A 59,409-nucleotide genomic window follows, 5' to 3' on the forward strand; every position below is an offset into this window, starting at 1 on the left:
TATGCAGTGGTATTCAGTGGTATTCATTCTTGTGGGAAGATAATTGCAAATGGAAAGGGGAAAATGCATAATTGCATGTAGAACATTTATGCCAATAAAATATAACCCACAGCTCGGAAAACACTCTGTTTTGATGTTCCTAAAATGTGAAAAATCTGGACATTTCCCTCTTACACCCCAGGCCAATATTGGCCATATGTGTGAACATTGATGTTTAACTGCTATAATTCACGATAATCCAATTAAGAGAGAATTTGGTCTTTGAACTTTGGTCCTTTGAAAAAGACAATATAGTAATACAACATAGACAGCTAAAATGGTATTTGTGATGTGATCCCAGTCTGTTCCCCGATGTCTTTCACCATTTAGGAGATGAGGTCACCTAGCCTGAGCTGTGTATTGCAAATGCCGGACATGTTATGGTACATTTGGGTGCGTGTTGGGGAGACATGGTGGCCTGATTTGGATGTCAAGACACAGAACGGTCACCTCAGGCTGTGCCCCCAGACGCTGTCTTTCTGGCTGCCATCTCTGTGCCATCTTGGGCCACTGCTGTCAGTGGGCACGGAGCCCCCCTCTGGCTGTGGCTCTGTCTACAAGAGAGGCTCAATGTGTCAAGCAGTCAGTCAGGCGCCATCCATCCATCCATCCATCCATCCATCCATCCATCTCTCCCTCCCTCCATCCATCCATCCCTCTATCCCTCCTCCATCCATCCATCCATCCCTCCCTCCATCCATCCATCCCTCCATCTATCCCTCCCTCTATCCCTCCTCCATCCCTCCTGCATCCATCCATCCATCCATCCATATCTAATTTTAACAGTTGTTGTTGTTACAGTGAGGACCCCCATGCCCCACTCGCATCCTTCCCCCTTCCAGACACAATAGACCTATCGCTAAGCCACGCCCCAAAATAGAAATTGTCCAATCATATCACAGCAAGTCACTACAGGCAGAAAACTCGGACAAACAACTCGCTAATATCTGATGGTGAAAAGCGTCTAGACTAAATATTCTTGTCATCTTTAAAAAACATGTCTATTACTTGCTGTGGTAAATCAGAAATTTGAACTCCCGCCATTGTAAGTCATTGAATGTCGTTCAGTCCCGGTCGGTCAGTCAGTCACTGTCAGTGAAGAATTTGAGCGAGCGTTGTTTGTTTGTCCGAGTTTTCAAAGGGGCCGTGGCTTAGCGATAGGTCTTATCTCCAGTGTTAATTTTTTGGATTCCATCTTCTGCAGTAATCATCCATCCATCCACCCATCTATCCTTTCATGCATCCATTCATGTACAACGTTTGGCTGTTCTTCTGTTCTTGAAGGTCCTCTAGTCTAGACCAGCCATCCTCCACTCCCATTTTGGGAATTCTTCCCTGTTTCAGACACAATCTGGCCTCTCTGGCAAATTATGGAGAATGATTGATGTGTCACAAACAAAAGGCCAAACAATATTAATAAAGTCCCCAACTCTGCCTGGCTGTGGGACAAGCCAGTCCCCAGGCTGGTGGAGATGGAGGGTGGGGGGCAGCCAGGAGGGTGGGGGGGCAGCCAGCCCCGTGGTTAAATGGATTACCCACTGATTTGCCCCTGGCATAGAGAAGAGGGCTGATTAACACTGGCACAAGGTTAAAAGCACCCTCTAATCTGGGGGATTTGAGAGGATCAGACGGGCCCTTCTCACTTACAGGGCCTGTTACTGTCTGGCCCGGGAGAAAGTGATAAGGAAGATCCAGCTCTGAGTCACCCACCCCGGGAGCTGGTTGATGGGCGAGATCAAAGTGTTATAGTCATGATGAGAGTGAAGAGTGAAGTGAAACCCTGGTTGGCATTGAGGTGTGCCTGCCCTGTGAAAGTTGGCAAAGCTGTGAAACACAGATGCCAGCTAGTCCGAACATTTCACTCTCCTCCTAATAGTGTAGTAGCAGACCAATGCAGGGGCGGAGAGCCGTTTGTTTGTTAGTTTAAGATTGTAGGTTTCTGTTCGACAAATCCAACACGTTACAAAACATACTGCCACTCTGGTCAACAGACATACTGAGGATGATATTTGGCATTTGGTGGGTCTGATGCTGTGGTCATATGCTGAGTTCGGGGCGAAGCTGTTGCCATTATTAGTCTAACCGAATAGAGAGGAGAACAGTGTTCTTCAGGGCAAAAAGACTTTGACAAATTGAGCCCTTTTTGCCCGGCTGGTTGCTATAGAGACAGACTTTTAGAATTACTCGCCTCACACAGGATACGTGAAAGCTGCAATGGCCCATGCATGAGCCTATCTTTGCAGGGGATAAGAGTTTTTTTGGGGGAGGATTTGGGGGATGCTGCAATCCCAAAATAAATCCCATTTCATCCAAAACATGGACGATTATTCAAAGCAGGAAATGAGATGTTCCCCCACTTAAGTTGAGACTCCGGGTAGTTGCTGAGAGTTAAATGATGGCAACAGAACTCAAAGCCAGCAGATGTTCCATGGGGTAAACAAACGCCTAGCGGGGTAGAGAGAGAGAGAGAGAGAGTGAGAGAGAAAGTAAGAAGGATAGAGAGTGGGGTGGGGGGTGGGGGGGGGGGCAGAGAAAGAAAGAGCAAATCCATGAGAGTCAGGGCCAGAGACAGATGATAGTGGAGAATGGGGCCGAGGCTAATTGACTCTGGGCGTTGTAGGTTTGTTAGAGAGGACAGAGCTTCTTGATAAAAGCCGTTCAGCTCCGACTGCGGGCCCAGCGGGGGACCCTGATCGTTTCCCCTACCTTTGATATGGTGATTACTATTGTATATTACTATTTGTGTCTCACAGACGAGAAACCTCAGGACAGTCTAGGGTACAACATCAAACAGGATATGGAAAAAGGCTGCACTCACTATCAAGCTTTGTTCAAGAGACACATGTCTTTTTTTGTTGCACTGAAAAAGAAGCAAAGATAATCACCACCAAATAGATTGAATAGGTTTCTTTGTTATTGATTGAATACAATTAGTTTGTGTACGGGGCAGTTGGGAAAACAACCGAGTGGTTGTTATACTTAATGTGCTAAAAGCAAATCTTCTGTGCATATGAGATAAAGTTAGCTGAACAGTAATATAAAGTTAGCTATACATTAAGCTATTTTTCTAATATTGTGCAAAAAGAACGTTATGCCAGAGACATTTTGTTGATAATGTTTAACATATGGCTTAAAATCATCAAAGCGGTCATTACTCTATGACAACAAGGCATCTGAGAGGGCAAGCCAAGAACCACAAATCTGTTAGCATGTGAGCCAGTGAGCCAAACCCCATAGGCTGGGTTCACAGAGTCTCTGATCTCTGGCTTTCATGAATTCATAACTTTCAAATATTTCCGTCAATTACTCTGGGAGAAACTCATCCATTCATCTTGGCCAAGTCTAAATTGCACTAATCCTGTTGAATTTATCTGAACCATTATTAAATCAAATGAACTAGGGGAGATCTTGGCCTCTTCAATGCTTCAAGGGTTTTTTGAAATCTGCCGATAAGAAAATACCCTCATAGATCACAGTTAATGAAGTCTTCAAGGTTCGGAGAGAGGTTCCAATGTCATTGTTTCATTACAATGGGATTTATAGAAAGGCAATTTATTTATTTTGCTTATGCACCATGTGGAGGGAGGGGGGGGGGGTTGAAGGCTGAGAGCATCATGGGTAATGTTGAACCAGAAAGATTAGGGGTTCCGATCAGAATAGCACTGCTAGCACAGCCAATGTCAACAGGACAGATTAGATGAGCATAAGTAGTAGATAGAAGAGAAACACTTACATTAACAGAACCCCCCCGGTAAATAAAGAGTCCAAAAGACGTCCTCAGGGAAGCCGGAATGTGGGTTCAGATGACGTCTTTTGTTAGGGATTTGTATTAAATACTGTGTGTTCATTTAAATAAAATGTGACTGAGATCAGTTGAAGGCTCCCAGAACCATAAAAGAGAGGTTCTGCTTTTGAGCGACGTGGTGGGAAGGGGCTCCTGACTGGGAGAAAGTATTGTGGTTCAAACCGCCTGTAGATTGCTTATGGGTTAACACGCTTGGTTGAGTGGTTAGCGCGGCCGGTTGGTATGCGGGAGATCGGGGTTCGACTCCCGCATGGAAGGAAGGAATTCTCTGCTACAAGAGCCTGAAGACTTCCCCCGTTAGCAGCTCCAAGGGAGTTAACTCTTTTATAAGTAATCTACAGGCGGTTTGAACCACAATACTTTCTCCCAGTCAGGAGCCCCTTCCCCCCACGTCGCTCAAAAGCAGAACCTCTCTTTTATGGTTCTGGGAGCCTTCAACTGATCTCAGTCACATGTTATTTAAATGAACACACAGTATTTAATACAAATCCCTAACACTTTCTAGGACAATCGTCTTCTGTAGTCCATAAGATGTCACCTGGACGTCCTAGAAAGATGTCGTCTGAACCCACATTACGGCTTCCCTGAGGACGTCTTTCGGACTCTTTACTGGGACCTCACTGATCTAGGAATGAAAAGCAGTCAAGCAAATACATTAAACAATTGATCGATTGGTTAATTTCAACTGTTGTAAATATGCTCACCCTCTTACTGTATCTTCTAACGACCCCAACAGAGCCTTGCCATCTGGGAGACAGAGAACAGGATGACCTGCAAGCAGACACTTGTGGATGGAGCGGGGCCCAAGACATTCTGGACAAGAGAACTGAACGGAGAAGAGCTGATACTGGTGAGGGTTAATACTAGGTGTAGAGGCTTCTTAATAATCCAAATAGTCTCTGCATTGGATGAGTCGTAGGTTCCAACAAACAGTATCCAAAAAAGTAGAGTGACGCGTGTATAAAAATAAACACGTTCCTTTATTTACTCAAAATAAATATATCTCCATCAGCATAGTCCTGGCTGTCTAAACTGTCAATTACTGTTCACAACCGTGTTGTCCTGAACTGTTTGAACTGTCGTTGAAACTTTGTTTGCTCCCAATTAACCATCCCCTTCAAATTTATATATATATAATATATATATATTATTATATATAAGTAATAGACATGTTTTTGAAAGATTACAAGAATATTTAGTCTAGAAGCTTTTCACCATCAGATATTAGCGAGTTGTTTGTCCGAGTTTTCTGCCTGTAGTGACTTTTGCTGTGATATGATTGGACAATTTCTGTTTTGGGGCGTGGCTTAGCGATAGGTCTATTCCTTCATTCTCCCCCAACAAAAACTCTGAGCACCAACTCCATGTATTGGACATAATCTGTAACGTAAAGTTGTGTGGATCCAGTGCTCTACTCGCTTTAATGTAGAATATCCTTAATTAAGATGAAAAGTATCAGCCTGATCACATTCATTATCTTTGGTTGACAGGATTGGAACCTTCAATTGGTGTCAATGTCACGTTTTTGTGAGTAGAAAGAGGAAAAATATGGATTCTGTATTCCTATAGGCCTAGCCATGTAATGGCAGTTTCGGTTTATTAATTGAAATATCAAGTTAATTTTGGATAGAATTGCCCCCTAGGCACCTAACCATCTTGTTAACACATCTTACGTTTTTCATGCAAATACATTTGGAGTTGAGTGAATTTCAATATACTAAACCCATACTTTTGCACTTAACCATACTTTTGCACTTAACTTAACCAAGCATATTCAAATGCTTGTAATAACATGAAACACCCATTCCATAAAAACTGCAACAGCAAATTCCCATCTATAATCCCTTGATAAATCTGCCTTAGTGATTAGAAGCAATTCATAGGAAGAACATAACATAAAATGTCTCCCATATTGGTCTACTCAGAAAGGGCATTAATATAACACAACAACCACATTCAATTTCATTTCCTAATGCTACATAAGAAACGAGAGAACACATGAGACACTACTCTCCTTGTTCATTTTTTTTCAACCATACTGACAGTTGGGATTTGCTCATAAAACTTAAAATCAGGAAGCAGCATATGGATTTTCTCCCAGTGGCTTAGTGATAAAAAGCAGAATATGGTCAAGTGTCTGGGCACAGAGCTCAGCCCCAGTGACGTAGCGCGTCTCATCTCCAGCTGTGGTGGCTGCCTTTCACTGCTAATGGACCCCATTGATCGAGGTGAACTATGACAGGATGGCTGGTGAGACAGCCTCTTCTCACCTTGGTCCCCGTGGCCCCATAGCGCATGACACAGCACATTACTATAGAGGGCAAGGCATCACTTCCTGAAGTGAAGCTTTATAGACAGGCAACCTCCAAGCCACCACCACCTAACAGTACACAACAAAATAAAACAACAATGATCGCAGCATAAATTCATACTTGAGTTCACACAAGGGAACAGGAAAATATGGGGTATGGACAAACTGTTTAAAAAAATCAATCCGTGATTCATTTGTCAAACTGACATTCAGACAGCATCTTTGGAACAAAGGACAGACAGTAAGATCACTAAATATTCTGGGATTCCACAAAGAGAACCAAGACAAACACAGCCCTGGCCTGGATCAGAGACATAACTGTTCATTTCAAGAAAAGAGAGCCAGACACAGAGGCTACATAACAAAGCAACGCAAGACTAACAATCACGTCGCGTCGGTTTGATTATCCTTGGCAGTTCTCACTGTAACTAGGGTACATTTCCATAAGATATGCATGCTCCATTTAATTGATTTAGATAAAAATCCCTTAAGGCAATGTCTTTCAATTACTATCCCATTTAGCATCATAAAATGAAAATGACAAACGCAGGCTGGTCTCAAGAAGCCGTTTAAGCCTTCCGAAGAGACGTGATGTGCAAAAGCTAATGATTAGGAGTGTTCTCTTAGTTCTACTAATGTGATGTAAACTCATCGAAAGCTAACAGTTCCTGTTGTATGCCATCAACATGTATGCCATCCAAAGATGACTGTAATATAGTGCAAAGTAAACACACTATAGCTTAACCTTTAATAATAATAATAATAATAATAATAATACATTAGACTTATATAGCGCTTTTCTAGACACTCAAAGACGCTTTACAAACTGAAAAGATTGAGTAGTAATAATAAAAAGAAACAAAAGGTAAATAGAAGAAAGTATAGGGGCCTAATTAAGGTAGTGCTGGGGACACATGGGAAGGGGAGGGGAGAGGGTTAACTGGTGAAGGCGAGCGTGAAGAGGTGGGTTTTGAGGGCCTGTTTAAATGTTGGGAGGGTGCTGGCCTGTCTGATGTGGTTGGGGAGGGCGTTCCAGAGGGACGGGGCTGCGGCTGAAAAGGCCCTATCACCCCAGGTCCAGAGCTTGGTCCTGGTGGTCTTGAGGGTGATTTGGACTTCAGACCTGAGGCAACGGGAGGGGGTGTGGAGGGGGACAAGGTAGGAGGGGACCAGATTGTTGATGGCTTTGTAAGTGGTGAGTAGGATTTTGAATTAGCTGGCAATCCCCTCGAAGATATAATGTGAGCTGGGTTTGAGAGGGCCCTGTTTATCAGGTGATTGAGAATAGAATCTGAATCTGAAAATATCCGTTCTTTTGTTTTGCTTCCCTAGACATTCGGGGCAGATGATGTGGTGTGCACACGGGTTTACCTACGGGAATGAAGCTTCTTCAACGTCGACCTGGACCAGGCGTACAATACAGAAAACAGACACGCCTCAATATCCCTCAAACCTCCAGACCCCTTCTATGCCGATAAAAATCAATACATATCGTGTGTAATCTAGCAGCATAAAGTGCATAGTCTATATATAACATTTGACAACATTTCTGTAATATGGTAATTTGTGTTTTGGTGGTGTGTATTACAGTTCTGCAATTACTGTGATTCTTTCTCAGTGTCTAGTCCATATCTGCAATCCTTATTCAGAAAGTAGCGACAGAGGGGGGGAACACTTTTGAAACGAGTGATGCCTCGTTATACTGTACGTCCCACCAATCAACCCAGTAAACAAAGAGTCCAAAAGACGTCCTCAGGGAAGCCGGAGTGTGGGTTCAGATGACGTCTTTCTAGGACGTCCAGATGACGTCTTTAGGACGTCTTATGGACTACAGAAGACGTTATGGACTACAGAATGTAGAATGTAGTCCATAAGACATCCTAAAGACGTCATCTGGACGTCCTAGAAAGACGTAATCTGGACGTCCTAGAAAGATGTCATCTGAACCCACATTCCGGCTTCCCTGAGGACGTCTTTTGGACTCTTTGTTTACTGGGAAACATTTCCATCAGGTTTTCATCCGTTTTCTTCAATGTTTCAAGGCAAAATAGTCTTAGCCGATGCACATAATAACAAACAACCTTTCTACTGACATGTGGGGGATGGTTCTTGGAATGTGACATCCAATGAAATTGCACGCACATTCTCCCATGGGTTAATCTAAAACTCTCCATACCTCCAAAGGAGGTATGAGACCAACGTGATTTGGAGGTAAGGCTTCATGAAACTAGGTATGAAACTAGGTATGCCTTAACCTTCAAACTACAAACTGGCCAGACCCCAGATGGTACTTTTAGGGTGTAAATTACAAATGTAATGTTTCAGGCAAAAAAAAAGCCCAATTTGCCCAATTCAGCCTATGGCAGAAACAAGTAATGATTAACATTACATTTTGGTATGTTCAACATTTTGGCATGTTCAAAGGTTTTCAACTTTTGTTTGGCATAACAAATCATTTTCTGTTGTAATGTTATACATTATTATGAAAAGTATTACTTTCTGAAATATTGTGGCTTTTTAAAAATGTTTTCAGTATTAGGGTCTGGCCAGACCCCTTTTGGCAAACAATGTAGGCAAAACATGTTGGTATTTTGTTTCATGTCAATATTGCAAACAGGAATAAAAATGGGACAAAATGTTCCTGTGTGTTTCTGTGTCCTTGGTGTGACAGTAAACATTGAAGCCTTTTACCACGTTAGCCGCTAGCATGTTAGCTAAATGAAGATAAGTTACAGTAGCATGGCTACTTCAATACGCTGCTGCAGCATTGGTTTGGTAACAACACTGCCCATTATTAATAAAATAAAAAAATACATTATGTCATAAAAACAAAACATACAGACATTTCGTGACGTTAGAATTATAAGGTTCTATCTCCATTTTTGTCAAAATTGAGTTTTTTACATAATCTGATCCATTAGGTGTTTATTAATGCCTGTGTGGTGTTATTTTTTAAATGTTGACATTTTTGAGTTAGTAATTCATAAAATACAAAGGTTCCATCTCACAAAACATAATGGAATGTAAAAACGTTGACGCTCAATATCTCTGAACTGCCCTAAACAGAGATAGAACCTTATCATTCTAAACGGAGATAGAACCTTATCATTCTAAGCTCACGATCTATCTATCTATCTATCTATCTATCTATGTGTGCATGGCAATATTACCTTAGTGTACTTGTTTACAACTATAACATAAACATTTATCACAACAAATCAACATCAACTTGATGAGCGCTGTGCGTGCCAAGGCCAATTGCTTGTCCACAGTCAATCCCAGGCTTCAACAGGCCTCTTTACTCTGGGCCCACTGGTGCTTAAAACTCTGGCTTTTAGCCTCCTCTACCCCCCCGGTCCTTATGAGGGTAGGATATTCTTAACATCCAAGAGCTTTATTTGGCTAGCGAACTTGGTGGGTGGCAAGCAGTAGGTGGGTGGCAAGCATCATCCAAGTTGCTGTAACTACACAATTGAATGGATTTGAATAGTGCTTTTTACAAATACTTGCATAAGGTGTTTAAGCTACCAGAACCTAATAGTTTACCACCTTACGAACTGCAGAATATTAAACAAACTTAAGATCATACAGGGCGGTAAAGAAAGCCCAACTAGATCAAGCCCAACTGGTAAGACTAAGGTTTTTTAGCTCTGAAAGTCTGATATAAAGCAATGTGAGGGTGCATGGATATCACAAATTAGGATCTATTTTTATGGCTGATGCTTTCTAATCTTTTTGGTTCCACGTCCTACAAGACTGGTTAGTGAGTCTCGAGTGTCGACTAGGAGTGACGATAACCCCTTGACAATAGGTGGTTACGCCAGACGCTTTCAAATCCCAGACATCTTGAGGAAAAGTTGTTACAGAAGAGATACAGAGCAAACGTTTGCTTTGGTGCCATTTAGACCTCAGTTCACCTCAACGACCATACTGCCACGGCTTTCTCTGGTTATAGAAATGTGCAGCCGAGGGGCGCTTAGGTGGCGTAGCGGATTAAGCGCTGACCATGTAACCGCAGGGTTCCCGGTTCGATTCCGGCCGCGGACATATCCTGCATGTCATCCCTCCTCTCTCTCTCACCCATCCTTCCTGTCTAAATCTCTAATGTATCTGTCAAATAAAATGAAAAATATGAGTGGGACTGCCCCACTCAGAAAAAATAACTTTAAAAAAAAGAAATGTGCTGCCGCCATGCTTCATACTCTCTCCCGTGCTACATCAGCCTTTCTTCAACCCGCGCCACATCATCTTCCAGACACTCCAGCGAGACAAGCGGCTTCTCCGTGTCGAATACACGCCAATGAGATTAAACACAGAATGGAGAGACGAGATAAGAGGAGAGACAGACTGAGGCAAATATAATACATCTGTCTAAGTAGGGATTTGTTATTTAGTATGGCACAGTGTGGTACATTTACATAAGTGCTTCTCTGTTAACGGTAAGGAAATCCTTTGGCTTTTTCTGCAGACAGTATGGAAAAATGTATTAATTGCCCATGTTGAGTAGGCATGTTCCGCTTAAGAATGGAAAAACTCATTCAAGTGAAGAAAACATGAGCTCTGGCGTTCTCTTTTGAGATGACTGGATGTTTTGACATGGAAATCAGAGAACTCTAACCTGATACTGTAAATGACTGACTGGTGCAAGGCTAGTTGAGATGGTAATGAAAGCTCTTCTAAGATAAGATCACTATATATTCAGTTTGGGTCTGACTGAGAAGTGCGATGAGACAAAACTAAGAGAGGGGCTGCCAATGGGATCAACCTAAGAAGTATCAGATGTGGGAATGCCATGCAGGTAAATGGTAAATGGACTGCACTTATATAGCGCCTTCTTTGCTGCTCCAAAGCGCTTTACAATGGCGTCTCATTCACCTATTCACACACACATTCACACACCAATGGCGGCAAGCTGCCATGTAAGGCGCTGGCCCGCTCACTAGGAGCAATTTTGGGGTTCAGTGTCTTGCCCAACTACACTTCGACATGTGGCCAGCCGGGGCTCGAACCGCTGATCTGCCAACCTTGTGATCATTAGACGGCGACTCTACCTCCTGCGTCACAGGCGCCCCAATGTAGGGGGTAATGTAGGTATACATTAGCACTCTGCTTTCATAGGCATCACTGTATTAGACAGAATGTGTGAGGATGTGAAAAGATTTTTAAACAGCAAAGCTGGCTGATAATTGGAACTAGGAATGATTCGCAAATGATGTGTTGCCTTTCCAGACATTGTTTAACTTCTCAACTCTTAACCCAACTCTTTACGCCAAGATCATGTGCAATGTGGGAGGGAGAATCTGTGGCATGCCCGAACTGGTGATGTGTAAATGATGTGTGAAATCCAGAGCTGTGTATGCAATACCCTACAAAAAGAACACTACACACTATACCCAGTAAACAAAGAGTCCAAAAGACGTCCTCAGGGAAGCCGGAATGTGGGGTCAGATGACGTCTTTAGGACGTCTTATGGACTACAGAATCGTCCTAGAAAGACGTCACCTGGACGTCCTAGAAAGACGTCATCTGAACCCACATCCCGGTTTCCCTGAGGACGTCTTTTGGACTCTTTGTTTACTGGGTACACACTATAGAAGGTCTACAGGACAACTTATGTCCATTTGGTTAGGATACTGAGAAATACAGTTAAAAGGCATAATCATGCTGCTGTTGCTGCTGCTACTTCCCAAGAATGTTATGAGAACGCTCGGGCAGTTTGGTCCCCTAAGTGTTCTGTTTGTTACGCTGATCTCTACAGTTCACATAGGCGCATAGCAGCGATTCACTAACATTTGGAGTGCGCTTTCCCCTCTACTGTGTCCCTAAGAACTTCTATCGCCCCCTTTGTACTGCTTCTCTGTTCCTCCAGTATAAAAAAAGATAAAATAAAAAAAAAGTTTTAGAAAAAGGTGGTAGAAGAAGGTTTCTCCTTCTATCAGTGGCCCCGGGCCTGAGCTGGATTACTCTTCCTGCTACGAATGGTGGACTGATGATTCACATGCTTAGTATTCAAATGTATTGATTGTAAGTCGCTTTGGAATAAGGCGTCTGCTAAATGCCAAAAATGTAAATGTAAATGTAAATGTAACTCCAGTCCCAAGACTTATGTATTAGGCAGGCAACTTTGTCCCCAAGCTTGAGCCTTGTATTGGGACACCTTGGCCATTTGGAATAGGAAACCCCATTCCACCCCCCCCATGAGCGGAAGCGTTCGTTGGCGCTAATGAAAGGCAATGTCTACACTGTGACTGTGGCAAGAAAGTGGCACGACATTAAACAAACCCCCACCCCCCTCCCCTCCCCCCCCCCCAAAAGCAAATCTGTCTGTCTTTCACGGCTGCCAGGGATTAAAGGGCCCTCTTCTCGACACTCAGCCCTGTGAGTGGTGACACAGTGGCACGGCAGCAGTCCCCATTATTCATTAAGCGGAGGGCCTGCCAGAAGTAGACTGTAACAGCCCCTGCTTTTTGACCTGGTATTCTCTGAAAGAATGAGTTTCCCCCTGAGCGCATCACAATACTACTCCGGGAAGCCCTGGCCCAGGGAGCATAGAGCTGCCGCTGCGATGTTAATTTAATGACGATGCTACGGCCTCATATGAGTCGTTAAAACAGCTGAATAAAGTCATTGTTGTTTTGCCCCAGTTCGTTGTTAAGGGCTGAGCGCCCGTGGAGGGGCCCCAGTCTTCCTGCTCTGGGCCGCGACCCAAACAGTGGATCCTCTGTCAGGCGCTATAGAGTAGAGGAGGACGGATCTTCAGAAGAAAAAAAAAGCTCTCTTCCTTTCCTTACCTCCCACCCCTAGTTTAGGTCTCCATAGACCCCAACGTTTTTTTTTTTTTTAAGTGGTTAAGGGGCCCCTGTTGATGAAATGGCCCACTGGTTTTCTGTGAATTGAGACAATTAGAGGCTAATTGGTGCATGCAGTATTGGGACGACGTCATACACTGATAAAGAAAGACAAAAGGCCAGATTTACTAAGTGTTTGTGCTCCTGTGTCAACAAGTTTGCACCTGTTGTTTTTCTGGAGGGAAAAGGACAAAAACAAAGCTGCCGGTATGTATACTGTATTTATTACACTGTACTGTAAAACGGTTTATTTCACAGCCTGATATTAATAAGGTAGTTATTGAAGTAATCTTCTTTAAGATGAAGTGAAGATGAAAGTTTGCATTGGTACAACAATGGTTTTTTGTAATGGTGAGTGAGTAACAGGTCAAATTGGGCTGAAATATATATTTGTTCTACCGTAAGTTCCTTCCATACCTTTCCAACCTACTTCTGCTGATTACTGATTGCTAAAAAAAAGGTAACATTTACCCTTGGAATCTGCTATGTAGATTCACACTTTGTTTGCCTTAATGGTTGTGAAGACAGTGTACTTTAGGAAGAGTCCACAAGCTCATACTGGTATGGTAGTCAGATCAACTGGTGGGATCCTAATGGTCCCCAATTGAATCAGTGATGTGAGTAACTGTCAGGCTAAATTTAGCCTAATGTCCACTACTGCACCGTGGGCCCCAATTGGCTTCCACTAAAGAGTGCTGCACATCGCTAAATTAGTCATTTTGTTCAGCAAAGTTTCAGTTAGCATAGAGGCAGAGGGCAGGTCTCTGGAAGTTTGTGGGTGGGGATAACTGAATATGAAGATGTCCATTATCCTCACCAGTCAGGTTTTCACTGCAAATGTTGTAATGGATAAAATATAAATGCCCATACTATCAAATGTAGGCAAAGAATGTGACCACACGATGAAGTGTCTATGACATAATAATCTAAGCACTCATACAGTGTCTATGATATCATAATCTAAGCACTCATACAGTGAGTACAAATGTCAAACCTGCTGTGCGTCTTCTAATGATTTAATTAACCTGTTGTGACTTTTGTCATGTTTTGTATTATGCCAAATTAAATTAATAGACAATTCTGGATTATTCTGGATGACTCTTCCTGCTACGACTGGTGGATTGATGATTCACTTGCTTAGTCAAATGTATTGATTGTAAGTCGCTTTGGAATAAGGCGTCTGCTAAATGTAAATGTAAATGAAATTACAACACTCTTTATACATAGTTCCCTATTTCAGGGTACCTGAAAGTGAAGGGACAATTGGCTTGACAGGTGTTTCTAGTAAGTCAGGTGTGTTACGTCACATCATTTGTCAACCAAAACTGTGGGCCCTCAACTGTTTGGAATATCATTACACATACATAAAAAAAAGCAATCACAGCAATCACAAATCGCTGGCACAGTAGATAACCGAAAAATGCACACTATAATTAAGAAAAAAAACCTGTCCCACAAATCAGGAACTCTCTCCAGGAGGTAGATGTTTCAGAGGCCATTCAGACAAACAATGACACAGTCGCTAGTCAACCAACACAGCTTGTTCTGTGAGCCTGCTAACAATGTAAAGTAGTGTTATAGTTAACTAGGTAGCGGTGGGGATTACTCACCAAATCCATTGTGTGTGTGAATGGGTGAATGAGAGGCAGTGGCGGGCGGTGCATTTCACACCTAGGCCTTCAGTGATGTCCGACACATTCCTACCTGAATTATTCTACCTCTTAATACCATCGTTATGACGCCATGGCTCTAGAAACTAGACAGAAACACAGTATAACCGGGCGTTGCATCACCTTAACATAGTCAGACAAGTACAACAGAGTTATATTAATATTTCCGAAGCATTTTTAATCAATAAATCCGCATTTACAATGAAGAGTGTTAAACTAACATCTTTAAGATCGCTACATTACCCACGTCTGTCGTCTCGTCCACCATAATAGCGACAAAGGGTGCCTTTTTAATCTCCATTTTGATCTCTTCTCCCATCACTTCAGCAATAGCAAAAATCAGGTCGTTTTGTATTTTGCCTGACGTCCCAGTAAACACTTTGTTTGTGGACAGGTGGTAATGTAAATCTGGGTTGTTTTCAGCCAGAAAAGAAAGAAGCTCAACGTAGTTTCCTCTGTTTGTGGACTCGGCGCTTTTATCGTGTCCCCTAAATGAAAGTTATTGTTTACCCAAAAACAGGACACAATCGATCAGTATTATCGATCAGTCAACGAAAGCTTTCGTTGTGGAGCTCCGTTTCCCTGCGCACTTTCAAAAGTTTCACATCTACCGGCATAGTTACGCATCTCAATAGTGAATATCAATAGTGCGTATCAATAGTGCGTATCAATAGTGCGTATCCAATCAAAAGACGTGCTGGGTGCTGACATCATTGAGCCTTACAGCAGGCTCCGTTGTTGCTTTTGCTCGCATCTACGTAGGTTTACTAGGTACGCCACAGGTTTTCTCGTTCCAACGTTAAGTTACAGGTCGTATCCGCGGCACCGTTTATCGTGCAGGCAGGCAGATTTTGGAGCCCCCTAGCAACACATTTTGATTGGATAAAAGCTCTAACATAAAGGCCAGCCCTCCAAATCTCAATCGGAGACTGGAAGCAGCGCAACCAAGAGGAAAGCTATGAAATGAAGAGAATAGACTATGGGGAATCATTAATACATATTTGTGGGAAAAATATATTAAAATAAAATGTATATTCTGATGATGTTTAGGCCAGCAGAGAAGGCCTTGCTGGCCCTGACGGCACACCACTGATGAGAGGCCATTGTAAAGCGCTTTGGAATATGGCACTAAATAAGTCAGTTCATTTACCAGTCCATTTACCATTGGATTGGAATATTTTGGCTTGACTAGTGAGTGTGTGTGTTGTGATTTCCAACAATGTTGAAATGTATTTCTGTGTTTCAAAAATGAAAGTCTGGACATTTTGATTGGTTGCCGACTTCCCTTTCACCAGACCGTGTCACATTATGACAGTGGTCATACAGTCATTTAATAGAGGTCATACAGAGGTCATGCAGTCATATGACAGAGGTCATACAGAGGTCATGCAGTCAGAGGTCATACAGTCATTTAACAGAGGTCATACAGTCATTTAATAGAGGTCATACAGTCATTTAACAGAGGTCATACAGAGTCATATGACAGCGATCATGCAGTGTTCTGTCAGCAGTGCATATGGCAAAGTTCTAGCCTCACATCCCATGATAACCCACTATGAGAAGTTTCATGACCTCGTCTGTTAATCACCATGACTACCTGCCTATGACGCGTCTCATCATGGATTAGCCAGCTCTTATTCCTGCTTCATGCATGCATACATAACACTTTACTTTTATGAGAAAAAGGGTACTGTGTGAGCGCAGTGCTCGAGAGTGCTGCAGTGGTTATGCAAGAACGCCAGACAGACTTGATAATCCCGTTACTGTGTATAGGAGAGGAGCGGGGCGGTGGGGGTATCATCATCATCATCATCATCATCATCATCATCATCATCAAGACAAATCAGTCCAACCAATCTCAGCCAGGCAGCAGTGACAGAGCACAACAACCCAGCATGCAAAGCTGCTCATTACAGTTCAGACGTACCCCTGGGGTTGAGTGGGCAGAGAACAGCCATCATAAGGACCCTGTCATAAGAGAGAGGGGAAAACAAACAGTGTATGAGGATGGGCATGCTAGCTCAAATATTATTCCAAGGAAGGTCAGAGTTTCCATCCCATTCCTGCCCTGGGTTGGACACTGCACCTAACGACAGATCTTATGTTATGTTGCGTATTAAGACACTGTCATACTACTATCTAAACGACTACTACATGTAGTGACCCCCCTACATATTCATATGGTTATGGCTATTGTTTACCTGAAGGGTTATGTAGCGGAGAAGAGAGGTGACCTCGTGGGAGATCGTTGGGAGATCGAACGCCAGACGGGCGTTACGTCGTTCTGGATGAGCTGATCTGATGAGATCTGATGGCGGAGGCGGGGAGACGGGCAGTAGTCAAGGTGTGTCGATGACAAGCTCCCGGACCAGGAGCTGAGCTGCATCTCTTGTGAGGAATGGGAGTATCTTCTGGATGTGGTAGTGGAAGAATCTACAGCAATGTTGTCCAAGGTCACCCCCCAAGTTCTGCTGGGGAGAGGGACACTGGAGTGGTTAACAGTCTTGTAGCAGGGAGGTTAACCGTCTTGGAGCAGGGAGGTTAACAGTCCTGGAGCAGGGAGGTTAACAGTCTTGGAGGAGGGAGGTTAACAGTATTGGAGGAGGGAGGTTAACAGTCTTGGAGCAGGGAGGTTAACAGTCTTGGAGGAGGGAGGTTAACAGTCTTGGAGGAGGGAGGTTAACAGTCTTGGAGGAGGGAGGTTAACAGTCTTGGAGCTGGGAGGTTAACAGTCTTGGAGGAGGGAGGTTAACAGTCTTGGAGCTGGGAGGTTAACAGTCTTGGAGCAGGGAGGTTAACCGTCTGGGAGCTGGGAGGTTAACAGTCTTGGAGCTGGGAGGTTAACAGTCTTGGAGCTGGGAGGCAGACTTTCCCAGGGAGTAACAGTACTGTAGCTTCGTCTGGTCAAGGATGAGGTGGTAAGCGACAGACATGCAAACAGAGATGTCTGCAAGACAGGCAGAGACACATGTTTCCACTTGTGTGTGTGTGTGTGTGTGTGTGTGTGTGTGAGAAAAGGCGATGCAGAGGGCTGCTGGAGATGCAGAGATCTCTGGCGTGATCCATGCGGTGAGAGCCCCAGTAGGAACAAGTGAGAAACGGTTTAGATATCCCAATGTACATATAAGGCATGTCATATCATGACAGTACCATACAGCATTCTACTTGTTTAACATCTGAGTTCATTACTTGTTACGGCGGTGTGGATCATGTCTTGTGTTTAGGAGACGATACCTAATCTGTAGTTCCAACAACAGCCCCGCTGCTGGAGAGTCAAACGGTGCATTAGGACCGTGGTTAGGGGTGGATGAAACACTGTTGGAAGTTGGGAAGCGTGAGCCCTGATGCGTAATGATGCAGGGGGACTTTGGGGGGAGAAAGCCCCCCCCCATACATACATACCTTCCTTTCCTTTTGAACAGCGCTCATTACCTCTGCCGGTGGGAGACCCAGGGTTCTGTGGGTATGTGTCAGCCCGGCTCCTCGTCAGGGCTCCGAAGCTTAGCGCTGACGGCTAACTGGGTCAGAAGGAAGAGAGAGAGAGAAGCTCGTCTCTCACCTGTCGGGACTCATTGGGTTCGTAGCGGTCGTGGACCACCCGGGGGGTGGGGGGGGGGGAGGGCTCCGGTAGAGAGTACAGTTCCCCTGTGGGAGGTCGTCTAACCCCTCAGTCACCCCATCAGATCCTGATCAAGTACAAAACTGAACTGCAAACAAGTGACCTGTGACTGTGTCCCAGGAGTCAATTAGCTTCCTTCTGTGCGTCTCATCTGATATCTCAACTGATCTGGGAAAGCGATCAGTAAGAAAGAACCCATCCAGTACTTTCATCCACCAGTGGTCATGAACATGAGGGGAAGAGGGAGTTAAGTAGGCTATGTAGGTCTTTGGACTTTCAGATCCTCAGAAAAAAAAAAGAGGTAAATAGGCCAGTAATTATATGCAATACATTATCAATACGCCAAATGTACAAAGTTGACTGATGGGAGATACTTACATAGGCTTTATGAAACATATGTATTTGCTAACATTTAGTTTGATACAATTCACCCCATCTAGTACTATGGTCCACTTAACACTGCTGATACATGTGATTATTAATATGGGTAATCTGTAAAGTGTGGTTTGTCTAAGGACATGTATGTCACAGTTTATGTCAGAGTACTAAATAGATATACTATGTATTATATATCATGTTTGAAGACTCAAATATCAGCATCTCATTAATCTAAGATGATTCGAATATGTTGTGGAACTTGCTGTGTGGGAGGATGGAACACTGCTTGATATGCTGGATGGTGAAAGAGCGCCCTCGTGTGGCAAATAAGAAGATTGCAAGCTTGTACATTTTGTGCAACAATCATGTTTTTGTTACAGTGGGTTTGGGTCAGGGGAGGCTAGTGGAGGTAGAAATCGGAGGACAGGCTCATTGTAAGGCATGGAATGGAATGACGGACGTTATCAAAGTTTGATCCCTCATCCCATTCATTACTATGAGAAGTTAAGAACCATTATACAACAGTTAGTTCCGACCAAGTCATTTGATTGGACAAGAGGCATTCCATGAGTGCCGATATACAGTATAACAGCACTGGGACTTTTAACTATATGCATCACTCCGCCGCACAGGTGTTCTATTAAATTAACCTTAATACAAAGTAGCTAGCCTGCGGATGTTTGTGTTCAGGTTACTGGGCAACAGTCCAGTTGAAGTTCAGTTGCAGAACAATTTTTTGTTGGCGGAGCCAAAATAAATGATTCAATAAACAAACAAATCATAATCTGTTGTCGCTTATTACTGTTAACTAATAAATGGCGCTGTAGAACCGTTGTATAAAAGCAATATCACACTCAAGGTCGTGCTGTTATACTGAATATCAGCACGGCTGTGATTTGGTCGTAGGGGATATTCAGTATAACAGCACTCCCTCTCGTGTGATATTGCTTAAATGTCAGTCCGTCCACATCTCCAACACAGTGTTATTGATTCCCTGTCATTCAAAAAAATTGCACTGTGGCACCAAAATAAAAATAGAACTAGGCCAGTGAGGATGAGTGACAGACGCTTCCTCTGTACACTGAGTCGAGATGACTGGCTAGCAAAGACAAAGAATTGAAACAATCCCTCAAAAGGGCACATCAGCTACAAATATCATTTTTATTACTATCTTAAATAATGTCAAAATAAATGGGCTATTATGATCCACAGAAAAGACATGCTCAAGTGACTTTTGTTATTAAAAATGTGTATATAATATATCGTCTCAGCAGAAATCTATCCAGGGTGAGCCATAAACCTCACTAACAAATGTGATTTGTTGAAGTCTTGTGTTTGGGAAGACTGAGCTAGCAGCCCAGTTCCAGTCCATTGCAGAGTGTCTTCAGCGCATCCATATGGGCAGTGATAATATTGACTGAAATGAAAGCCAAATTCAAACTTCCAAACATTAAAAGATTTTTTATAAAAAACGTCCATTTCAAAAACAAAGACCTGGATACATTTCTACTTTTCAAACAAACATTTTTCTTACTATCTGGTATTTTTTTAAAAAGACAACAAAAAAGGACACACACAAAGGAAAAAAAAAGTATAATTATAATCAACTCCCTTTGGTAAAAACTGTATAAACTGTCTTGCATTTTTCTTTTTCCATATACGACTATCTTTAGCCATCTCTATCTAAAGTCCACGGTAAGCATAGAAAGTATTACTAGCACGACAAAGCAGATCTCTGCCATAAAAAAGGTCTGACAATATGTACATTAATTTACAGTGTGGATCCTCCATCCATAACCATCTTTCTGTGTGAACAAGCTGGTGTATTGGCGCAGGGCATTGCCAGCAGCTTTGAAAGGTTGAATACCAGGGTGGCCAGAATAAGTTATCTTTATATTCCTAGATATAATATATACTAACATACTTCCATATATATATACACAGTCACTTCCCTATTTGTTTGGACAGTTAGCCTAAAACTTTAATAAATGACACTATTCTCCAGTAAATTGGGTTCAACATCAAATGATTAACTAGGCAAAAATACTAAATGTCAGCTTTCATTGGAGGGTACCAAATACTAACATTTAGACTACTTTAATATACTTAATTTGTCAAAGTACTTATGACTTCCTCAAAATGGGGGAACTACATACATAAAGTGCTTTTATTTTTAAATGGTAAAATGGATATGTATGAAAATACCCTCAAATGTAAGCTGACATTCTGTACGTTTGCCTCAGTCATTATTAGACACAGCTACTTCCTGGAGTATAGAGCCAAATTCAATATTCCTTTCAAACTGTCCAAACACATATAAAGGTAAAGGCAACAGTGCTTTCACTCAAAACACTACAATGCTGCTTGTGACTCCGGTGTAGTTGCATTAATGCTGCCTTGTTTACAGAGGAAATATGACTTCCCAAAAAAAAAAAAAAAAAAAAAAAAAAAAAAGCAATAGTAATTATTGTAAGTGATGGGTCAATCACGATTTTGGCCATAAAACAGGGAGGTCAGTCACTGTGGCAGGTGTTTTAAGCTACAGTATGTTTGAGCTTGAGAGAACCTTTAACTCTGGCCACTATGAAGCACTGAAGCACAACCTCCTCCACTTCCTAATTAAGTGCACTTATCCTCCTAACTAGTTTTCACAAATACAGTTGCAGCATAATGTAACAAGAGCTCCATGTTACTGACGCAAAGAAATGCAGAACTGGACTGAGTCTGTACTGAGTCTGGACTGAGTCTGTACTGAGTCTGAACTGAGCAATGTCTGGTTGACAGTTGCACTACTTTCGTATTTTCTTTCCTTTCCCAGCAAAGATCCCGGAAGCGAAGAGGGAGAGGGCAGGTCTCCATTAATGAATGAAGGATTATTGAATATTAGATGATCGTTCAATGGGCCGAGCCAATGAACGTTAAAACTGCCAGGCACACAGAGCTCTTAAACACCCGCTTCACATTTTGGGAGACTCCTAATGCTGATGTTAGAGCCTGACCACCAGGGGGCAGTGGGTTTTCACTACGTTTCTGACAAAACATAATGATCATATTTATAAATATGTACATGAAATGTCACGCTGCAAGAAGGCTACACTTTTATCCATGTATGTGTAGAGGATGTGTTTTACGAGGGACTATTCCTGACCACTGTTGTGTCGGTTATGATCAAAGTGTGCACCTAGAAAAAAACTCAATTAGTCTTCGAACTTTTTTTCTCTTCTCTTTTTTTTAAGAAGAAGAAGAAGAAGCCAGATGGAGCCCTATATGCCGTACAACCAAACCGTTAAACCACACAGTGCAAGTTTCAAATCGTGCATTCTTAAAGGCCAGAAGACCGTGGTCAGATATGCCGTCCAGTCTGCTAGTAAGAGCTCAGGTTAGTGACAATCGATGGATTTGAACCAAACACGACAATTTGAAAGGTTTTGGCACCTAAGGCCCCTGCAAAAGTGGGCACAGCTAAAAACGCTGGTAAAAACAGTGATCCAAACGCCCTCAGTACGACATGGAAGCTAGTTTGTGGTTGCTCCCATATCAGCCTCAGAATATTGTTGATGAATCATTGCCCCCTTTTGACCCATTCCTGACCTGACCCCTGCTATACAAACCCCCCAACACACACACACACACACACACACACACACACACTTCTTTCCCGGTCCAGATGGTGTTACGGTGCTTTGAAGGGCGGGCCGTATTTGACGCGGAACTTGTTGATGTTAGCGAAGTGGAGGATCTCCCGCTGGCAGGTGGTGGAGCAGGGCACCAGGCCGCCGCGGCCCTCCCCCATCAGCCACCTGCTGGTCTCTGCTGCCTGGTCCCGGCTGACGTGCTGCTCCGCCCAGGAGTCCACCCAGGCCTGGAAGCGGTTGTGCAGCCGCGTGCTTACTCTCTCGTGGGACTGGGAGGGGACAAAATGGTAAATGGTAAATGGACTGCACTTATATAGCGCCTTTTTTGCTGCTCCAAAGCGCTTTTCAACGGCCTCTCATTCACCCATTCACACACACATTCACACACCAATGGCGGCAAGCAAGGCCATGCAAGGCGCTGACCGCTCACTGGGAGCAATTTTGGGGTTCAGTGTCTTGCCCAAGGACACTTCGACATGTGGCCAGCCGGGGCTCGAACCGCCGATCTGCCAACCTTGTGATCATTAGACGGCGACTCTACCTCCTGCGGCACAACCGCCCCTGGCCACCATGATCATCACAACGCTGTACCCTAGAACGGGCTGGGCCCCCCAAAACATTTTAAAGGCAAAAAAAAAATTCCTAGCATTTCATAAAATGTACTTGATTCTCTGTCTTTGCCTAAGGGTGTACCACTACCCGTGTCCAGTGCAGCAACTCATTGCCAGGCTTTGCAGAAATGGCAGTTAAATACTTTCATTCATAACGAAACTAACTGAACAGAAATAAATGGTAGAATTAAGCACACTGGCTTTGCACACTGATGCGGTTTTTTTCGTATGCGTATTTTAAAATCCGTTATCCGGAAAAAAACGTTACTCACAGAGACCTTGCACACTGACCTCCGATGCGTTTTTTTAAATTATATTGACGTTTGCGAAATTTCGCAATATGCACTCTATATTCTAAATGCTTGATTTAGCAAAAGGTACACCACGCCAGTGCAATGAAGCAATTGCAGTTAGAAATGACAGAAAATACGACCGTCAGAGTTTTGTCGAGAGCTGGAGGAGGCAAGAAATATGACGGAGACGGCCGCCTCATAATTCTCTATGCAGGAAAAACCCTGCTACTATTCAGCTGTAAAACCCTGCTATTCGGCGGTAAACATTCGGTCTTTTCACATAATCGGCCGAATACCGAATGTGCTTTTTTTGCTATTATTCGGCCGAATACATTCGGTGGCCGAACCTTCGGTGCATCCCTAATGTAGACAAATTGACTATCATCCCCAAGCACACCCATGTATACGGACTACCTAAACCTTAAGCTCACAACCACTTTACTACTTGAACTATGTATTTTATTTACTATTTCTACTGCCAATTGTATCCTGTCTTATTTGTCACTTATGTCCTGTAGTGTAGTGTCACTTTTTTATCTTGAATTATGCCTATTGCCATATTATAGAATATTCGATTCTCCATTCACACCAATTGAAATAATTCAAAGAATTGAGAATCGAATGTTGTCGTGCGACAAAATCGCACGCTGTGTGCATTGGCCTTAAGAATTTTACATGACACTGGTGTCATGTGATGTAACAATACAACTTAAAACTTGAGACGGGAGAGGAGGGGAGGTGAATACCTGTTGGGCTCTCAGCAGGGCGGTGCGTCGGTACATGTAGTCCTCAGACTTAAAGACGTACACCATCTTGTAGGAGTTGAGCTTGAACATACATTCCATCTTCAGGTTCTCTGCGTTGTCCTTCTTCCCTTCCTCGCCCGCCTCCTTCTCCAGCTGCTCGCGGCCCCTCTGGTACTTACGGATCCGCCGGAGATTCCTGGCCGGAGGACAAGATGGGAGAGAAAAAGGTGAGGATTGGGCAGACAGGGTTCTGAAACATCAAATTCAAGGACTTTCAAGACTCAATTCCCTCAAATTCAAGGACCCAACACGGCATAGTTTGAGACAGAACTAGTTGACGAACTAAGTAAAACATTTTTTTATATATATATTTTTTTTTTTGAGAGAGAGAGAAAGGGGAATTCAAGCACTTTCACTGAAGCATGTCTATTTTCAAAAACCTTTAAGACCTTGATTTTTTTTTTTTCCTAATTCACACATTTTTAAGGATTTCTAGGACCCGTGGGAACCCTGTCAACCAAGCCGCTGCAGAACCCTGCTGCCAGCAACACCACAGACAAACCCAGGAAGGTGTGTTGAACTCCCAGCTTCCCCAGGCCTGATCTGCCACCCAGTTGCTCAAGCCAAACCATCACCATTTAACTATCCTTGATTCCTATTTGCCTTGACAAATGCTGGAGCCTTGAACAACTAAAGAACTTACCAAGAGATTCGATTGACATCAAATACCCTTCAGATTTACATCGGCATAAGTGTCGCTGCCTCCCTTATTAAGAGGTTTAATAATTATCAAGTTGACAAATTAACCTGGGTCTCTTCTAGGGCTGGGCAAACGATCATTTTTTTTTTCCGATAATCGCAAGAATTAACGATCAATTATCGATTAATCGATAAGCTTTTTTTTCATAAAAAAATAAATAAAAATCCTTGGGGAAAAAACTTTATTTGTGTTGCTATTGCACACATTCATTCATTCACATTCAAACTAGACACTACAGTCAGATAACAATCCTCTTAAACAAGGCAGTGAGTAGCTTAAATTGTTTAACTTAAAAACACATTTTACGTTATAAATAAAAATATAAAAAATAAGTAACTCACCATAGGAGCAGTAAAAAAACAGTTACTCACAAATAGGAGGATGACTGAAAACGTTAGTGTCCTTAAGAGCGTCCAGCTTAACTTAAATTTAAACTCCAGCGAGAGACTGTGGTTCTTGTTCAGAAAGATGATCATGTTAACATGTTCAGGGGTGAGAGATGAACGCAATCTGGTGACACGTGGACAAACTAATTTCCATTATTATTATTATTATATATATTTTTTATATATATATATATATTAACGATTATCGAGCAAAATATTTTGAGATCGACCAAGATCCTTATCGATCAATTATCGATCGTCGATCATTGATGCCCACCCCTAGTCTCTTCATTGGCTCTTCTTTTCACATAACCTTTTTGTTCGAGAGTGTTGGTACGGTGCGCCGAATACATATTCTAATAACACTTCCATGGGATTATATCAGGAGCTCAGCAGCCTGCGGGGGTCTGACACTCACCTGGTGAGGAACACAGGCTTCTGAGAGAGGTGCTCCCGCAACTCCTGAGAAGTGGAGTCAGAGTTCAGATAGCGATCCACATAGTCTGACCAGCGCTGGAAAATAAAGAAATAAATCCACTCAGACACCAACAGCCAAAACAACACCCATATGTTCTAATATAGAGGCCCCTTAAGGGGTTGAGGTTAGTTAAGCTTAGGGATAGGGTTAGTCACACAGGAATGAGTGGACAGAGAAGTGTCCATAGCTGAGGCAACAGACTCATAAGAAAACACTGTTGGAATACTTGGGTGGCAGTAAGTAAGTAAGTAAGGTGCTTTACATCCAAAATAAGGGATACAATGGGTGAAAAGAAAAGTGCAATCAAACATAGTCAAAAGGGATTAAAAACAAAAATGGAGGAACACCCCAAAGGGACAACATCAACAGAACATAAACAGGAACATAAGGCGGCTATAGGTGACTAACGGCCTGCCTAAACAGATGAGTCTTTAATTGCTTTAAAAATGAGTTCTGAGGGAGCGGCTCTCAGGTCAGGGGGGAGGGCGTTCCAGAGTCTCTCAGGTCAGGGGGGAGGGCGTTCCAGAGTCTCTCAGGTCAGGGGGGAGGGCGTTCCAGAGTCTCTCAGGTCAGGGGGGAGGGCGTTCCAGAGTCTTGGGGCCCGTCACCTCAAACGCTCTGTCCCCTTTCGTCTTTAGTCTAGTCCTGGGTACGAAGCAGTTGCTCGGTTCACACAGAGAAAAGAGAAGGCCAGGGAGAGGAGGTCAGGCTTACCTCTGCCTCGATGGGCTCGTCAGAGTTCTCCTCCTCCGTGTCCAGAAGCTCCACGGTCAGCTGGACATGACCTCTGTTCTTCAGAAACATGAGCTGTGATGAGAGAGAGGAGGAGGTGAAGGAGGAGGAGGAGGAGGAGGAGGAGGGGCGAGTGTTGGTTGGGAGAGGAGATGAGCAGAGAGTGGGTGGTGGGGTAGGCAGAGAAAAGAGATTGTTAGATGTGAGAGACAGAAACCAAGGAAGGAACGAGGTCTTTCTACACGCTCCTCGTGACGGTAGACACTCTACCTTGAAACAGTTCTCGTCGGACATGAGCTGCTCCGCCTTGCGCTGGTAGGAGCACTCTGAGGGCGCCCGGGAGGTCTGGGTGGGCAGGGTCCCCCCCGTCGCCCCGCTGACACTCTCAGACAGGTACAGGTCCATGGCGTGCACACAGACCTCGTCACTCACGATGTGCTGGAGCTGGGGGGAGGTTAGAAGGGAGAGGTGAGTGGAGAGAGGGTGAGCTTTCAAATGCAGTTGACTTAATAATTACCATAATGATCTTATTTGTGTAATACAGCTACACAAGCACAAACAGTGGTAACAAGCCAGGTGGACATAAGGAGGTAAATCAGCGCCGTGTTGTATGAATCTAACGTATGATCCACACATTTCCTAACAGGTATCCTGGGGGAACATCATTTAAATATATGTCATAATTTTTTTTCTTGACAAATTAATAATCCTGTGGTTAAAAATCAAATACATTTCCTATAACGTTTTTCGTTTTTGCGTAAAGGACATTTTCCCGGCCCTACAACGATTCAACCGGACAACATTTTGCCGGCTGAGGCTTTATGGACCGACTCATCAACTGTTCGAACAGAAAAAACAGACGGCAAACAGAATCTCTAGATGGCGTGCCGCTGCAGCCAGCATGAGACGCGTGAGGTACCGCCAAGCACACGCAGGATGAGTCCCGGGGCTTAACCCGTAGAAGACTTGGTGAGCGAACACTGACCTGCCTGACGATGCTCTGGATGAGCTTGTCCAGGGTGAAGGCAGTGTAGGCGTGGATGGTGAACATCTCCCTCAGGGAGTCCTCGTACTGCGTGGCCTCCATGTTCCCATCCAGGAGGTTCCTCACCATCTCCAGGAAGGCAGAGTAGTAATCCTCCACCTCGATGTCCACTGCAGTCGAAGGGGAAAGGTCAATTACAAATTCATCATAAGACATAAATGACATAAGAGTGACTTGCTGCAAGTCACTACAATGTAGATGTCGTACTGTGCTGTAGTATTGCGAAGTGAATACAATCGAAGAATTCTGTACTGTAACACAGTAAACCCAGAGTCACTGATGCCGATCTATGCACAGATAATTCTTCTTCTTCTTCTTCTATTTTTTTCTTAATTCAAGAAGCATTGACTTTGTGCGATTAGAGGTGATTTGCTTTGAGTTTATGCGAAGCAAGCCGTTTCCATAAAATGTCTCATGCGAATCATCTCAAACTGATGCGAATCACCTTGAAATGCGAATCAGAATGTTTTATGGAAACGCACCTTGTGTAAAGGTGCGTAGACCTTATAGAGGCACTGTGTCAGGGTGTGTAGACCTTATAGAGACACTGTGTCAGGGTGTGTAGACCGTATAGAGGCACTGTGTCAGGGTGTGTGCCTCTACTCACTGGGCTCCTTCAGTCTCAGCTGGATGGCAGGGTTGTCGTTCTTGTCTCGCTTGACGCCGAGGACCTCCCTCTCCCAGTTCCTCTCCCGGATGTCGTCCTCCATCTGCCTCTCGGCCTGTCCGTAGAGGCGCAGCAGCCGAGAGCACAGGGTGAGGTGCAGCCGCAGGAAGATGTACCAGTTGTTGTTGACGTAGAAGAGGTTGTAGGCTTCGTCGCAGCCGCGGAGTTTCTGGGCTCCGGTGGAGCTGAAGAGGAGTTTAGATTTGGAGGGGCTGCCGGTGCCGCTGCTGGCGACGCCGTTGTGCTTCTTGGCACCGGCCTCGTCCAGCTCCATCTCCTCCTCGTCTTCCTCCTCGTCTTCCTCCTCCTCTACGTCCGACAGCTCGCCGCGCTGGGCGAACAGCATGTCGGGGATGAAGTGGTAGATGATCTGTTTGATCTTGTACTTGTCCTCCTTCTGGATGCCGGTCTGCCGCTTGACGTGGTGGATGATGAGCGCGGCCGCGTCTTCTAGGATCTGACTGTCCTCGTAGGTGAGGGTCAGGTGGGGGCCGCTGGGCGGAGGAGAGCTCTCCTCGGAAGCTTGTTCTTGTCGCTACGGGAACGAGAACACAAACACGTACGGTTGAACTCAGGGTTCCCACACCTTCTGAAACATCAAATTCCGAGCGCCTTTCAAGCGCCTTTCAAGCACCTTTCAAGACTCAATTCCCTCAAATTCAAGGACCCGACATGGCATAGTTTGAGACAGAACTAGTTGATGAGCGAAGTAAAACATTTTTGAATGTATATTTTTTTTTAGAGAGAGAGAGAGAGAGAGAGGGGGGGGGGGAATTCAAGCACTTTCAATGACCCATGTCTATTCTCAAAAACTTTTAAGACCTTGATTTCTTTTTCTCAAATTCACAAACTTTCAAGGATTTCAAGGACCCGTGGGAACCCTTTGAACTTCTTTGATGCTCAACTTTGCCGTTGTAAAGCACGGCCCCTTTCAGGACGTCTGATGAGGTAAACCGGAGGTACACCAAACGGTACCGAAAGAACTACCGAAACAAGAAGAAACAACAAACGAACCTCATCATAGATGCTCTCAATTTCGTTGAGCAGAGTCTTGGAGCGGAGCACCTTGGTGTCGTTCTGTTTGAAGTGGATGCCCTGGTGGTCCAGGGACTTCAGGTAGTACTTCTCATTCTGCTCCCTCCAGATCTTGTTGAAGCCACGCTGGGCTTCCCGCCACTCGTCCTCCTTCATCTTGAACCTGAGGAGGAGAGAGAGGAGGGTCGGCTCAGGATAAACCACACTGTGTAAATGGGTAAAAGGTTATGTATCAGGGGCGTATTGGTGGCGTAGAGGACTAAGCGTTGACCACGTAACCGCAGGGTTCCCGGTTCGATTCCGGCCGTGGACATGTCATCCCTTCTCTCTCTCTCTCACCCATCCTTCCTGTCATATCTCTACTATCTGTATCACAATAAAAATATGAGTGGGACTGCCCCACTCAGAAAAAATTACTTTAAAAAAAAGTTAGGTATCGAATATAACAAACCTTTTTACAAACCTAAGTTGCTCAAGGTCAAGTTACATATACTGTATATATATATTACTCTTTCAACAATGTATTTATGTAAAGGACCAACAGTCACTCTAATAGTTACAGAGCTATCTATTGTCTCTATGGCTACAGCATTGTCATCATGATGTCTAAAGAAACCCTTTCAATCAATTATCTCATTACCCTAATACAACCTTGACCATTGCACCAACTGCAACAACATAAAATGCTGATGGGGTAGACAGACACTAATACTTCACTAACTTCTATGCCTACTAAATAGTACGGAAATATGCAACTTCAAAACACAGCCAGTTGCACTTCGGTAAATGGTAAATGGTTTATCCAAAGCGCTTTACAACGGCCTCTCATTCACCCATTCACACACACATTCAATGGCGGCAAGCTATCATGCAAGGCGCTGAGCGCCCGCTCACTGTGAGCAATTTGGGGTTCAGTGTCTTGCCTGAGGACACTTTGACATGTGGCCAGCCAGGGCTCGAACCGCCGATCTGCCAACCTTGCGATCATTAGACGGCGGCTCTACCTCCTGCGCCACAGCCGCCCCATGGCTTTGTCTTGCTGCTCACCTCTTGAGCACGATAGGGACGGACACGGCAGGGTTCTTCTTCAGCCCGTCGATGATGTCAGCGGCCTTGTCTCCGTATATCCTCTGGATGGCTTTACGGTGGATCACCTCAGAGGAGCCGCCCAGGGTGTTGTCCAGGCAGAACTTGGCTTGCTCCTCCGCAGTCAGACGGGACATCTTCCTCTGTACTGTCTCCAACACGCGGATGGTGGCCAGGTTGGTCTCCAGCACCACGTCGAGCTACAGTTAAAAGTAAAGTTAAGTAAGTCAAGTTTATTTATATAGCACCTATCACAGAACCAGCGGTCACAAAGTGCTTTACATGTATAAAAACATAATTAAAGAGCAAAGGTAATAGCAGGTTAAAAGAAATAGGTAAACAAGTGAAAATAAAAACAAGAAACAAATGACAAGTGTACAACAAATGATAACAAGACACTGTACTGGACAGTCTTGAGCAGTTTTTTCTTTTCTTTTTTTAATGCTTCGACCGAGACCGCTGATCTAAGTTCCAAGGGAAGAACATTCCAAAGTTTAGGAGCCAAGATCACCTTTGGTTTTTAATCTGGCACGGGGGACAACCAACAAACCCTGGTCAGAGGACCTGAGAGACCTACTGGGGCTGTAAGGACGGCGTAGGTCACAGATGTATGCAGGTGCCTGACCATGAAGGGCAGTTAAGACAGAGAGCACTATAGACCAGGCTGAACACAAGACAACGCAACATTTCAGGTAGTGATGCACAGCTATGAACATTCTGAGATGATATTCCCATAACACACATCAGCCCCAACCGATATTTGGTAGCAATGGGCACTGAGTCCATATCAATATCAGTTAAATTATTTTGATGCGATATCGTATCATATATTGGTTGGAAAATCTTCAATGAAGAGCTATAAAGAGTGCCGTCCACAAGCATCAGAATAAATAAGAAAATAGTCCTGTGTCCTACAACGGGATGAATCACTTCTCTATTTCACTCACTAAAAACATAATCAAATTAGTAGTAAAGTGATCAACTTCATTGATAGATGCAATAGGCCTAAATGAACAACAGTTATGGACGCATGCTCTCACATAAACATGCTTGTGCCCACTCCAACAACAGAGCATTTGTGACACTGGCTATAAAACAAGGAAGCTTTCTAAATGATTTGCTAACAGAACCCTCAACAGCACAATTAAAGACAAGTTGTATGGCTACCAATCCTCTTTGCAATAAAATGTGTAGTAGAAGTCTAGTGGGAGACCACTGATGTGTGGTTACCGTGGTTACAATATGGCAGACAGGGACGCCCCGATACCACTTTTTTCCAGACCAAGTACAAGCACTTACATTTGCACTTCAAGCTCGCCTTCACCAGTTAACCCTCTCCCCCTCCCCTTCCCATGTGTCCCCAGCGCTACCTTAATTAGGCCCCTATACTTTCTTTTATTTACCTTTTGTTTCTTTTTATTATTACTACTCGATCTTTTCAGTTTGTAAAGCGTCTTTGAGTGTCTAGAAAAGCGCTATAAGTCTAATGTACTATTATTATTATTATTATTTGGGTACTTGCTGGTACTGAGTACAGATACACGTACTTAATAATACCATTACAGTTCTAACAATGCCTTTGAAAACATGTTTTATTTTCATCAGCTGTTCCTTCCTTTCTGAAACAAATTAAATCTGGTGTGTTTTTATTTTTAACTTGTTTTTTACAGATTATGAAAGTGCAAATTGTAAGCGTTTTAATTATGTGTTTAAATAGTTGAAGAAGTTATACTTATTTGAATGTTGGTACACTTCAAACCAAAATCGCTATTTATCAAAACAGCCGCGTTTGCTACCATCGCGTTGGTAGCTAGCTAGTAGCTAACAAAAAACATTGCTATGTAACAAACAACATGTTTAGCACATCAGAACATGCTGATAGAACATCAACATGCTAAAAACACATAACTACACATAACTCATGTTCACTAATCACAGCCCTTGCTTTTGAACAGTCCTAAAACTTACGTTTGTTTACGTTTTATGTTTTAGGCAGGGTTGGGGTCTATGTTTTGATGACTAACCTGAAATTGAGGTTTGAATTTCAATGCCATGAATCCTATAAAATTCCACATTTCTCAGAGAGATGGTCAGAGCCAATAGCCACTACCTCGTTATCGGGACTGTCAACCAAACCCCTGGCTTGTCCCACTTACCTCAAAGCGTTCGTCCTCACACCTGTAGATGTGCTCCTCATACTGAGTCTTCTTGGAGCTCACAAAGGTTGAGTCCTCTGACCAGGAAGGGAAAGACACCCAGGTGTCATTGAGGACCTGGAGACAGAAAGGACAGAGGCACGCTATTGAAATGTTTGACTGTAACTGCTACTGTTCTGGATGCAACGACTGACCATCCATGAGATCAACATGATAATTGTAACCATGTTTTGAAGCTATAGTGTTTGTTTACCATGAGTAAAACAAGGTCATATTTTGGGTTCTGATGGGACAGTTAAGACAGTTCAAGACATTTCAATTCTATCCTTCAAGAATCAATTGCTATATATCATTAATTTAAAAGTCAAAAAATTGATATCAATCCCAGATTGCCCCTTTAATGTGAATTCTCGCCAACAATTTATAGTTGATTGTTAATTGTAGTTATAGGGGGAATGGCTGGGTTCTCACACCTTCTGAAACATCAAATTCAAGCACCTTTCAAGGACTTTCAAGACTCAATTCCCTCAAATTCAAGGACCCAACACGGCATAGTTTTAGACAGATCTAGATGAGAATTTATATAATCGGAACTATCCGCTCACAGACAACAATTAAAAAGAGACTTGAATGTGTGAACACTAGATGGTCTCTTACCTTCTCTACCACAGCACAGCAAAACAATATATTGTGAAATATGTGTTAAGTTAAGCTATACAGAGACTCATTTACTAGTTGACGAGCTAAGTACATTTTTTTAGAGAGAGAGAGAGACAGACAGACAGACAGACAGACAGACAGAGAGAGAGAGAGAGAGAGAGAGAGAGAGAGAGAGAGAGAGAGAGAGAGAGAGAGAGAGAGAGAGAGAGGAATACAAGCACTTTCAATGACCCATACTATTTTCTAAAACTTTTAAGACATTGATTTCTTTTTCTCAAATTCACAAACTTTCAAGGATTTCAAGGACCCGTGGGAACCCTGTGTAATGTATGATCATTTCAGGTCACTGGCAGCAGTGTGTCAAGAAGGTATGAGAAGGTTACCCTGAGGAGCTGCAGTTCATACATTGCCCAGAGGAGGGCGCAGCAGTGTTGCACTCACCTCTTTGCACAGTGGAGTTCTTCCGGTGCATTTGGGCTGCGTGTAGCTCTTGGGCAGCGCTCTGTAGCTGGAGCCCAGCCTCTTACAGGAGGCATAGTCAATCTCCATGGCGATGCCTTCGTTGGCCCGCTCCTTGGGGTAGCTCTCGATGTGGGACGTGTCTCTGTATCCTAAGAAGTTCTTGAACCAATTGAACAGTTCTGGGAATTTTCTGTAACAAATATATATAGAGCATTTCTGTAACTTTTGTTCAGAGAAAGAAACATCATAAAGCTTTTGCTGGATGAATGGAATAACCCAGGACTTTTCCTGCAAAAAACTGTCCATATTACGGCCAAACATAAGCAAATAGTGTATCATTGGTGACAGGTCATGATGAAAGCGTTGGGGCTGGAATGTGTTGGAATATGTGTTTTCGATGATCAACTTTAAATAGTTTATTAATATATTAATAGTATATATAATATTAATATCAAACTATACACATTTCTGTACAAGCAGGTCATATGGTGGTCAAAATTGGAACTTTTCAGGCTGGAAAGGAAATCAAGTAAGGAACAATAACGTGATGACAAATCCAGTGCTGGATTGTCAATCTGTAAGCAGGGTTCCTACAAGTCACATTTAAGACCTTTTTAGACCTTTTTTAGACCTATTTGGATAGAATTTTAGCCCTATTCGACACTATATGATAAGCTTTTTGTCATCCTGCTGTAGCTTCGTTCGCCAATAATTTCTCCCGGGGGCAGCGAATTGGCATTTTTTTGGTTCCAGCTTGATTCATTTCCACGTAAATAGATGTGGTCGGACTGATTTCCTTGCAGGACAAACTAATCTCATGTTTAAGACCTAGCACCTCATTTCTTAGACCTAATAACTGACATTTAAGAACTTTTTAGGCCTTATGAATCGGATTGCTGGATTTTAGACTTTAAGGCTTTTTAAGACCAGCTCTGGAACCCTGTGTAAGCTAGGCTGGTCCAACGTAGACACTCACCCCAGGAACGGTAACACCATCTGGACCAGCTCGGCTCTGGAGATCACCTCCTGGTTAAAGATGACCAGACAACGCAGGAAGTTGTCATAGGCCTCGGCACTATGCAAGGTCTTCCGTACCTGCGGCAAGAACACATCCATATAACACCTGAAGCCGCTATCAGGGTCACCAACAAAATGTAAACGTAACTATGGAAAATGCATTCGAACATAGCATTTAGCATTAGATTTCTGTAGCTAACGAATTACATTTCATAAGAGCAGCATTACTTTTTAAAAACACGATTTGCATGAAGCTGTACATCATTTTGGTTACAACATATCCCGTTTCAACAGAAAGAAAGAATTCAGTCCTTATTGCTTTGGTTATGATGAGGTTCAACAATTGTTCCACTCTCAAAAAGGTATTCAGGAGTTATATTAATCAAAATCAAAGGCGTACATCCTTTTTTCCAAAGCCGAACTCCAACTGACCTTGTCGAAGAACAGAGATTCTGTGCCGGCTCCATGTCTGCTGCTCTCTGTCAAGGACGAGTCTTTCAAACTCAGTAACTTGGGCTTCTTCTGCAACAGGTACAAGAGGCAGAGAGAATGGCAATTGTGAGAGAATCTAATCCCATAGTAGACAACAGTGATGCCTAAAAATGCAAATGGCAGTTCATTTATTCATTTTTTCCATCAAAGCTTAAAAAAGAAAAGGGGGAGGGGGGGGTACCTTGACTGGGGGTGTCGACCCCGCCCCTGGGTGCCTGCCGTTTTGGTTGGGCCTTTGTTTGTTGTTGAGCTGCGGCTTCTTTGCCGTGCCGCCGTGATCGTTGCGGACCGACTCTGCCTTCTCTGCTGTGGTCTTGCTTAACAGCTAGGGAGGATGTGGAACAGGAGACTGGGTCAGGAGTGAACCAAAGTTGAACAAAAAACGGTGTCCTAGGCCCCTTCAACGGGCTGGAGAACATATTAAAAAAGAAATTGGCTAGCTAAATGTTAATAGACAGCTTAACTAGCTGTCCCTCTTCTCTAAACCAGTGTACTAGCTACCCTCTTCTCTAAACCACAGTGTACTAGCTACCCTCTTCTCTAAACCACAGTGTACCAGCTGTCCAAAGCAACTAGTGATCTGTCAAGCAGCTCTCCCCTATCTAATCCTTTGAGAAAGACTTAAAAACCATAACATCAGATAAGATGGCACAATATTGAGCGGCAAATTCTTTCCTGTGAGAGGTAAGTTCATAAGAGCAGAGGAAAGTAAGTAGAAGCGGTGCATAAACGAATCCTTTTGAGGAGCGGTATTTCCAAATCACTAAACTCTCTGTGATCTCATGTGTTCTGACTAAGCCTGTGGCTGATGTACTTGGCTCTTAAATGAAGTGGAAGCTCCACACTCTAGTTCCAGATGCAAAAGTGTAGATTTTAATTGACGATGGTTTCAGCCGTAGCCTTTGAATGAATTAATGAATGAATGAATGGTCTTTATTGTCATTGCTATAGTACAGGTACCAAACAACGAAATTTGGGAGGGGTGGCTCCCCTTGGGAGGGGTGACTTTGTCAAGTCTTACAAACAACATTTGCGTGCATGACAGCCATTAAATAGACAGGTAGGCCAGATTGGAATAGGTAACACCTGTGTACCTGTCTATTTAATGGCTGTCTACACAGGTGTTACCTATTCAATCTAGCCTACCTGTCTATTTAATGGCTGTCATGCACTATGTTGTTGATCGGCGGTTCAAGCCCCGGGTAGCCACATGTTGAAGTGTCCTTGGGCAAGACACTGAACCCCAAAATTGCTCCCAATGAGCGGGCTGGCGCCTTGCATGGTAGCTGCCATTGGTGTGTGAAAGTGTGTGTGAATGGGTGAATAAGAGGCTGTTGTAAAGCGCTTTGGAATAAGTCAGTCCTATATAAGTCAGTCCATTTAGTCCATTTACCACTGAGCTGTTGGCGTCTGGCAGGAACTGTCCGAACTCTGACAGCAGGTCCTCCTGGTTCTTGAAGAGCCGGGCCACCTGGGCATAGACCTCCTGCTCCGTCAGGGCCGGGGTGTAGTTCCCCCCCGCCTCCTTAGCGTTCCGCTGCTCCTTCTGTGGTGGATGAAGAGAAATATATTGCTTTCATGAACAAGCCTTGAAAAACTGGGTGCGGACTAAACGCTGTTCGATTTAAGGATCTGGAGATGCAACATCCAGGGTTCCCACACCTTCTGAAACATCAAATTCAAGCACCTTTCAAGCACCTTTCGAGGACCTTTCTAGCACCTTTCAAGGACTTTCAAGACTCAATTCCCTCAAATTCAAGGACCCAACTCGGCGTAGTTTGAGACAGAACTAGTTGACGAGCTAAGTATTTTTTTTTTAAATTTCTATCTTTTTTAGAGAGAGAGAGAGAGAGAGAGAGAGAGAGAGAGAGAGAGAGAGAGGAATTCAAGCACTTTCAATGACATTCAAGCACTTTCAAAAACATTTAAGACCTTGATTTCTTTTTCTCAAATTCACAAACTTTCAAGGATTTCTAGGACCCGTGGGAACCCTGAATATTGCTTTCATGAGCAAGCCTTGAAAAACGGGGTGAAATGCGGACTAAAACGCTGTTCGGTTTAAGGACCTGGAGATGCAACTAGATCTCAACCAAAGGGGGATTGAAAGCAGGTGAATAAGTGAGAATACACAGGGAACGCATGAACATTTCAGAAAAGGGGTTATTTCTCCTCTCACAAATACAATAAATGTGAGTAGTACTGTCGCCAAGGATTTGGCTAGATGTTTCTGTGGTGGGCTGCTGACCTGATAGGTGTGCAGGATCTCCAGAAAGGCTTTGTAGATGTCGGGCTGGCCCTGGAAACGGTTCTTGATCTTGTTGACGTAGTTGATGGCGTGGTTGAACTCCACCGGCTGGTTGTTCTGCAGGGGAGGGGGGGCGTTGGGGGTGCCGCTCACCGGCGTGTGAGGCTGCAGGGGCGGGGAGCAGGGGGAGGTGTAGGGGGGGATGGACGGATTGGGTTGGCTGCTCGGCGTGTGGGCCGGAGACTGCAGCGGCTGCTGAAGAAATGAACACTGAAATGTGAGCAGGGTTCCCACACCTTCTGAAACATCAAATTCAAGCACCTTTCAAGGACTTTCAAGCCTCAATTCCCTCAAATTCAAGGACCCAACACGGCATAGTTTGAGACAGATCGAGATGAGAATTTATATAATAGGAACTATCTGCTCACAGACAACAATTAAAAAGAGAGGCTTGAATGTGTGAACACTAGATGCCTTGCCTTGACTCTTGCCTTCTCTACCACAGCACAGCAAAACTATATATTGTGAAAAATGTGTATAGTTAAGCAATACAGAGAGGAGGAGTATTCAAAAACATTTTTGAATATATATTAGAGAGAGAGAGAGAGGAATTCAAGAACTTTCAATGACCCATGTCTACCCTACTTTCAAGGACTTCAAGGACCCGTGGGAACCCTGTGTACGGTCTTTCGCCCATCGCCTGAGTGCAAAGAGCCAATGACAATGTCGGTTTGGCGGAAGCTCACCTTGCTGATCTTTACAGGGCTCGGCTGTGCGGGAGGGGGCTGGGCCATGGTGGTCACTGCGGCTGTCAGCTGGGCCAGGTGCTGGGTGGGAGGTCCGACCAGGGGGATGTTGGAGACAGAGATGCCGTGGGGGGTGATGTGGTGGATCTGACCGGGCGTGGTCACGTTGACCAGGTCGTTGGTCTTGACCTCAATCTTGTAGCCCGGTGGCAGGAAGGTGTTGAAGCCCATGATGAGGTCAGGGTGGCCCTTGAAGAGCTGGGACACCCTGCTTATGACGCCAGGAGTGTCGATACTGTGGAGAAACAGGAAAGAAAAAAGTTAAAGTTAATATACATAGCACCTATCACAGACCAGCAGTCACAAAGTGCTTTACATATATAAAAACATAATTAAAGAGCAAAAGTAATAGCAGGTTAAAAGAAAAATAGGTAAACAACTGAAAATAAAAACAAGAAACAAATAACAAGTGTACAACAAATGATAACAAGACACAAAAAGACAGGCTTTTGGGGTTAGCCAAAAGGCTGTCTGTACAGGACAGTCTTGAGCCTTTTTTTTTTTTTTAAATGCTTCGACCGAGACCGCTGATCTAAGTTCCAAGGGAAGAGCATTCCAAAGTTTGGGAGCTACGATCACCTTTGGTTTTTAATCTGGCACGGGGGGACAACCAACAAACCCTGGTCAGAGGACCTGAGAGACCTGCTGGGGCTGTAAGGACGGCGTAGGTCACAGATGTATGCAGGTGCCTGACCATGAAGGGCTCTGTCAGTGATGACCAGAACCTTAAATTGAATTCTAAATTTGATGGGGAGCATGGATGACACGTAGCAGCAGCACTGAGGTGGAGAGAACAGCTTGAGAGATACAAATACTTCAAAATGTTGATATTGAAATGACCTTACCTTTGAGACTTGAACTCCTTCATGATGTCCAAGAAGTCGTTGTAGACTTGAGGCTGGTTACCAAACTGCAGCTTGACCTGGTCCAGATAGGACAACGCATCTTCCACCTGAGAGAGAGAGAGAGAGAGAGAGAGAGAGAGAGAGAGAGAGAGAGAGAGAGAGAGAGAGAGAGAGAGAGAGAAACGCTCATCATCTACTTATCATTGTTCATCAGGGTCGGGTCTGACGGCCATTTCTTCTTCTCAATTCAGAAGTGGAATTTTAATTGGTATTTGATATCATTTAATTCTATGTTCAAAACCTTGAGTTATGAGGTCAACAATGACTGAAATACCCTCACTGTCATTCCAGGGAGAGGACCTGTGTTTAATAGCACCTTTTACAAACCACTCACTCTCAACAGGTCTTCTCTGCAGGAATGTGAATTAATAAAATCAGCAGTTTGTCCAATTAAGAGGCTGGATGACCACAGCTATATGGTAAAAGCAGCCAGAGATATGGGACACACACCCTGAGCATGTTGTATTAAGATGAGTGATGGGCTAATTGCCATGGAAATTGAATGATTCTCTGCATAATTAGTTATCTTATTAATGAAGAGCCTGTTTAATAGACTAGAGATGCTAACCTCCCCTGTTGGTGGTGCTATTGAGTTTAGCATCTTTGGGTTTAACCACATCTCTAGAGAGGTAAGAGCACAGGGCCAAACTTTGATTGACGTGGCGGAAACAGAAAACACAGAAACAACAACAGATAACACGAGCACATAGAACACAGAGTTAACGAACAGGGAACAATTAACACAGCAATGTCCGGGGGGGGAGGGGGGTGGCAGGGTTAGAGGAAGTCTCACCTTGAGCCTCTGGAACTGATGCTGCCCCAGGGCGGAGCCCGGGGGGGCAGGGGGGTGGGCATGGCCCTGCATCACAGGGGGCCCGTGGGGCTGGACTGCCATGCTGTGGTGGTGAGGCCCGCCGTGGGCGGCAGGGCTGGGGGCGGGCCCGTGCCCAGAGGAGTTCTGGGACACCGCGGGGAGCTGGACAGAGGCGGCAGAAGCACAGATGAGAGCAGGGCGCAGGCTGGACCACAACCACACTTCCTCTTTTCCATCAACAACTAAAACCTTTAAAGCATTTAATACGGATGTTGAACCATGTGAACCGATCTCTGGAGAAATGCGGGCGTGGTGTGGCGCAGGAGGTAGAGCCGCCGTCTAATGATCGCAAGGTTGTCAGATCGGCGGTTCGAGCCCCGGCTGGCCACATGGGCCGGGCAAGACAGTGAACCCCAAATTGCTCCCAGTGACCGGGCCGGCGCCTTGCATGGTAGCTTGCTGCCATTGGTGTGTGAATGTGTGTGTGAATGGGTGAATGAGAGGCCGTTGTAAAGTGCTTTGGATAAAGGCGCTATATAAGTGCAGTCCATTTACCATTTACCAAATCTTTCAAGGACTTTCAAGACTCAATTCCCTCAAATTCAAGGACCCAACACGGCATAGTTTGAGACAGATCTAGATGATAATTTATATAATAGGAATTATCCGCTCACAGACAACAATTAAAAAGAGAGAGAGAGAGGGGAATTCAAGCACTTTCAATGACCCATGTCTATTTTCAAAAACTTTTAAGACCTTGATTTCTTTTTCGCAAATTCACCAACTTTCGAGGATTTCAAGGACCCGTGGGAACCCTGTATAATAAACATAAAACCAGCCTCATGTTCAGGTGAAAGGTGACCCTCTGCGTGTGTGTGTGTGTACCTGGTAGCCCTGGGGGGGGCCAGAGTACTGGAGGCCCGTGGGGGGCTGCATGGCGTCTGCCAGGGCCTCGTAGGTGGCTGGCGCGGGGGCCAGGACGCGGTGCTGGAAGGTCTCCGTGCTGCCGGGGGGGCGCCGCTGCTGGGGCGAAAAAACTGCTGCTTCCTGTTCCTCCAGACGCCTCTTCATCCTTAACTCATACTCAACACCTCAGGTACCTGCGGACCGGACCACACACTAGATCAGCTACAGACAGGACCACACACTAGATCAGCAACAGACAGGACCACACACTAGATCAGCAACAGACAGGACCAGATAGACTGGGACTGGTCATAATGGACAGGTAGACTAGTGGTCATAACGGACAGGTAGACTAGTGGTTATAATGGACAGGTAGACTAGTGGTCATAATGGTCATGTAGACTAGTGGTTATAATGGACAGGTAGGCTGGTTATAATGGACAGGTAGAGTAGTGGTCATAATGGTCAGGTAGACTAGTGGTCATAATGGACAGGTAGACTAGTGGTCATAATGGTCAGGTAGACTAGTGGTCATAATGGTCAGGTAGACTAGTGGTCATAATGGACAGGTAGACTAGTGGTCATAATGGACAGGTCAGGTAGACTAGTGGTCATAATGGACAGGTAGACTAGTGGTCATAATGGTCAGGTAGACTAGTGGTCATAACGGACAGGTAGACTAGTGGTTATAATGGACAGGTAGACTAGTGGTCATAATGGTCATGTAGACTAGTGGTTATAATGGACAGGTAGGCTGGTTATAATGGACAGGTAGAGTAGTGGTCATAATGGACAGGTCAGGTAGACTAGTGGTCATAATGGACAGGTAGACTAGTGGTCATAATGGTCAGGTAGACTAGTGGTCATAATGGACAGGTAGACTAGTGGTTATAATGGTCAGGTAGACTAGTGGTCATAATGGACAGGTCAGGTAGACTAGTGGTCATAATGGACAGGTCAGGTAGACTAGTGGTCATAATGGACAGGTCAGGTAGACTAGTGGTCATAATGGACAGGTAGACTAGTGGTCATAATGGACAGGTCAGGTAGACTAGTGGTCATAATGGACAGGTAGACTAGTGGTCATAATGGACAGGTAGACTAGTGGTCATAATGGACAGGTCAGGTAGACTAGTGGTCATAATGGACAGGTAGACTAGTGGTCATAATGGTCAGGTAGATGGTCATAATGGTCATGTAGACTGGTCATAATGGACAGGCTGTTGTCTTACTGCTCCCAAGATTATTTGGGAGCAGTTTATTTTTAAACTAACTTCAACGGAGACCTCATAATATGGAAAAACATTGAACATACAAATGTGGAAGCTAAATAACTGGCTAATAAGAAGATGTTATCCACCTTCAAATATCTTAGTTTTCAGGGGAACGCAAAACACATTATTTTCATTTTGAGAAATATGATTTCTGCATATAAAGGTCACCAATACAATGTAGCCTAAACAACAGCACTAGATTTCTATAATCTGTTGCTCAATTAATAACAACATTCCCTGAGAGAGAAGCAAACCTCCTCTGTCAACAAAAACACAAATCCTTATTTGTTACACTCTCACTACTGTATAATAGGGGTGTAACGATACATCGATTCACATCGATGCATCGATTCATTGACTAACGATCTGATTACATCGATGCAATGTAAAAATATCGATCTATATCGTCATCTTAAAGATACACCTTTATTTTGAAATGGCACATTCTGCGTGACTGTCACCATTTCCGTGCAGCGCGCGACTAGCAGCGGCAAATTGAAAAGTCAAAGAGCGCTGCACACTGTGTGTTCTGCATTTTGTGACTGCGGCGGAGAACAGCGAAGCGGTTTTAGCTGCGACTGCCAAGCCCGCCCACGGCCGACTGTGATTGGTCAATGCTCTAGTCTAGCCGACTGTGATTGGTCAATGCTCTGGTCTGTAACAAAGCATCTGTCTTATGAATGGGCAAAGGCTGCAGGTTGGACCTTACTTACTTTACTCCGGTTTGCTTGTCCAATTTCATTGGATAAACCTGAACAAAATTCCTAATGATAAAATCTACAGGTAAATCATTACTCCCGTAATCAGTGATCTAACATGACTGTCCAAGCATAGCCTTACCTTTCACCAATCAACACATCATATCAGATCAGTGCTTCCTAGAGGAAGTGTGATGGATGGCCCTATATTAAAAATGATCCTGACCTGCATTCAGAGCGTAGTGTTTTGTCTCCTGAACATGTTGATCAGTTAGTTTTTTTGAAGAAAAACCTCCCAAAGAAGAACACTGGAGGATATACTTATTATATAACACTGGAGGATATACTTAACTTATTCTGGTTAAGAAGAATGTATATAAGATGTACTGCACTGTACTGCATTTGCACTTATTATTTATTATTATTTTATTATTATTTATTATTATTGCACAAATATACTGTAGGTTAAATGGTGACCTTGGTTCAGTTCTAACTGTTAAAAATACTGTGTTTATGAGACAGTAAAAAAGTGAACGTTTACAAAAATCCTGCCTTAAAAAAGGGGGGACAAGTTCTTCCAGTTTTGTTTCATAGGACATTAATGTTTTAAAGCTGAATATCTCTTGTTTGTGAGACTAGTGAACGGGTCTATTTTTCTTTTTGTAACAGAAGAATACTGTATAATACAATATGATTTAAATGCTGGATACCTGGAAGAGCTCACAAATAAAATGGTCAAATAATATTCTAGTTGTTTTTGTGAGTTGATAATTGTGTTAGATTGGCATATGATATCGCGTCATATCGATCATATCGTCATATCGATCTTGAATCGAATCGAATCGAAATCGTATCGTGACTGACATTGTGATATCGTCAAACATTGTATCGTCATACAAACAAATCGATATAATATCGTATCGTGATGAAGCTGGTGATTTACACCCCTACTGTATAATGAAACATATCAATCATAATCAAAGAAGAGTATACTCTGATAGCTGCTTAAAATCTATTTGTATTCATTATAATTCCATTCCATCCATTCAAAAAACATGTAGCATGTTGATAGAATCTAGAAAAACCGACAGACAGCAAAGCTAGATGGGAATGCTGCAGAACTGGGGGGTATTCCATCAACATTGCTAAAGGAAAATCCAGGCTTATATTTTAGAAGTCTCACGAGACTTATCAGAATAAACCTGGATTTTCCTTTAACGACATTGATGGAATAGTACGGAATGAAATCACTATTGTGTCCGAAGGAAGCAATTTACCATGAGAGGAAGGGGGTTGTGAATTGGTAAATGAGTCCACAACCCCCGCCCTCGAATGGTAAATTGCTTTTCTACAACAGCCACCACATAATATAAAAAATAAATACACAGTTGTAACATTAAATTGATGTATTTACAATAATTAATAGTTTCCGCATAAATATATCCTTCCGCCACAGAATATAGTCCCATAAACAAGATCAACCATTGCATTGTAGGTCAGCACAGGTGTTCTTAATCAGATTGATTGGGAGGTGCATTGATACTGGAAATGCGGTCTGAACTGTGGGTTGAGATATTTACCACTGTTGCTAGCCAATCAGAATCCAGTATCCAAACATGCTGTTGTGGAATAGTCTTTCCTCTATTCCTCACATCCAGGGTTTAAATTGGGAATTGGGATGGACGAGGTCGACCACTGCAACTAACATAACTCTCTTTGAACTGTGCTGGCCCAATGCAAAACGGTTAGGCTACTTGCTGCATGAGTTTGGCCTCAAAGACAATAACAATGGTAGGCAGAAAAACACATGTGCAGTGTCATGGAGTGACAGGATGATGATTTGGGGAGTGCAAATCATGACGTAGTTGGGTTTGAGTTAGTTGGGCTAACTTTGTTTAACTGACTTCATCATCCCCTGCCTGCATCCCTACTACCTTTAGCCTACAGGTTGCTGGCGACTATCAACCTCGTTAGCTACGATATTGCAACAATAGTGTCTGCCTCGTTGATACAATGTTTCAATATCCACAGAACGGTTCCCTTCCCTGAAGAACAATTCAGACAGGAAAAGCATCTGAATGCAGAGCAATTCGAGACAATCTGACTGTCAAACCTATGTTAATGTGACAGAAGATTTAGGGTAAAACGCTGTTCATCATAGCCCAGCCAAGGTGCCTGAGAGCTCAGCTCATCCACGCCCCCTTGCTTCCTTCTCCAAACGTATTGGAGGAGAATCTCTAGTAAGGGGGAGGAACATGAGGCTTTCTGCCCCAATGCCTTTAGAGAAGGAAGAGAGGCTTATTGTCCCAGGGACGCTCCGTAGCTGGGGGAACGTGGAGCGCTTTTTTCATTCAAACCAGCTTTAGCAGGTCGTGTAACCCTAAACCCTTCAAACATAGCATCAACGTGACAGCACACGCTTTGACAAGGTCTCTTGAGAAAGAGGTTTTAGTACAATCGGTACAATTGAAAGAAGTTGATATGTCTGATAAGTTGCTGGCGAGAAACAAGCGTCACGCAACGACACCTGGCATGGCCAAAATTGGCCATGTTTGACTACAAACTCCACAATCCGTCTCATAAAGGTCGTTTAGACAGACAGACAGTGCTGCCTGCTTTCAATGGTCGACAGACACTTAACCAACTTCGCATGCGAATTTGTCAACAGCAAACACTTCTTTTCATACACACCCGCATTGTATCTACATCTTGCTAACTTGACTACTAGTCAAGTAGTCAATCAAGTGCAATACTTGAATACAACTGTGAACATTTCAAACCTGCAAACTGCGACACTTTAAATGAATGTGCAATAACACTATGTGCAATATGACAACCCTCGGGTACATAAGGTTCAGAGATAGGAAATGTTAGGATATTTATAGCATAGCATAGAGTACAGCACAGTGTTTTATTTGTATAGTATAGTATAGTGGATAGTGTATATAGCCTTTATTTATGTAAACCAGCTCTTTTCCCTTCTTGTTTTAGTATTGTTTTCCTAGCACCAGGGGAGCCACCCCTCCTAAATTTCGTTGTATGGTACCTGTATGTACTGTATTAATGACAATAAAGACCATTTATTCATTCATTCATTCATAGTCGTCACACAAACACATAAGGCTGGATGTCACCACCAGAGCTTTGGTGTGTAACAGACACACAACACAGGCAAAATGCCCATGATGGCAAACCAATATTCGACGAAGGCTATTCAACCCTAGTGATCTAACTACTAGTTAGCTAACATGGAAAATCACTAATGAAGCTGAAATCAAAAGCAATTACGGTATTATCCAGCCAGGTCCCCTTAGCCCTCCTAGGCCTGTCACATTTCGTGAGCTTAGAATGATAAGGTTCTATCTCCGTTTAGAATGATAAGGTTCTATCTCCGTTTAGAATGATAAGGTTCTATCTCCGTTTAGAATGATAAGGTTCTATCTCCGTTAAGAATGATAAGGTTCTATCTCCGTTTAGAATGATAAGGTTCTATCTCCGTTTAGAATGATAAGGTAAGGTTCTATCTCCGTTTAGAATGATAAGGTTCTATCTCCGTTTAGAATTATAAGGTTCTATCTCCGTTTAGAATGATAAGGTTCTATCTCTGTTTAGAATGATAAGGTTCTATCTCCGTTTAGAATGATACGGTTCTATCTCCGTTTAGAATTATAAGGTTCTATCTTCGTTTAGAATGATAAGGTTCTATCTCCGTTTAGAATGATAATTTTCTATCTCCGTTTAGAATGATGAGGTTCTATCTCCGTTTAGGGCAGTTCAGAGATATTGAGCGTCAAAGTTTTTACATTCCATTAATTATGTTTTGTGAGATGGAACCTTTGTATTTTATAGAATTACTAACTCAAAAATGTCAACATTTTAAAAAATAACACCACACAGGCATTAATAAACACCTAATGGATCAGATTATATAAAAAACTCAATTTTGACACAAATGGAGATAGAACCTTATAATTCTAACGTCACGACTTGAGACTGAACATACAACAGGGGCCCATTCCACTAAGGTCGATTATCTTCTAAGCCTCGATAAAGCGACCAGGCTAAAACACTGGCTAAAGTAAGACGCGCGTCAAAAAAGGCTCACAGGCGGAAACTACATCCCGAACGACAGTTCCTCTTTTAGGAAATATTAGTTCCCAGTTCCCACTTCACACGAGATAGATAGATGGATAGGTTGACTGTGTGATAGATAGATAATTTGATATTTTGAAAGTGTGATCGATCGATAGATAGTTTCATTGTGTGATAAATAACTTGATATTTTGAAAGTGTGATAGATAGATCGATAGATCAATAAATAAAAGAGTGTAAAAAAATATATATATACCGTAATTGTCTCAACTTGCATAGCTGTCATCACAGCGGTCTGGCTGGCGCAGTGGTTAAGGCAACCAGCTAGACTTCCAAAGGTTGCGTGTTCGAGACTTGACAAAGTGATTATTATTTTTTTACATTTAACCGAAGATTTCATGCAAAAGCTTCAAACACCATTGTAATCGTGTCAGTTCTTGTAAATTAGCATGCACCATAATTTTATAGCCTACATACTTTTTTAGATGAGATTTTAGATTAGATTCAGACAACGAAATGCAGTAAAAAGTGTGTCCGAAGAGGGATTCGAACCACCGTCTAAAAATGACGAATAAATCCAATGGCAGCGGTCGATACCACTAGGCCATCGTGACGATATGACTGTTTGTAGCCTGCTGCTGATATCACCACAGTAGTAATATTCATTTATTAAAATATGAACATATAACAATAACTGGGGCTAGTATGACCTACACATTTAATCGGTCAGCAATTTCTTGCCAAACCATTTCCCTCGCCTTGTTAATTGCGGCAGTATTGCACTATTTTACACCTTATTTTTCCGTCTTCATAAAAATCAATAATTCGGAATGCTGCGCAAATGTAGGACCCTGCAGAGTGGAGTATCTTCATTTCGACAGATCGACTCTTCGGGGCTCTTTATGTCTGCGTGCAGCCGTGCACGCGCCCATATCGAAGATTTGTAAGCCTGTCTTCTGTGAACACTCATAACACAAGCCTGATCCTCGTTCGAGGAATCACCTGAGGCTTGAATTCCAATCCCGAGTTGCCTGATCGCCGCATTTATTTCAATCGCCGATATACTGAGCCACCTTTAGTGGAACGGCCCCCAGGACTAGACGTGGCGCTGCAAACTACTGTTGGGAGTCACACAGTTAGTAGTCGTAAACTCTTGACGTTTAACCGCTTTTTCTACATTCAAATATACATATATATATAAATGTATTTATTTATGTATATTATATACTTGTTTTAATTGTTTCCTTGACACAATTGAAGAAGGAGCAAGAAGAAGAACGGTGCCTTGCCTAACAACTGTTAGTGAGCAGACAGACAGACAGACAGCTGTTTGTGTTGACAGAAACCTCAGCTGTTTGACGAGCAAGCTACCAGCCACACAATGTCAACAACACATGGATATGATGAACAGCGTTTAACCCTAAATCTTCTGTCACATTAACATAGGTTTGACAGTCAGATTGTCTCTCATTGCTCTGCGTTCAGATGCTTTCCCTGTCTGAATTGTTCTTCAGGGAAGGGAACCGTTCGGTGAATATTGAAACATTGTATCAACGAGGCAGACACTATTGTTGCAATATCGTAGCTAACGAGGTTGATAGTCGCCAACAACAGGCAGTTAGCCACTGGTAACTACGGTGCTTCATAAGCTAAATGTGATTAAATTACTAGACATACAACCATTAAGCAACGATGTTTTGTTAGTTGAGTCAGGGGGGTGGGTCAATAAAAAGTCACTTCACAACACCAAATGTTAGCTGTTATCACATCAGAACGTGTGTAAAGCATTCTAGAATGCACTTAGAATGATAGAACATTAGAACATTAGAACATTAGAATGTTAGAACATTAGAACATTAGCTAGGTTAACTTACACATAACTGTTCAAGGAAGCTTTAGCTTAGCGAAAACAATCGATGTGAGTTAAGCTAACGTTAGTATAAAGCGCTAAAGTTTGCGAGCTAAATGACATTAAAACAAACTCACCCCAACGCTCAGCGAGACATGGTGAAGACTACAGAAGGAGTTGCCAGTTAATTCAGTATTCGGTATTAACTTGAACTAAATCAAAGCCTATAAAAGACTATGAATGCAACGGCACATGCGTATAATAAGTCTAAGTAATAATGTTTAACAAATCCGAGCCTCTCTAAACTCAAAAGAGTAAAACTCACTTCGAGAAAAGAACAACCTCCACTCTGCTCTCAAAACGAAGAGGCGTGGTCTTGAGAGTGTATTCTTGTTTGTCCCGCCCACTTTTAAATGTGATTGGTCCGTCACCCCCAAAGAAGCCGCTAAAAAGGTAATGTCGTGGATGGTAAATGGTGAGTTGGATATGTCAATCAAACGGGGTGGGGGTGTACGCTCTCTCTCTCACAACCCTGCCTGCCTGCCTGCCCTCCCCTCCCACACGCGTCAACTACACACAACAGTCAAAAAAAAGAAACATGCTTGTATATTGTAGCCTACTCAAAAAGGAAGGGATCACAACAGTGTGTATGGTGCAGGCAGACATTATGCTTGAATCTGGCGGGATCCAGAAACGAAGAGAAACGAGCAAAAATGAAGCTGCTCGATTTATCGTCGACCCCCCCCCCTTCACGGGCTGAAACACTGAACGTTGTATTACTCACTGGAGTTTATGCAACACCCAAGCCTTAAAAAGAGTAGGGGGGCGACATCGTGGCCGTTCAAGACAAATCGAAAACTCGGAAATACGAGCTCAGATTGGGGGGGCGGGGGGAGAGTCCATTTGAACACCCCCCTGACTCGTAATTCCAGATGGAAAACTCAGAAGGATAATCATCAATCTCCCGAGTTTCCCACCTGTAGTCATGTCAACAAGAAAGTAACCACAATTTGCGGTCCTGCAACTAAGCATGGCAGGATTAAAACAAGCTCATCTAACTGAAGTGGAAAAATAACAACAATATGTTTCCAAACTGTTGCATTTGCAAGTTTAAGCGGTTATCATAGTAGGCTATCAAGTTAAGCCTTCACCTGCGGGCGTTCATGATGTTTGATAGAAAACAGCTCCACTTAAGCTCTCCGAGATCCCTTGTTTACTTCGATACATATTGGGAGTAAAATGTCTAACCTATCCACCACAACAACTCCCTCCCCCTGCCGATCCATTTGTAAACTCGCTGTAAAAGCATTCAAAGGGTCTGCAAGATACATGGAAAAAGGTTTCGACTGATGTTTGATGGAGTTCCACACATCACTTGAATGCTGCGATCACTGCAAAAAAAAGTGGGAATTCCGAGTTTACGAGTCAGTTAGTCATGAATGCACCAATAATTCCCAGCTCTAAGGCACCTCCTTTTCCACATATTTGACAACCAACCGTAGCACGAACTGCACCAGTACAACGCCCATAAGGGTGGGACTTCCCAAATAAACCCCACGCCCACGAGAGGCGGAGCTGCACCGCCCCCCAGCCCGGGTCTGAGAGGGAGTCCTCCTGGTTCCTCCACCAGACGACTGAACGGCCACGATCGTACGACAGCCGAGCCATTGCGCACATCTTAATGACGTTCCTCCTATTTGGGATTTTGGCATGCTTCGGTCCATCTAGTACGCTTTATAGGCTACAACCCGCCAACGTGGGGCTTCATAATTGCCTTGCCTTGTTCTAGTTATTCAGAGACCTTTTAAACATGCAGCATGAGAAACTATCCAGGAGGCAGGCCGACGTAGGGTAGTGCAGATCACCTTCTTATGCCATCCGAAATAATGAGCTTATGGTTATTTGCTTTGCAGCAGAGAGATAATGCTGCACAAATATTGCATTGCATGGACCTTGTCTTGTTCAAGTTTTTTTGCTTGATGCGGGTTGACTGAACTGAAGGAAAGCTCTATAGGGTTTTTATGACCGATTCTATGTCAAATCCCAAATGAATTGACTGGTTCGATCGGTGTGCTGATGTCCCTCCTCTCTCCCACCGAGAGGACAATAGCAGGAACGAAGGCAAAGTGTACCACCGTTCTGGGGCAGGAGATTTCGCGGATTTCGGGAAACGCGGCAAATTGTCACATAGTAACATCTCTACGGCTTTGTCGTGCGTAGATGTGGACGCATTGGTTGAAACAAGACATGCCTTAAACCTAAAACGGGTTAATTTCAGCGACTCAATACAATATTCCGAATCCGAACTATTCTTAATCCCTAACAATCCATGCCATGGCCAAAGTCAAATGGGAACTATTTGATGAGAAAATGTTGCAATCGAAATGCCCAGGCACTAATGTGAAAAGCTTACCGACAAACACGCAGGGTTTGTCTAAAGGATTTGCGTGAAAGGTGAAAGGAAACAGCTCCACTTAAGCTTTCCGAGATCCCTTGTTTACTTGGATAAATATCGGGAGTAAAATGTCTAACCTATCCACCACCACAACAACTCCCTCCCCCTGCCGATCCATTTGTAAACTCGCTGTAATGTAAAAGCATTCAAAGGTCTCTGCAAGATTACATGGAAAAAGGTTTCGACTTCCCAATAATTAAAGTAGGCTAACACGATGTACCCCCGTGTAACATTGAAACTCTTATGTTCTTTCTTTTAACCAACATTAAACGCACACGTTTTGTGTAAACATTGCCTTGCAAAACCTTCTCCTTTCTAACCGTTTGTCATGATCGAGCGAACACAATAATTCATTTCGGAAGACCCAATATTTAGTAGAAAGGCTTACAGTTTTACCCGCACACTTCACAATCGCTATGAAAGTCATGCATGGGGCTGCGATCTCTAAATTGTTACATTTGTTTGGTTTTTACCAGCTCTTTACATACCCAGGAAAAAGAAGCTTCTTACTCCGGATTCGTGTTTGTAACAAAACACTAGTTGTACACGCCCCCTCCGCTGCCATTGGCGCACACCGCGAACTACGTCATTTTGGTTGGAATATGACCCGCCAAAGTGTTGCAGTAGTGTAAGCTGTCGCCCTCAGCTTTTTACTTGCTTGATTTGAAGAATGTTTGATCACATGTTTTGTTTTATTGAATGAACATTATTATACACGGGTGCAATAATAGATGACAGTTGTGAGAGACCAACATTTCTAAGAGAAAGTCGGTGTCTACTGGAGCTAAATGTGCCATTTTACATTCCAAGGTGGTAAACAATGGACGTTTAATTGCTATTGCTTAGCTAGTGTAGACGGTATGATCGTCACACTCATATGATAGCCATCATAGCCTACAATGTAATCGTAATGTAAGGGTAATTAAAAACGATCTATCTCAAAGATATAGGCCCAGGTATCTCATTACAGTATACAGCTCTGGGGGAAAAAAATGAAATCACTGCAAAATCTCTGGTTTTATTATTTATAGCAGTGGTTCTCAACCTTTTTTGGGCCAGCACCCCCCTGTCCATTAGTCTCTTACTGCCCCCCTTAAAAAAAACGAGGCTTATTTTCTTCCCTGAATATTAATGTTGACTACGGTAATATTCTGTGTTATATCATTTAAAAAGCATGTCACTGAATACCAAATAATATATTTGATTTAACTGGGCAGTTGGAATATCGTTATCATTAGTTTACTAGAGAGCAGAAAAGCCATGTGAATGTGAATAAAAAATTATGTTTATGAATGTTAAACAAACTCAGACAAGAGCAGAGAATACAAACAGACTGCTACGGAACAGCAGCAATTTCACACATGTCTGGTGCGGAACAGTAGGCCACAAAACCACATTAGGCCTACAGAACTGACCTTTCCAATTCAGGCTGCAAGTCCTGCCCCCCCAAATCAAACTATTTTAAAAAACAATGAACCAAGCTCCCTGTAGTCTAGCAGAATATCTCTGTACATTCCACAAGCACATAAGAACAGTTAAAAGTAAAAAACAACAAAAAAAAAAAACACTGCTCTGTTTGTGGGACCTTGTGGGACAATATGGCGGCACTGATTAAGAAATCAGGCAATCTTATTGGTTATTAGGCCTATTCTAGCATGCTTGACAGGTCGGAAAGGTCCACTGAACTTTTGTTTGTTAGTTTTTTAAGTGTGCTGGTGTTGCAATTTGCCAAATTGCGCGCGCGGGGGGGGGGGGGGTTAGTGTGAGCCCTGTGCTTGGTGGTTCTCCGCCAGTTTCTTCACTGCCGGCTGAATTGAATTGAATATAACTTTATTGTCCACCAAGGTGGAAAATTGTCTTAGGCTCACCAAACAGAAAAATCAACACAAGAAGCCAGAAGGCAACCAGCACGACATAAAACACAAACAGGCAGAGACAGAGACATGGCTGCACATTAGAAACACATCAAAACAGTTAATGTCTGTGGCTTCCATCTTGTTGGTCACTTTGCAGAATTAAGGATGCTAATGGCAGTTGGAATTAAGGACTTTTTGAATATATAGTTGCCAGGGGAACTCTACAGCGCCTCCCAGAGCTCATGAGCTCAAACTGGCTGAATAAAGGATGGGAGCCGTCTGCCAAGATCCTCCTCGCCTTCTCCCTTGTCCTCTCTGTGAGGAGTACAGTCAAGGCCTTTTGTGGTTTGCCAACTGTCTTGCTGGCCATTGACAAAATGCGAGAGAGTTTATTCTTAAGTTTGCAGTTCAGGCTGCAGAGAAGTTAGTTTCAGTCATGTTTGGTAGTGGAGGAAGTTTATTGACAGTTGTATCTTTGAGATAACTTCAAGTAAATGGTAAACGGACTGCACTTATATAGTGCCTTTTTTGCTGCTCCAAAGCTGCTCCAAAGCGCTTTACAACGGCCTCTCATTCACCCATGCACACACACATTCACACACCAATGGCGGCAAGCTGCCATGCAAGGCGCTGGCCCGCTCACTGGGAGCAATTTGGGGTTCAGTGTCTTGCCCAAGGACACTTCGACATGTGGCCAGCCAGGGCTCGAACCGCCGATCTGCCAACCTTGTGATCATTAGACAGCGGCTCAACCTCCTGCGCCACAGCCCCCCCTGTAAGTAAGATAAATTAGCTTTTAGTTACCATTGTAAACCCATGTTGTACAATAAGAACAGTATCAACATGCTATCAAATCAAAATTCAGCTTTCTTCTTAATTAAGAGTTATGTGAACTGAACATTATGAAGTTGGTTGGCTGCTCCTAGCCTCAACGATGTAAGAGCAGTGGAGTTCTAAAATGGTGAAGAGCCTGGGGGTAGTTCAGTAGAGTGCATCTTCATTTATCTTTTTTCAACAACTTGAGAAGAAATGACATTTACTGTTGGGTTCGTTAGGTATAATCTAGGGTCACGTAGTAGTTACTTCCAGACCTCCCGCGGCACTGAAGTCATGGTCAGTTGAAGAAGGTGGATAGATGAGATTGGAAGGGTTGCGAGGGGGGATGTAGCGTCTGTGTGTACTCCTGAGTGACAGAAGAACAGGAATAGGGAGAAAGCACATTGTGATATTAGTCAGTAGCAGGATAGATAGAGGGTTAATGGACAAACAGAAGTTGGAGTTGCTAAGTGCACTCAAAGTAGACAAATATGACAAGAGAACAATCAGGATGGAAGATAAGAGAAGATACTTAGTATTCTTAGTGCCCTGGCCTTCCTCTCAGGCCTTCCTCGATCGAATCCTACAGACAGACTCCCTTGTCTTTGTGTCAGGAGGCTGTCGCCTCTGGCAGTCCCGGTATTAATGGAGATTTCAGAAGTTGCTGAAGACTGGCAGGCTTGCAGCCCCTCCCAACTAATAATCACGTAACCTGGGGGCCTGGGGATAGTTCAGTAGAGTGAACGTAGTAGAGTCTTAAATCTACTCAAAGTAACTACTATATAACCTTAGATTATACCTAACTAACCCAACAGTAAATGTAATTTCTTCTCAAGTTGTTGAAAAAAGAGAAAGTGAGAGATAGGATCATACATTTTGCTACAAGTGTTCCTCTCTGGGGGACAAGTAGCACAGAGGAGTGACATTATGTACGACACCACCTGCAGTGGCCACCTTGGCCATAATGGATGATAGGGAGGGGGGGCTGTTTCTCTTTTTTGAGCTGCTACACAGATACGATAACATAATGAGAAACATTTAGCCTGATATACACTGAACAAACATATAAACGCAACACTTTTGTTTTTGCTCTAAATGTTTCACAAGTTGAAATCAAAGACCTATGACTTTCTCTGTGTACACAAAATGCCTAATTCTCTCAAATTGTGTTCACAAGTTTGTTTAAATCTGTGTTAGTGAGCACTTCTCCTTTGCCAAGATCATCCATCCACCTGACAGGAGTGGCATATCCAGATGCTGATTAGACAGCATGATTATTGCACAGAGAAGGCCTCTCCAAAATGTGCAGTTTTATCACAAAGCTTTGAGGGAGCGTGAGGGAGTGTCTTGCCAAGTCAATTTTCAGATTTAACTCCAATTGAACATGCATTTTTTTTCAAGATCAGGCAAAAACAAATGATGGCTGCAATGCAGGCCTAGCAGACCTTCACCAGAGAAGATACCTAGTGTCTGGTGGGTCAAATGGTTAGACTTCAGCCAGTTATTCAATGCAAAGGATTGTGGACCAAATACTAAACATAAGTGCTTAATTTGGACATTTCATAAATCTGTCCCATTACTTTTGGGTATGCTGAAATAGGGGGACTATGCATACAAAGTGTTGTAATGTCTAAATTATGGAAACAGTATGTACACAAATACCATCAAATACAAGCTGTTGGAGCCATATTAAGTTTTTTTTAGTTTGATTAAGAAAATCAATGAATGAGATATTTTGTGTTTACATTATGTGTTGAATATTATGAAATATGTTTATATGCAATATAAAGAAATACCTTTTTGATGATGTATTATGTATGTACCTTTAAGGATATAGCGATTGGTGCACCTACCTGATACTGACCTAATTACTGTGAGTGCACTTGGTAGAATGGTTAAATAGGTGCCAGACAGGACTGTTTATCAGGTTATGGTGGAAAGCTTCTAATTTTCCAACCGCACAAGGTACATGACAGCACACAAGGTGATCCCACAAGGCAGCGCTTAGAATACATATATTGGAACTATTGGATTTATATGGGAATGACCTGTATGAAACTGAATCGGAATTACCATTACCAAAATGCCTGAATTACAATTACCAAAATGCCTGTTTTGTATTTATTTTGAGTTCATCATTGATATTGTTATTTTGGAAAAGTCAACCGGAGTTTACCGTAACGATCCTCAACCACTAATCGAATCAGCTCTACCACTCTCAACTGTCTACCCACTCCACTGACCTACTCTAGTTTATTGTCTTCTACTTCTATTTATTAATCTATCCATCCATCTAATACTCTATCTACCTAATCTTCTATCTTTCCAACCTTCTTTCTATCTAACCAATCCTACGCTCTGAATTCATACTAATTAACCCCTTAATTGTATTGATCTATCAATACCTCCCTTCTCTCATTATTCATCCATCCATCCATCCATCCAACCATACCATCTTTAATGGTATCAACTACCCAGCAAATATGTCTATCCATTGTCCAGACCCTCTTTAAACCCTTTCCACTACCAACATAAGCCCACAAAGTTTCTTCTGGAACTTCTTTTCAGATTGATTCACACTACGACAGATCATCAGTCGATGGACTTGGAGAGGCACTTCTCATTCTCTTACCTGCTAGTTTGCGGTCTGTCTCTCTCTCTTTCTGTCTGTTCATAGCTGCCTTTCTCCTGCCATGATGATGGTGGCACCATAAACACCTTCATGATCCATAATCACTGTTAAAGACGGTCTAAACTAAACTGAAAGCACTCAAATTAGTCAGCTAGTTTTTTCCGGGGGTAGTGTGAGGACAGATGGCAAAGTTTTGTGACATCCATTGCTGCTGCTGCTGCTGCAACAGCTAACTTGTCTTGATGACTCATGAAGTCATTCTGTAGCCAGTGTTTTGGACGATTTTCCAAGCTGTTGATTTTGGCAAGCATAAATGTTTTGGCTGAGTTTTCTCCCTTGATTTCCCAGCCTAATTATGGCTTCCTTGACTTGCAGTGAGTGACAACTACTTTCATCTTCACGTTGACTACAGTACTTGTTTGATTTAAAATCCAAACCTTTGGGAGTAGTCAAAAGAAGAACAAAATGCTTCACTGTCCAAATACTTGCGTCGGGCACTGTATATGGACTATATGACTCCATAACTATATAGAGAGTCAGAGTTAAGATCCTACTCACGGTGTTAGTGTGTTTTGTTAAGGGTTTCATGTGTCCATTCTACTCTTATTCCTGGTTTTGATAAATCCATATCTGCTTCCAACACAATCCCAAAACTGCTCTGTGCTTTAACTTTTCTTATGAACATGTAAAAGGTCACCTCACTAACTCACTGATTCTGCTGGACAAGGCTGTCAACTGCATATGAAGAGTGATGTTCCACCAAGGCATTTATTTAGCCAAGTCGAGCCAAAGAGGATTGTCCTTAACCTGACCTTGTTGGGACCAGGTTGAATTTTTATTTTTATCAAGTCAAATCCTTGGCAGAAAGTAGCTACAAAGGGGTGGAAACCCGTTTATGATGACTGACGTCTCGGCAAACATCACGAATACCTAATGCCTTCATCGTGTATAGAGCACACTTCTGGCAAAACAGAATTCAGTTTTTCCTTCCTTTTGAGGTATGGCTACGCAAGTCCTTAACCCAAAAGCATTAATCTAAACGTTGAGATCTATCACAAAGGAAATTGGATAGTAAGGACTTAGTAGTTTAGTTTTGAATAAGCCTCCCCTTTCTAGAATTTATGGAGCTTTGAACAACCTTATAGAACCATGTCTGGTCTGGAGACATCAACAACAAACTGAGTATTTCAATATGACAGATATACACCATTTCTTAGGAATTACGATTTTCATTTAATATGCTGAATACACGTTTGGTTTCCCTTTAAAAGGATAATGAACATTTAACAATATCCTTCTGTTGGAAAACTATGGCAAAACAAAAATAATTGGTCATAAAATAGAACCCAGTGGTGGAAATGGGGGGGAACCCACAGGAACCTATTTCTGGGAGTGAACTTGCTGTTGTGTTCAAAAACCTTAACCAAAACCTTAATTTCGGCATTCAGTTTGCCCCTGGACCTACCAGGGTTCCCCTAGTGAATTCATTCCATTTTCACCAATGGACAGAACCATTTGTACACGTGGAGACATATGTTGACATCTAATACAGATAAAAAGGATTAGGTTATTACAGAGCTAATATAATTTAAGTATATACTTTGAATATTCTGAATTCTGCAGTCTGAATATGTGTAAGAAAACAAAAGTTGTTGAATACAATAGAAAAATAAAATTGGGCACATTTTGTGTCCATCATTGAAAGTAATACAAATTCTACAATCATTAAGAGTGCATGAGGATGGCAGATTTAAAAGACGCTGAACTACAAGAAAATTCAATATGAATTCAGTAGCAAAGAACACTTTTTTTTTTTTTTCTCCAACGACAAAATGTCATGAAATATGTGACAATGCGATAGGAATAGCTATCTTACACATACTGTATGATTGAGAGATGTTGGGATCAGATGGTCATACATTGAACAGCATATAAACCTACTAATAATAATCAAGTTAGGCCGACATCACGTGTATGGAATCTCCCTATGACGTTTTCAAATCCCACCTTAAAAATGCACTTAAAGGAGCACTTGAATGAAAGTCTGTGACAAAATTCACCATCTGATGTCTTGTCTTGTCCAATCAACCACATTCGGTCTACTACATGAGTATGTATGGGTGTGTCATGGGTGTGCACGCCCAGACACCCTGTCACTCTGGGATGTATTAACCAATCCAAACGACGAGCAGGCAGGACAACAGCTTCATCCTAAATCCAAGATGGTCGGATTGCGGCTGCTTAATTAAGACGGCATTTTCCAATCCTACTGAGATAAAGATACCCGCTTTCTGAATGTATTTTGCATTGTGAAAAGAGTCGGCTATCGTGTCGGTAGCCTGGAGATTGTTTGTTTGCATGGTAGTTGGGGTCTCATCTCTGTCTAGGAAGCTTGGGTGAATCCAGCTGCAATTCTCTGTGTGTCAACAGGAGGCACATACTGTACACTGCAGAATGCACCTTTAATACCACAACTATCAGTGCTGTCTACAAATGCACAAGGGAATGGCCTTTCCAAAGTGCTTAAACATGGCTGTGTAAAAATTAAAAAAATGCATTACTCTGTTAAGGTGAGTTCTGACACTGGGCATAGGTAGAGTTCTACCGTCTCCACCACACCTGTCGCAGTGTTGACATATGCACGACACGCACTCAGTACCTAACTAAAGCATCCGGATTACTATTTAGCTGAAGCATTGACGACTAAACGTTTCATGTCCGTTTTTCACGAGGAACGCGCTAACGACCGAGGTCAAGGACGCACGACGATGGAACCAATGAAAACAGAGGTTCAATTTGTTAACGGAGGGAAGGGAATTGGTTTTGTTTGTTTTGAGAAGCTGAAAAATAGTTCAGATCAAAATAACCTCTGATTGATTGATTGATTGATTGATGTTACTGATTGTAGGTGAGTTACCTCCCCTTTCTGAGGGGTCGTACAGTGCAACACTGAGAACGAGCGGATCTCAAGACCTGGAGTTGATCAACAGTGATAGCACGCCCATATTTGTAACATTAAGGCATAATGTTGTGACAAATACACAAATAAGAGGGTGACGACATCCAGGCAGCTCTCACATATGCGTTCAGATAGCGAACATTAACAGCAATTGCATCACGTCGTCATGAC

The 59,409-nt window shown here is 43.0% G+C and overlaps 2 protein-coding genes across 3 annotated transcripts in view; one reads left to right on the plus strand and one right to left on the minus strand.

Annotated features, from left to right (window-relative positions):
• Positions 1-7,538, plus strand: part of crabp1a (cellular retinoic acid binding protein 1a) — a gene marked incomplete at both ends in the record, with an annotated part of 14,098 nt that extends 6,560 nt beyond the window's left edge. Inside the window, 2 exons of the mRNA XM_080545333.1 lie at positions 4,581-4,694; positions 7,488-7,538. Coding sequence (XP_080401459.1) covers positions 4,581-4,694; positions 7,488-7,538 — 165 coding nt within the window. The remainder of the gene's footprint in view (positions 1-4,580; positions 4,695-7,487) is intronic.
• Positions 7,539-22,343: 14,805 nt separating this feature from the next.
• On the minus strand, positions 22,344-40,781 carry sin3aa (SIN3 transcription regulator family member Aa; the record flags this gene model as incomplete). Of its 2 annotated transcripts, none has more annotated exons than XM_080544940.1 (20): positions 22,344-22,574; positions 23,956-24,151; positions 25,520-25,614; positions 26,294-26,386; positions 26,582-26,755; positions 27,297-27,466; positions 27,964-28,558; positions 29,038-29,221; positions 30,106-30,344; positions 32,301-32,417; positions 33,402-33,612; positions 34,399-34,517; positions 34,872-34,961; positions 35,113-35,256; positions 36,325-36,477; positions 37,177-37,428; positions 37,923-38,217; positions 38,828-38,934; positions 39,681-39,854; positions 40,587-40,781. In XM_080544940.1, 20 exons carry the CDS (start codon positions 40,770-40,772, stop codon positions 22,344-22,346), a joined length of 3,825 nt encoding a protein of 1,274 aa, XP_080401066.1. The 2 variants fall into 2 exon arrangements, with proteins under 2 accessions (XP_080401066.1, XP_080401065.1); XM_080544939.1 differs by having other exon boundaries at positions 39,681-39,863; positions 40,587-40,772.
• Between the last annotated feature and the right edge of the window lie 18,628 nt (positions 40,782-59,409).

This window comes from Nansenia antarctica (assembly GCF_963989245.1).
Source record: "Nansenia antarctica genome assembly, chromosome: 14".
Classification (NCBI taxonomy): Eukaryota; Metazoa; Chordata; class Actinopteri; order Argentiniformes; family Microstomatidae; genus Nansenia; species Nansenia antarctica.